General features: G+C 38.5%; 6 protein-coding genes and 1 long non-coding RNA gene across 8 annotated transcripts in view; 3 read left to right on the top strand and 4 right to left on the bottom strand.

Moving 5' to 3' along the window:
- The window catches only part of LOC134672004 (peptidyl-alpha-hydroxyglycine alpha-amidating lyase 2-like), a 6,807-nt gene extending 106 nt beyond the window's left edge, over positions 1–6,701 (bottom strand). Inside the window, exons 1-5 of the mRNA XM_063529903.1 lie at positions 6,506–6,701; positions 6,286–6,431; positions 5,707–5,905; positions 4,623–5,138; positions 1–4,181 (exon numbers count right to left, since the gene is read on the bottom strand). The exon at positions 1–4,181 is cut by the window's left edge and continues 106 nt beyond it. Of these exons, the coding sequence (XP_063385973.1) occupies positions 4,065–4,181; positions 4,623–5,138; positions 5,707–5,905; positions 6,286–6,431; positions 6,506–6,637 (1,110 nt within the window). The 5' untranslated portion in view covers positions 6,638–6,701 and the 3' untranslated portion in view covers positions 1–4,064. The remainder of the gene's footprint in view (positions 4,182–4,622; positions 5,139–5,706; positions 5,906–6,285; positions 6,432–6,505) is intronic.
- Positions 6,702–6,807: 106 nt separating this feature from the next.
- On the bottom strand, positions 6,808–7,817 carry LOC134672011 (uncharacterized). Its single transcript, XM_063529912.1, has 3 exons — positions 7,689–7,817; positions 7,503–7,610; positions 6,808–7,202 (listed from the first exon to the last, which is right to left on the bottom strand). Exons 1-3 carry the CDS (start codon positions 7,695–7,697, stop codon positions 7,029–7,031), a joined length of 291 nt encoding a protein of 96 aa, XP_063385982.1. The 5' UTR covers positions 7,698–7,817; the 3' UTR covers positions 6,808–7,028.
- Positions 7,818–9,103: 1,286 nt separating this feature from the next.
- Positions 9,104–27,036, bottom strand: LOC134672325 (uncharacterized). Of its 2 annotated transcripts, XM_063530221.1 has the most exons (7): positions 26,502–27,036; positions 14,805–15,070; positions 13,005–13,034; positions 12,115–12,322; positions 10,542–10,688; positions 9,692–9,829; positions 9,104–9,217 (listed from the first exon to the last, which is right to left on the bottom strand). In XM_063530221.1, the coding sequence occupies exons 2-7, from the start codon at positions 15,061–15,063 to the stop codon at positions 9,133–9,135; spliced, it is 867 nt and encodes a 288-aa protein (XP_063386291.1). In that variant the 5' UTR covers positions 15,064–15,070; positions 26,502–27,036; the 3' UTR covers positions 9,104–9,132. The 2 variants fall into 2 exon arrangements, with proteins under 2 accessions (XP_063386291.1, XP_063386292.1); XM_063530222.1 differs by lacking the exon at positions 13,005–13,034.
- On the top strand, positions 16,124–18,099 carry LOC134672324 (uncharacterized). Its single transcript, XM_063530220.1, has one exon. The coding sequence runs from the start codon at positions 16,142–16,144 to the stop codon at positions 18,050–18,052; it is 1,911 nt and encodes a 636-aa protein (XP_063386290.1). The 5' UTR covers positions 16,124–16,141; the 3' UTR covers positions 18,053–18,099.
- Positions 27,037–31,042: 4,006 nt separating the features above from the next.
- On the top strand, positions 31,043–36,178 carry LOC134672234 (uncharacterized). Its single transcript, XM_063530135.1, has 3 exons — positions 31,043–31,117; positions 31,781–31,964; positions 32,673–36,178. The coding sequence occupies exons 1-3, from the start codon at positions 31,043–31,045 to the stop codon at positions 36,176–36,178; spliced, it is 3,765 nt and encodes a 1,254-aa protein (XP_063386205.1).
- A 4,961-nt stretch (positions 36,179–41,139) lies between these two features.
- LOC134672001 (tripartite motif-containing protein 2-like) lies at positions 41,140–70,434 on the top strand. Its single transcript, XM_063529900.1, has 9 exons — positions 41,140–41,503; positions 41,845–41,969; positions 42,315–42,586; positions 44,176–44,295; positions 44,688–44,903; positions 67,207–67,421; positions 68,160–68,386; positions 69,146–69,312; positions 69,936–70,434. Exons 1-9 carry the CDS (start codon positions 41,199–41,201, stop codon positions 70,410–70,412), a joined length of 2,124 nt encoding a protein of 707 aa, XP_063385970.1. The 5' UTR covers positions 41,140–41,198; the 3' UTR covers positions 70,413–70,434.
- LOC134672013 (uncharacterized) lies at positions 49,576–53,841 on the bottom strand. Its single transcript, XR_010099292.1, has 6 exons — positions 53,293–53,841; positions 52,757–52,878; positions 52,303–52,402; positions 51,985–52,068; positions 51,379–51,512; positions 49,576–49,851 (listed from the first exon to the last, which is right to left on the bottom strand). It is a non-coding gene; the product is annotated as an uncharacterized LOC134672013 (long non-coding RNA).
- Positions 70,435–71,289: the final 855 nt, after the last annotated feature.

Genomic DNA, 71,289 nt, shown 5'->3' with positions numbered 1-71,289 from the left:
GGTCCATTGTACTTTGCATTTAATCCAAGAAAAAGAGGGAAAGAATTGATTTCGAGTCTAACTATAAAATAAAAGCTTTTTGTTTAGTCAAGAACATAGGTATATCTCTTTCGCACTAATGTGTCAGTACGAGATGCATAGAAAGTAAATTACGTTCACGATAGCGTTTATGTCAATGCCAAACTGATGGTAGCCGTAGGTCTTGTATCGAGCTAATACTAACTCTCATTTTCGATTACGCCATTACTCATTGCGATTACATCTCTATCGCTCTTGCATATTCGTGCGATGGAGAGGCAAATAATTAAATTTCGATTTCCTTTTTTCGCGGCAGGCCTACAGTAGGTACCTACATAAACTGTTGCTCAATCACTATGACTTGGTAAATGGCAAGTTTACGCGATTTCAACCTTTAAGCTTATATTAGTTAGTATTATAATCGCTTGTAAATCAAAATGGACTTTGGTCGCTTTGGCTCTCAAGTTTGCGTGCTTACGACGCACTTGCAAATACTCGATAGGGGAAAACTCAATTAACTAAGACCTTGACTCGACTAGGGGTTTGATATACCAACCTATATACCTACCTTAATACCTAGTCGAAGCCAAGGCCAATAAATATGGAGTCCAGAGGGCCTACCGCGAACCACGTTCGACGTGTTACCTCCCTGTCACACTTACATACGACTTTACAAGTGCGACAGAGAGGCAACACACCAAACGTGGTACGCGGTAGGCCCTCAGAGTGCTGAGCCAGCGTGCAATCGTTTACGCTCCGTAGCGAACGAATCGCAACTGTCACTGTCGCATTAATACGGAAGAGTGATAAAGAGAGATGGCTACGATACGCTACGGAGCGTTAACGATTGGCACGTTGGCTACGCGGCCAGGGGATGAACGATGACAATCCGTTTTATTATATTAATATTAACCCTTTGAACGCCAGGTATCGTCTTGGATCGTCCCATTCGTTTTTCGTCAAGTTCTTAAATTAGTCCTATTCTGCTTTCGCCACTCATTCTATATTCGTCACAATCGTCGGTGGCTTTCAATGTAGAACGAGTGACGAAAGCAGAATAGGACTAATTTAAGAACTTGACGAAAAACGAATGGGACGACCCAAGACGATACCGAACGCCACGTCTATCGTGTGCGTCATCGTGAACATGATAGGTATGCGCGAAGGTTGATATTGGGCTATAGCCCATTATATGTATAGTCATTGGCGGTAAATGGGTTAAGAGATTAATTGATTTTTTTCAATCCAAAATGCGCTATTTAGCACATAGATACCAAAGAATTATTGATTGTAGAAGAGGTGTGTCTAAGAATGAATGAATCTCTCTGTGTGTTGGTATATAGTATATACCCGTATACACCGTGAAATTTTAGTGGTTGTTTTCCCGCGGCAGGGCGATTTGCTATCGGTAGTACTTCCGAATTATGATAGACAAACTTATAAATAAACTGTTTTCCAAAAAAAAAAAATACAAAAAAATAACCTAAACTCGAACAAGCGAAAAACAATAGTAACACACTAAAACTGCAAGTCGACGACAGTTCCCGATATTGTAAACAGATAAACAAATAAACAAGCACATGTTACTTTTTTAAACTATGTAACAGGCTAGAGTGCTTTACTGTTTGACAACTGAAATTAAAATTTACTTAGACTCTTCCTTCACGATTAACAGTTGAAATAAAACCTTTTTATTAGTTTGATGATTGCCATTACGTTGTGTCAACTTTGGTAAATCGAATAATTACATCCTCTTCGCTTATTAAACTAATGTGATAACAGATCCTGTCAATGTCATCACTGCTATTTGTAGTAAAATGGATCGACATTACGAATATTCTAATTTAGAGTACGTCGCGATGGTGCAGCTGTACGCTAGGGCTAACTACGACTCCCACGCCGCCCGGCGACTTTACGCGGAACCGGACCATTTACAGTCGCTGCGTCTTCGGGGGATTTTAAACCCCCAAGTTCCACACGGACGAACAATAAAGTTGTCGCCGCAACACAGCGGCTGCTTAACCACGGGCAGTTTCAAACGCCAGCACATGCACAGGGCAGAGGTAATTGTGTACGTCGTACGTTGAACGTGGCGGATTGCAGTTCGAACAATTATTGCGGTATCGGGAAGTTTAAGTGTTTGTTTAAGTTTTTGATCATTAAAAGCTTGATCTTAACTTGTTATGTTTACTTTTAAGGATCTGCAAACTAACTGCACGTAAAATGTGTGAAGGAAAAATAAATGGAACTACTTTTTAGGTTATTTTGTTTCATTCACTCAAAAGAATTAGGTAGGTACTACTGCAGTGCTACCACTGGTGTTAGGTCACTTTCGAGTTTCGTTCGACACATTTATAAATCTGGCATTTCTTAACATTATTTAAAAAAAAGATTACACATCGACTGTATATCGATAGCAGAATCATTTCGTTGCGGGAAAACAACCACTAAAATTTCACGGTGTATACTATATACAAATACAAAGTCTTACTTCTTGCAACCATTTTGATTCAAATATAAAATTGGATAGGTATTTGACGTTCTATAGCCCGGTTGTCGTGTAGGTACCTACTTAATGTACATGAAAGATACATTTATTGTTTTTAATCTGAAAATATTATGATCAGTTCTAACTAGTTTAGTCCGTCTAGTTACTTAAAGTGGCCAGTTACTGGCGAATTGCCCTATTTTTTGTCCGAACAGTTGCATCAGCCCTTAATTTTCACCAAGTTTTTTCATCCGACGACATACTCGTTACCTCATAACTATTTTGGTTTTAGAAAGCAAGGCTCAAAAACAATGCGTTTAATTTAACTGAAGCATGGATATTAATCTGGAGAATATTTTTTATAACAAATTTATAGCACCTGTTTATAGCTCTATACATTGTTGAGTATTTTTTCTATTTTCAGCATATTTTTGAAGTGAAAACTTCTTTAGCGGCGCTGTGCACTTTTTGTGATGGGGGAAAAAATGTTAAACTCGCGACAGGTCACGTGACCGTAAGATTCGTAACACGTAAGACGGACACGTGACCTGATCGAAAAACTGTTACAATGCCATTGAGTTTTTACTTCTGCCGGCACTCCCGGAGTGCAACCCGTTGGTTTTTTTGTTCTTTGAGTATTTTTCTGCTGTAAGCTTATTTCTGATTCCTAGATTTAGAAGAAATATGCTATAGAAAGGGTACAGACTACAGGGCAAGCTAAAGAGGCTAATAGTTGTGAAAAAGGAACGTTCCCAAGGAACCTTATATGTAGCTTAACCTATGCGAAGACTTTATAAAATACTCTTAACTCTGTGAACTCTGTGCGCATAACGTCGAACCTAGTTCAAACGCGATATATCTTCTACAAATAACGGTGGCTATCTAGGCATATCGCAGGATATTTCCAACACAATAACACTACAAGAAGTTAAAGTTCCAAGCGTTGTATTCTATTTAGTAACAGTTATATAATACTGATAGATGGGAGTTTTAGGAACTAAATAGCCGTAGGTACAGTCACCTGCAATAATACGTTAGTCTTCGAAGGCCGCAAAAATATGTGACACGCTCTTATGGCTCTACAAATAAGACCGTATCAGATGTTTTTGCGGCCTTCGTTGTGTACCATATTATTGCAGGTACTGTACTTTTTGGAGTTTCTTAGCTTTTAGATCCTTGTAAGGAATAGCTTAACAAATTAAAAACATTACCTAGATCCCCATCTGTCTTAACGCACTCGATTATATCTTATACCATCTCACTTAACGTTAATAAGCGAATCTTATTCGCGCTTTTCATTACATTCTGGGTATATGCATTTCGTTTAGTGCCCGCAACACACTTACAGCTATTTGCGCAAAATGGCCGCTGCAACACGAACATGTCAGTAACGAAGTGTGTTGCAAAGCGTCGGGGATAGTGCAATACCCCGTAACGCACAAATGCAGTAAGGTCCAATTCCTTTGTTACATTGTTTGAATTAAGAACTCTATCGACTTTGTTAGTTACGCGGTATTGCACTTTCCCCGACGATAGCACTATGTTCAACGTAATTTTCCTACTTGTCGTATACGTCGGTCAACTCAAATTTCCATATTTTGTTGGGTCCGATTTCCGTGACGTAGAGATGGGATCCGTTTCTGGTCACAGCAAGAGAGTGAGGGTTGGTGAAACCCTGAAAGAAAATAATATTTAATACGTTGTAATAATCTAAAACAATTTTCTTGGGTAAATTGAGTAGTCTATCTCTACTTTTTAACGTAGAACTTACGTCTAAGTTTCTTGCAGAGAAATTACAGTACGTTTTGTTAGAGCTATGGCCCATTTTCCAAGTGGTAGGTATTCAGATATGCATCTTTAAACTCATATTATACTTTCATAAACTCGATATTTAAAATTGTCTCCGTTAAAACTAGGTTCTCTGTAAACGTGTGTTTTGAGTTTTGAAAAGAAACTGACAATATAATGAACTTTAATTGCCAGACCAGACCATTGAAGCTTGACCTACATTTGCATACTCATTACACCTCGAGAGTCTTTAAACTTAATGCAGAGCGACCTCTATGTTGGCAGCCTGCCAGAAATCACCAAAATGGGTTTAATAAAAAAAACTTACCGCAGTAGGTTCCCAAGTATCCAAAATATTCCCAGTCATAGCGTTCACGGTAAATCCTCTCACAGCAATATTCTGCGACGTCGGTCCATTCACAGCGTAAATCGTATCTCCATGCGACGCGACAGCGAAAACTCTGCCTAAAGTCGGATCTTCAATAATCGTAGCAGGGTCCAACATTTTGATATAGCTCTTCAATCCAGCTTTCGGGCAGACGATCCTCATATTCTCTCTATCAGCTACACAGACCATATCAAGGTGCTCCAACAGAGTAACACTGTGTGGAAGATTTAAGGTAAGCGTGTCGGAATACATGGGGATTTCTAGTAGGAGTTTTCCTGCTGCGTTGAATTTGAGGATCTGGTTGTTGCAATAGCCGTCGGCGACGAAGATTTCGCCTGTGGTGGCGACGGCGACTGATGTGGGCATGCAGAGGAGGACTCGGCGGCGGTAGGGGTAGCCCGCTGTGAAGGCTTCGCCGATCGTCAGGGTGGGGTATTTGTGGTTCAGCGGGGTGTACTGAAAAAGATGTCGTTTTTAAGATAATTGAGAAGTGAAGTGCTGGTAACGTAATTACGTAACTATGTATAGTGTGTGCGACGAACGGATAACGGCTTGGGAGATAAAAGAACGGCTTGGGAGCATCCTACATGATCTTTATTTAAGATGAGACGATATTCAGATTCTTAACTTAAAATTCATAATTTAAGACCGAGTAGGTATGTTATTAAAAAAAATCATAGAGTTAAATTGAAGGTAAGATGGTAAGGCGGTAACTAGTATTGCACTTATATGGTTTCCAGATGCGGCGCGAATGCGATAAACACATAGCTTTTTATACCCATCTGAAAACCTGCGATAGATGTATAAATAGGCTATTGCCTTATTTATGTTTGTAGTGTGATTATTAAATTATCATTTTGATAGTATCAAAGATGCAGAATTCTAACACATTCATTACCAACCAAGCAAACAAATATAAAGCTGTGTAGTACCACGATCCCGACTATCGGGGCGTCCGGCCTGGGAACGAAATCATAAAATATCTGATAGTCGGGTTCTCGGCACATAATGTGTTAAATTGTACCTTAAAAACTTGATGTTTAGCCACATCCGTGACCCAAACGTTGTCGTGATGGTCAACGGTAAGCCCATGTGGCATGTAAAACGCATTGGCGCCCCAGCTGTGTAGTACGGAGCCGGTATGCGGGTCCAGAACTAGGATAGTGTCCTCTACTATCGGCCCTTTGTCCAGGTTCTGATATACATTTGACTCGTTGAATGTACTGAAAGAAAACAATGGTTAGTCAATATTGGAATACTACCTTAAATACTGGTCTCCTAATCCTTTCCTTATGGGGTCTAGTTTAAGTGTGTGGTCGGCAAACCGACTCTTTGAACGTGCCTACATTTTTATAGCCGATACAATAGGCTCCCAAAAATATAATCGTTTGAGTATTGGTACAATTGGTAAAATGCTGACTTTATTTTGGTGATTTGAGAATCCTGAAACTAAACTTCTGATTTCAGCTGAGGTAAACTCTTCTTAAAATTTGAGTCTGTCATTTTCATAATGATGATGTTACGGAAAGCGTCGTCGACCGAGAATGATTTCTAAAATTGGCCTATCTTTAAAATATTTATTAAAGAAATTAGATCTTTCTACCTTTCGTCCCATATTCTTTCAGCTCTATGGAAAATGACCGGCTGTCCCAAAGAGTTGATAGAAACAGCCGTAATCTGACCCACGTTCAGAGACTGTTGCGGCCAGTCCTTCACTTCTTGCGGTCTTAGCACTATTTCCTCCTTAGGCTGAAAATACGGAATTATTATTTTAAAACAGTACGGTCAGAAGTTTATTTAGCGATTTTTTTTTTGCTACTCACCAAGTGTAAATTTAAACTCTTCAAAAGATCATCTTCAGGGCCGTAACTGAAGTAGTCGAAGTTTTCCCTGACCGTTTCAGGTTCACAATTTAATCCACGTAAAGCGAGGAGGAATAATAATATCGGCAACATTTTATGGCGGTTTGTTGATGTCTGCTGGCTACGTAGCACTACCCTGACTATTGATTGCTTGACGTCGAGACCACCGCGCGTGCGCGACTCGGCAGCGGATTTGGCTCTTAGGGTCAAGAACAACCATCCATCATACTTCTCAAGGACGTAAACGTAATAAAAACCTAATATGTATAAGGAAATATTCGTTTATTTCTCACATAACAGGAATCTCCAACAATTTGGTCGAACACGCATCACATTGTATTTTCTCCGAAATTAGGCGAGCTATTTTCTTAGTCTAATTACGAAAATAGAAGGCATAATTTCCGTTCTGGCTCAGTCTCAAATTAGAATCGTTGTTAGGGCCGAAAATGTAAACGAAATTCTAGAAGCTGGGTCTATCTAGGTGTTATTGTGGTCTGAAGTCTGAGTTTGGCTGGTCCCAGATGTAGCCCGTCTCCGTCATGGAGCAGACGGCGTTGTAGTATCGTCCAGGGCTTCGGCAGTAGGACCAGGAGGGGCACTTGCATCTGAAGAGCGTCTGGAACTCTTCCTTGCACACCTCATTCCACCAGCAAGTGCGCTGAAACATTGTTTTACAGACGATTAACTTCGTCATTTGTTTTGTTTACGTCATAATGTCTACGAAGGACCTTCTTTTAATTTTATCTCTATATACGGAATCTTGTTCAACGGCGCTATATAAATATGTGAGAACGAGGAATAGATCTAAAGGCATTTTCTTCCCCAATTTGAAAGATGTATCGGATCAAATTCTAAAGAAACATTGCTTGAGAAGCAACAGGTTGTTAACGATCAATCATGTCCTGAAGGATTCAGGTTAGCGTCTTTCTAAGTTAATCTAAATAAAAGTCGCACGTACCTCCGTGACATATCCCTTGACCGATTGGTCGGAGTAGCTCCTTTTGCTTACAGAAGCCGTCTCCAGCATTGCACCGAACAGAAGAATCGCGATCGTTACATATTTCGCCTGGAACGTTAAAATTCACACACAATAAACTCATTTAAACGCACACACGTATATGTTAGCTAATTTTGGGGTATGTACCGTATTCATAGCAGAGTTTGGGGCTTAAAATAGTATTTTTTGGTCGCGTAACCTTTAGACGAAGGCAGGCGCGGTAGATACGCGCCGCCCTGTCGCCCGTCGCGTCTGCAGTGTCCCGGTGAATGAATCATTCCTATTGAATGGGTCACGCGGAACATAAACCTATGTTGATCAATTTGATCATAGTACGCGGGTTAATATGGTTAATATGATGTGTGTTAAACTGTTTAACCCTTTGATGGATAGCGGGAGGTTTGTCGGTATAAACTTAATTTACTGTCGAGTATTTAAAAATGAATTTACTTGTAATTTTAAGCAGTTTCAGGAAAACTTATGGTCGTCTCAAAATAAGTAAAAAATATACTAGTTTCACTGTAGTTTCATACTTAGCTGTAAATTTCGAAGTTTAGAATTTTCATAAAATGTGCTGTAATTCCATATCCATACATCCAAAATAGATATACCTGTAACTTAAAATACTAATACTTCCTACGTAATACTTACAGACATATTAATTAGAAATAAAACAGCGAAATAAAAATTTACTAGTAACATTTATTATAATATTCTTATTTAATGACTTAAACATATTCAATTTACAAAAATCACTAGCTACGTAGGACTTTGACATTCTTACTTAAAATTCAACAGTAAAACATTTCAATAATAAAACATCACTTAACACAAAGATAGAGTGAAATTCAAAACCTCATTCATTAAGAGCTTCTATATTTTACAATATGAAGATAGCTCAAACTTGTGACAAATTGATAAACTCCTAGTTTTATAAAAGGCATTTAGAGATTCATAGTTACATGAAAATATCAAAACGGTCGACTATAGGTACTGTAAAGAGTGTCGAGATAAATGCATCACGGAATGGCACTAATGAATAAATAATTTAGACTAATTACGAACACCTTTGGTCGGAGACTACACTAATTTTGGGACAATTTACTGGCACTTTATCCAAGACCGGATCTAGAACCTAGCGGAGTATAATCAAAAGCGCATCACAGATACCATTCATACGCTGTAGCCTTGGTATTAAAATTTTAAAATATAAGATGAGGTGAGCATTACAGTATAATATATACAAATTTAGCATAATTATTAATTATTTTCCTTCGTATTTTCACGGAAACTCACGAACGTGTCTTTCAATTTCAGTCAGTCTCGGTACACAAAGTACCGCGGTTGATTGAAGTAGCATGACAAATGCGAACGTTTCCGAGAAAATACGCAGGAAAATAAATATGCACTACATCTGTACCTCTTTGGACTATGCTAATCTTTTGGGTCCCTTTCTTCTTTTCTGTTTGGTCAAAAGTTTTATCACAAAATCTTTCTTAAATCTCCAATAAGATCCGATGACTGGTATTACAATGTATCACTGGCTAGATAAAATTTTTGTCCTAGATCCGATCCTGGTTTCGCCCGTTCACTACATCGCTCGTATTCCGTCTATATCAATATTGTTGTCTAAGTTGTCGTGTTCTTGCCGCCTATGTAGATCCTCCGCGTCTTTCCTGGAATAATATAATGCGGAAATTAGATAAATAAATGTAAATAAACTCGCTCTTGGAAAATGGGTGCATACCTTAGAGTCAAAATATTTTTAACTTTGCAGGCTCTCAGACAGTGTTAAGAGAGACAGGGGCTAATGGGGCGAATCGCTATCATTTGAACTTGCATACAGCATTTTAAGAAAAGCAACCCAAACCACCATTACCTTATCCCGGTATCTTCAAAGTTTTGTTGTGTAACTGAAAATATATTGTCTTGTCGAGTTTATTTCTTAGATTTGGAGAGCCAAGCATTGAAAGTACTAACGAATATTTGCTAACTTAGAGTATACTTCTTAGGTCTTCACCGAATAACTCATGACTGGTGGTCGGAAGTTCCTAAAATAAAATCAGAATTCGACAGCTTTTTGTGCTTCAACTTACAATACCGCTAAAGAGGACTCGTGGCAGGGGTATAATTATCAGAGTAACACTTACGAGTATTTGTTGGGTGAGGGTTGAAAGATGCTTCGAGGGCAGAGCCGGTAATATGGCCAACATTCGCCGCCCTTTTCACCTGCTTTCTGGGCTTCTACATACTCTGACAGCAGAGTTGCATACGGAGATTTGCTAGGCCTGAAACACACACATATATTTTATTTACATGTTTATTGTCCTGTTCATTGTATAGATTCCTTGCTTTGTGAATGCTCAATTGCAAGATACGGCATATAAGTCCCGTTATATAAAATAACATCGACAGGATTATTTAGGATTCAGATTTTTTAAGATGACCGATTTCTTGCACTTGGATATGGATGCTGATAAGCAATAAAGTGTCAACCCACATTCATTTTTCAATAAGATGTCAACTCAAATAATTGACGCTTAAAGTTGATATTTTATTGCAAAATGGATGTGGGATGACTCATTTTTGCTAATCCATCAATGCCATCCATATATGCCAAGCAGGTCCAGAGCTATAACCGTGAAAATCGAAGTTCGTAAATTGCGGGCATCTTTCGTAATTACGCCTTCATTGGAGATAAAAGATCCCCGCAATTTACGAATTGCCATCAGGTTTGATCTCTTTCCGGTACTAATCTTATATCATTTGAGCAAACGGATAAAATCAGCGAATCTTTATATTTATCTTAATTTAAAAGACTTCAAACTAAACAAGCAGTTAGGTACAGTCATCAGCAATAGTATCTTACACAACTAGGGCCGCAAAAATATATGACGCGCTCTTATTGCGCTCCAAATAAGAACGTGTCACATATTTTTGCGGCCCTAGTTGTGTAAGATACTATTGCTGATGACTGTACAACAAATTAAAAATACTAACGTAAAGAACAGCTTCATGACTTCCCCGAGGAAGCCGAAATTGGTGAGAGGGTGCGCGTGGATCTCGCAGATGGCTCGCAGGAGGCACTCCCGGCCTTCCATCCCGAAGTTCGTGAACATATCCTCTGCGATGCTGTACATGATGGCTCTGAAACAGAAGAAACATATTGGTGCTTGGCATGAAGTATGAAAAGATGATCTTACGAATTAATAGAAATGCCTCTTAGAGGAAATGCCGATAATCGATTGAGATGCTTGAGGCAGTTAAATTCCGTGGCCGTTGTGGACAAATAAACAGTTGACTGAGAAGTTAATGATTTATTGATCCCGAGAAAGACAGATCAACGAAAGAATTAGAAGAAAACAATAACATGTAGGTACAACTACCTACAATATATTCACCATAATTTTATCTTTAAAATAGACAAATGAAACACTACATGTACTCATTATATCTACCTAAATATTCATTTAGTAATTGTGAATATTGTGATGTAAATGTGCAGAAACACCAGCGTGATTTTGTTTTGCAAAAGACACAAATATTATGAATCACTTTAAAGTAAATATTGTAAAGTTTTGTAAATGTAATAAATAAAATGATTATGAATTTATGACTAATAAAAACAGTTAAGCCGCAGTGGCACAATTTGCTGGAAATAACTCAGAAAACCTGATATGACATTGAACTTACGTAACAGTTTTCGAATCGCAAAATGTTTCAAACATTTCTGACCGCCGGACTCCCTTTCGTGCTCAGAATGCTTGATGTCTTCCTTAACTAATGGTGAAAGTAATGGCCAATAACTAAGCACTTGTATCGTATCCAATCAGTAGGGACGTGACGTGACAACAGGATTATAGAGGCTTCTTTGGTCAAGTGTATCGGAAAAATTTATTGTAATTGCGTTCCCATTCTTGTGAGATTGTTTATTGATAATTTATGCTGCATATGCCTTATTTGGTTGGATTAATGTAGGATATTTTATGATTGGAGACATGTGTTTAATTTACGTACATCTTTAAGATGTACGATGCGGTCACATGTCCTTTAAAATATTCTTTAGAAAACAATTTGGCCTAGTTAAAGCAATTGGTTGCGAAAGGTGCGTACTTAAGTCTATTTAATTGCGAGAAATTAAAAGTGAAAATGTTTTTCCGTCGCTATCTCTTTCACTTTTGCCTCACCAAAATATGGTCCTATTATATCCACAGGTCTTACTTTTTCTCCTCATGCGGTCGAATATAGCCGTCCCCAACCCTCCACCTTTGGCAGCACATCTGCCGTTCTCTTCCCACGTCTCCTCTTCAAGTACTGCCCCACACATTGCGCCGCACTAACGCACCGAGTCCTATTTTGTCAAGATATTTGTGATAGATTTACATTAGTCAAGTCTTCTCTCCTCCATGCAATCGGTCCATTATCGCCGTCTCTACCTCTGGGGGCACATCTGCTGCTCTTTTCCCCGTCTTCTCTCCAGATACTGCCCCACATATTGCGCAATCATTGACGCTGCAACGCTCCCCATTGACCGTGAGCCTTTTGGTTAAGATGTAGCTTAGTCAATTCTTACCTCTCTCCTCCATGCAATCGATCCAATATCGCCGTCTCCACCTCCGGGGGCACTTCTGCTGCTCTTTTCCCCCTTCTCCTCTCCAAGTACTGCCCCACATATTGCGCCATCATTGAGGCAGCAGCGCTCCCCATGGACCGGGCTAGGATCGGCGGCAGGGTTCCGTAGGGGTTCTCATTGTCCGTGAGACCCAATTTGTCGAAATCAACTGCGGGAAAGGTTTTTATTTTTAGTTACATAAATTGTTAACATGTAAACTGCCGCTATTATGTTATGATACATAATGTTCAATATAATTACAGACATAATACGGTTTACAGTTACGTTACTAAATTCTACAGAATACAATAATGAAAAGATTTTATTTAAAAAAATAAAAAGCGCTTAAAACTTTTAAAATAATTCGTATACCAACCGCCGAATTTGTAGAACCAATAGAGGGTTTTTGTTTCAAATACAAAGCTTTGAAATAAATTCATGGTCATGAATAATGTAATAATTTTGCGACAAACATGTTAAAATATATATATTTTGTATTTCGTTTCTTCGTAGAATAATGCATAAATAATAAATATTTATTATTGATGATGATGATGATGATGATGATTTGGGTACCTATATAAATCTATAAAACGGTTTAGTCAACTTTCTACATATAACACGATGATACTTCTACAAACTAATAATAATTAACTGAAACTTACTAAAATAAAATTACTAATCTAAATCTAAAATGGATTATATCTACAAGATACTAAAACTAGTAATAACTAGTCTAAGTTCATCTTAATATTGTAACTACAAAGCGTTATAGTTACTTACCAAACTACCGACTGATGCTACATCTAACTACCGTCTACATCTCTACATATAAAACTTATTATACTGACTCTTAAACTCCACCTCGTACTTTAGTGTACCTGCGAATCGTGAACAAGGGTGATAACTTGCCTTTTATTATCCATAATATATATATAATACAGTGAAACCTGGTTAAGTGGGACCTGGATAAGTGAGAAACCTCTATAGCTGGGACTCATGGTGCGGTCCCGACACTTTAGCACTGAATTACCTCTGTTACTGAGAAAAAACGAACCTCTATAACTGGGATTCGTTGTTGTGATTTTATAGTCACATTTACCTCTATAATTGAGACAGAGAGTGTATTTTACCTCTTTTACTGAGACTATATTTATAAGATTACATTTTCCTAATTGTTTTTAGAATTTTATAGGGAATTGACTTCTGTATCTGAGATAACGTCAATCTATGACCTCTCTAACTTGGACTTCATTGAACTCTTAGTCTATCCACATATTCCGCATTTGCCTAATTGTGTCTAAGCAACTTCAAGTTTGATTTAGTTAATTTATGTAAGTAGTTAAAACTATCGAAACGAAAGCTGAAATATCGATAAGTATCACAAAAAAAATCAGTAATTAAATTTCTAATACGCAATGAAGTCCGTATCAAATTTAATTTAATTTTGAAATATCTATCCTTTGGAGAACCATTAAAATAAATTCAAATAAATATTTAAACAGACTTAAAAAATATTTAGGGTCAAGGATTATTTTACCTTATTTATTTTTAAAGATAATTACTAAATACCTTATTAACCACCTCTATAACTGAAATATACTCTATTCCCCTCTGTAAATGAGACAGAAATTTATTTGTACCTGGCTAACTGGGAGCCTGTGTAAGTGGAAAACCTCTTTAAGTGAGACAAATTTGCTCGTCCCTTGAGATCCCACTTATCCAGGTTTCACTGTATTATAAATGCGAAAGTGTGTCTGTCTGTCTTTCTGTCTGTTTGTCAGCTCTCCACGCTTAAACCGCTGAACGGATTTTGTTTAAATTTAACATAGAGATAGTTTGAGTCCCGGGGAAGGACATAGGATAGTTTTTATGTTGGAAGTCATCTCTAAAGAGGGTGAAATTGAGAGAGTTAATGAATTGCCTGATAATTGATGTAAGCTTAAGCTTATGCTCAAAATATATGATTGCTATTACACTTTATCCAGGCGCTATACTTATTACTCTAGCTGATGTTACTGATTCCGCGCAGATAAAGTCGCGGGAAAAGCTAGTCTTTTTATAAAATCGAATCGCGAGGATAATGGTGACGTTAATGTGTTTACTGTTTGGTATTTAAGGTGTATAACATCCTAGCACAATAGTCAACAAGATAAAATAGAAATAATACCAAAATACCCGCATGAGACGGACATAGGTACATCATAATGGGACTGACTATAAAAAATAATAATTTTTCAAGTTTTCTTTAACAAATCCGTTTTACCCAGTTGGGTTGGCAGTTACCGAAGAAGGGTTATATTTTTTCAGTGTATAATATTATTAATATTACAAATGACTAATTCCTTGGCACGGCCTGCTAGCCTATCCCCTCCGTCTGAGGAATTAATGTGAGGTCAATGTAAGATGCCATTAGATTCTTCTTAGTTGTGTCTGTGATATGCGGTGAGGAGCAAGCAATTTGAATGGTGTAATAAAATTGCTTGCGAAGCCTCGTCATCGCAATTACTTCAAACTACATGTCTATTCGTTTTTGTTTATTCTTCAATCCTACAATTAACTATTTATGAGTTATAATGACCTATTTCTTAAAATGTGCGCAATTGTTAAAGATTAACTTTAACCAAAAAATAATAACAAAATCGACTTACTTGTAAAAGGAAAATTAATTGAGACGTTAGATAAAAACCCCTTCGGCGGATGCCTTACAAACGGCATCGACAAAGAAGGCGTTATCGTCATGGTCGTTCCAGGAGGCAACGCCAGCCGGCCATCGTTGGTGATCCAGAGTATCCTCTTCTGCCTGGAGTGGGGGATGTTCTCCTTGGCTTGGCCTTGGTGAGGAGACGCCATCGGCAGCAAGGCGGCCAGAACTATGCTGAGTATGACGCGTGGTATCGTTGAGTCCATTGTGAAGCTGTAAAAACATAGATAAATTACTTAAACTTAAACCTTTCCAAATAAGTAAATGGTTATTGTGGTTCCGTTCATTCCCGAAAACTTTAAATCCCCGAAATGTTAATTTCATCGAACACGTTTTTTCTAAAAACCGTAGATGTTTAAGAACGGTCACCAATCTAACCTACTTAACCTAACCTAATGGCTTCTACAGTATGCCTTTCTCAAAAGTTTTCCCAAACGGTTAAACGGTTTTTGAAATAAACGCGTTCGGTCAAATGAAAATTCGGCAAATGAAACTTCGGGCAAACATATTTCGAAGATGCAACATGTTATCAATTATTGTAACTATTTGCGTTTCATCGGGCGTAATTTAGCTATTCTTGAATCTCGCACGCCATGTTTTGATTTGTTACGAAGATGCTCGACAAAAGCGCAAGCAAAAGCCCGACAAATACTAAATGGAATGAAACATGACGAGAATAATACGACCTAAGTACAGTCAGCAATACTATTAGCTTAGCGCCTTTGCATATTAACTTCTATGCAGGGGGTACCTTTTCCCTGTAGCTGACTGTAGGTACATTACGTTCTGAGTGACCCATAATAAAATTAAGTATTTTTTTACTGTATACTGTATGTTAAGACGCAGACGGCGTTTTTTAGTTAAAACTCAACCTATTCTACCTATCAATTTATGAAAACATTCTTATTTCACAAGGGTGCATACGCCCCGCATTATAGTCACACCAATAAAAGTCTGCAGCGGATTTGATAGCCCACGCAGTGTAAGTGTTATTAATACGTCATAATTTCATAGAAGTTTGACGTTTAATATGACACTTGCACTGCGTGGGCTATCAAAATCGCTGCAGACTTTTTACGGTCTAACTATACCATATTTTTCATTAAAGATTTTTACGATAGTGGCACGCCTTTTCCACCATAGAGGTAGTAATGAAATGTCAATGGATTTTCGTTTTATTATAAGTAGTATGGAATAAGTAGGTAAAACGAAACTGTCAGTGTCAGGACTGTCAGTCGTCACTTTTGTGAATATACTAAGTACTGCTGAAATACACGCTTTAAAATGAATATAGAAGAATGCAATCATATACGAATAAGAGATAGCAATAATTATGCGATGAATGTGGAGCGAACAATAAAACAGATAGAAGACCTTTACCAGATCGATTTCCGAACATTACCCCAATGGCAAAAACTTGTACAACGAATGCATCTTCCAATTACAGACTGCAAGCGAAAAATTCAAGATTCAAAACGTCGCAAAGCCACTATCATCGACAAACTATGCATAGAATCATGTAGGCCATCACCCTTTGAGCTTACGGATGAATTGGCTAGGACTGCTAAGATATGGAAAGCAATGCAAGCCAATCTGAAGATGAAGAAAAAATCTATTTTAAATTTAACAGAATCCCTTCATAAAAGTGTACATTCTGAAACTGAATATGATGAAATGCTGGCTGATGAAAGTTTAGGACACCCAAACACCGAAGTTAATGCATCTGTGGAGCCAACTATAGTAAAAAGTGAACCGGGTACAAGTACAAAATCACAAAACTCACATTTACCTCCTCTTATCAGCATAAATCCGCACAGACGTATATCTTTGTTAAATTCTGATCAAAGCTTAAGCCACCATCCAGCTGTAATAGAGCCTATAAATTGTGCGAAGGAGCCTGATGAATGGTCAGTTTTACCCCAAAGCACAAATTTAATTAGCGTTCCAAATATGATCACTATTGAAAACCAATCTCTAATCGAACAAACCATATCGTTTGCATTGATTACCTTCAGTAGTAACCCGTATTTAAATTTGCGGTTCAAGGGATTAACTGATAATACGCCATTTAGACGAGCAAAAATTATTCCAAATTATCCGGTAAAATTATTTCCAGGTTTAGCAGTAAATTTTAAGTTTGTTTTCGAACTTCAACCGAATCCAAAAGATTTTGTGGTTAATTTATTTTTTAAAGTGAGGCAGAGAGTTTTTGCTGAAGCTCCAGTGGAAGGATTTAGCTTGCCAGTAGTCGGTACTTTCTATATAAAACCTGAGGCCATACGTTTTACCGAAGAAATAAATATACCACCTACGTACTTTTGGCACATCAATGCAAAATGTGGTTTTCCCTTTAGTGGTGTTACTATAGAAGTGCCTGATAACCATTGCTACAACTTGCATATAACCAAACGGAACATGAATCTGGTTCAAGGATCAGAACATGGTATTTTCTCAGTGGAGCCCATGACTCCCACCTCGGAAATAGCTCAAAAAGATCTTGACGAAGAAGTTACAGCTCAGAGTAAATCAGTCGTTTCCTCGATTGCATGCCAGGAAGAAATCGAATTAGCCTCGATTACAAACTTTATTATATTATCAATAACTGATGCCATTGAACGGGCATTAGATGTTTTTGTTTTCGAAAAAACATATTTACCTTTGAAGCCCTTTTCAAAACAAACTATTAAAGTTTACCAAACAAAATTCGAACACATAGGTTTCCATCAAAGTCTTTATGAGTTCAAATTCACGGACCCTGAGACGGAAGAAACTCTTTGTAAAACAGTTAAAGTTTTCGGTGAAGCTTTACTGAATCCTGTACAAATTGAACCCGGTTTACTTGATATGACTGTGTCACCTATCGTTCAAGGACGTTGTGAAGATCACTTTAAAATCACCAACAGTAACAAGATATATCCGGTTACAGTAAAAATTAAACTCACATCAAAAATGAAACAGCTGATTAGTATAACTCCCATGGAAACTTTGATACCTACTACCACGAGTGTCAGTTTTTTAGTAGGTTTTTGTTCTAAAGATTTAAATAAAAATATAAGGGAAGATTTTGTACATCTGACAATTAAAATTATTGTGATTGGAAATAAGTCCCTGTATCGTAATGTGCCACCAATATATTATGAGATTATAGCACCTTGTTCATCAGAATTTTTAAAATTGTACAATTTTTGTGATTAATATTTTGTGTACCTACCTATTTGCTTTGATGCACCATTATGTTATTTGTATTTTCACGTTAACATCACAGGCCTGAAAACGTTGTATGCTACCTATAATATAATTTAATATCATCTCTATTTTAATTAAAAGTTTCGATAAAATCCACTGTAATGTTTTTTAATTGTGTTAGGTTAGGTTAGTTACTCTCAATTTTGATATAGATAGGCAGGTTTTGATAGGTATTTTATTACATATACGTTTTGATTTTGAAACATACGTACCTATCTATAGAGTTAGACCAAGCTAAGTAGGCAGTGATTTGGATAGCCGAACAGTCTGGGCTATCAAGATCTCGAATGCACAGGCAAGTGTTATTTTAAACGACATACTTCTATGAAGTTATGACGTTTTAATAACACTTGCACAGTCAGGGCTATCAAAATCGCTACCAACTTAGGTTGCTCTGACTCAACTGACGGCCAAAGCAACCAAATAACACCTTTGTTTCCATAGATATAAGGATGTGTACTTATATTTGGCTATTTTGGCCGTCACTATCTTTTTGCTGCTGATTGTACAATGTCACAGTCATTGAACCAGCCTGAACTAGTTTACAGCCACAATCGGTAATAAATCTAAAAGTGACATGAATTACATTGTAGCTTTAATACGGTCGTTCAATTCTGCGAAATAAGCACCATTCCTCGATTTAATTATTTTAATACTTACATCGCATCGGTCAAACGTTAAGTTATCGTTTTTAGAGCATTGCAAGTTTTTTTATCTCAAAACCCCGAGTCTTCTTTTTGGTCATACACTTGTGTTTTCTGACTTCTTCTAATGGCTCCGGCCGGCCACTTCACGGGACGCATTTATGCGTTTGAGGGAGTAAGTGATATTGCTATCTCATTCTACCGCATTGCTGCGTCCCTTGGAGTGGCCGGCGCTGGCCCATCGTGTAGAGAGCCATAATAAGTCCCTAGTGGCGTAGCGTGAACTAATCTAGCCGTGGGCGAAGTCGCAATCATCTGCGAGGCCCTTTTCTTTCACTAGCCCCGAAGGGGCCTCGCGAGGCCCTTGAATGAGGTTGGTTGACTCTGTTTATTGCTCCGTTTTAACTCGAAATGGAACCCAAAAAAATAAATTTAACCCATATAAATTAACCAGTAGGACGTTTTTTACCCACAAAACAAACCGCGCATTTTACATAATTTAAGGCGTATAAGTACCTATCCGCATTTACGTACGTATATTTGTCGCGGTGGTTAATGGTTTTTTCCAAGAGGTTCGTCACAGCCGGACCGTGCTGAATAATACATTTCTCTTGTAAGAAAATGCCGTATTTACTCAAGATTTTAATAAAACATACGCCATTATTTTGACTAAAGGTTATATGGTTTTCCGGCCTCCGCGGCAGGCTTTCCTCATAACCGTTACGAATGAGTTGGGTATTGTCTCGGCATTCTCGGCAACAATCGGTAAGTCACGTATACATACCAACTTCATAAAATGTGATTATTTAGGCCAAAGTCATAAGGCTTCATCATAAGATGACGGCTCAAGATCTAAATATGCGTAGCTAATGAAACCAAACATTGCGTATGAAAAACTAGACCCTAATTAACCTATTTGTTTTAAGTCTTAGACAGACTGAAATAATCGGGATTACTGATGTTTATGATTACGTGAAATCACGTCATGCGTATTCCATTTAATTAATGGCAAGAACACTTTTCATAAAGTAAAACTCTATTTTGAAAAGGTTAACCCTCGCAAATTAAACTTCTTTTGTTTTTGCCATCTTTTCCTAATTTTAAGTAGGTACTTATCAAAAAATAGAGACTGATTCGATGTACGTTCAAATAAAGATCGAAACCATTATGTAGTCCGCTGCAGTGCATCTGCAGACTGCTTGGCATTAAAGTTAAAGTTACAGGTTAAAGCAGTTGAATTTAATATAAGTACAATCAATTTTATGGTCCATTTTCTAATTGTCACCTTGACTAGCGAATCGTAGCGACTCGACTCTGCTAGCTCTTAGGGATCTCCAGGGATCACCAATTAGTTTGATCAGGGGTACGGTTCTTAAAATAAAATGACCGTCGCGGTCCGTTTCTACTTGCGTTTATTAATACGCAGAAAATTAAATAGGTTGGCAGCACGGATCCGGACCGTCATTTGGTGACCCCCTACCACCAAATAACGGACCGCGGTCCGGATCCGTGCTGCCAACCTATTTAATTTTCTGCGTATTTAATAATCTTCTGTCCTAAACTGTCCATCGATGGACCTTATGCCTTTTTACCGATGTTCAGTTAACAATGTGGGCGATGACTCACCATACTTGACATTCATCAAGTGATTAATTGATTATCGATACTTACCGCTGTCTGTTTGGAGTCCTAAGTTAGGACTCGATAACTCTGATCCGATTTTTTTCACAATGATTGACATTCTTTCCGAACAATCACTTTCACGGGGAATTTGAATTTGAGGATAAAGGTATTGACGAATTCGGATTGGAAAAGTTGGCACGAGATTTGAATTCGGGTGTAATTGAGTTTTGAAACTTATTGGATCTTATCCAACTTAATGCTGCCGTAGGATGGAGGTTATGTTTGTAATTTAGAAAGTTTGTTTTTGGAAATTGAGGTAGATTATATCCGCAAAATAGACAGGTGCATACTTTGTTAGGTTCCGTATCCAAAGGGTAAAAACGGGACCTTTTTGGTACGGAACCCTAAAAAGACGAACACTGAAAGGTTAACGCAAAAAGTCACAGATTTAACACGAAAAGAAAGCCCCACATGAATATTCTAAAAATACTTGAACCTTGTTGTGTTCTGAGAAGCCTACTCAAAACCTTTCCTTCATTGTAAGACTAAAATATTCACAGCCGAAGGGGGTCATCCATTAATGACATCACACAAAATTTAGTTTTTAGACAACTTATTTTATTACAAGTGTTAAACTGATTTTGTGGCAATGGATTATGTTTACGCAACTTTAAAAACAGAGTTAACTGACCAATTATGGATCTTGTCTCCTTGCAACAAGGTATATAAACGGTCAGTTAACTGTGATCCATCTTTTTCCCATTACCAATCTGTCATTAGCGACCGGTTTCATTAAACCCTGTATCAAACGGCGCGGGGATCAGTTTAGTCGCCAGTTAACTTCGTGGGACCCGTCCGACGGCTTGTCCTGACCTATAGGCACTGGATTCTAGACCGTAGAATCCGTAGATGTACTAACGTCCATTAAACTGATAGTAAAATGGCATTCCATTCAGTTTAGTTCATTCTGATATATTTACGTATTTTTTGTAGCAGTCTAATCTAGATAAACTCTGTATTCTGTATAGCACTTAGTATTACCTAGCTAGTTCGACTGTTTCAACATATCCATATGATAGGAAGACCTCTACTAAGTCGAACTAAGTTATTACTTAGAGTGTGGAGAAGTATGAAGACATTTAAAAAAATATTAAATTAAAATAATTTCAGTAATTAGACCTTCTCAAATTTTACGAATGATTTGATATAAGTACAAGTATTATGTATCATATTACATGAAATATACGTAACAAAATTACAAAAATAAGCTTATTATTTTACCAAAATCATATTCGTCTGTCCTGATGTTTCCGATTTTAAAGATTCGTATATACTTATACTTACACCTATTTTTTATAGGTAAAATATGTGGACCGGACTGAAGAGATATCTTTCACAACCGACTATTCATCCACTATACAGACTAACATTTACTTCGCGAAAATTGTTTCAGACTGCCAAATCATTACCCTTTGCTCAGTATTCGGTTAACAGGTTTGCGGTGCGAATCACAGCCATTCATCTCAGAAAATGTGTTATTGTTTTAACGTGTGGTGTCTTTATAGGCCCGCAGTGGCGTTTATTACCTAGAATTGACGGTGGCTTGTGCCAGTTATGAGTTCGCAAATGTTTGTGCGCCGCAAATTGGTTCTTAAGTTCTAGTTGTATGTTGTGTTTCTTCGTGCTAGGAATTTAGGTAGAAACTGGGGAAGTTAACAATGCTCTATCATCATTATCATTATTTCGCCTAAGTAATGGTTTAGTTCAGTTATTCCTCCAATTGCTCATAATACTCAAATTACTAAAAAGTATCTACCTAGACAAGTACTAATGCAACTGATGGAATAACTTTGGAAATCAGCCTCTCAACGTGTCTCTCTTCTTAGACGTGCACTCTTGACAGAGTGGTCGTGGTCATGTCACGGTCAATTTCTGCGCCACCGCAGCTCTTGCGATCCGTCGCCATGTGGCTCTGTTTTTGGTGGAGTGGGAGCAATTGTTGACTGAATTTCCTGTGATGGACTTAATGAGGTCTGTCCATCGTGTTAGGGAGCGGCCACGATATCTTTTTTTTGCCTTCGACTCTCCCTTGCACCACCAAGCGTTCCATGGAGTCCTCGTTACGAGTGATGTGTCCAAAGAATTTGAGGATTCGCAATTGCACAGTCGACGACAATCCTCTTTGATATTGAGTTCTTTCAGAATGGAAGCGTTGGTACGGTGTGCACTGTGCAGTCCATAGGATTCTGAGCAAGTGTCTCCAACACCACATTTCCAGCGCGTCAATCTTGCGACGGTCTTGCATCCTCAGCGTCCACGTCTCAGCTCCGTATAGAAAGATTGGAAACGTGTAGCTAATAATAAAAAATTCCCACCGAATTATAGGGTGTATTCCTAGGGTTGTTCGTATGGTGTTTAACGTTTGGATGCATTTGAAGGTATTTCAAAAGGCACATAGAATCTCTTGTACCTATCTAACGGATGACTCACGCTAGACCGAGCCGTGCCCGGGCCGAGACGTCCGACATGTCATTTTCTATGACGGCTGATCGGTGACATTCGGTGACCACGCAGTGATTTCTATGGAAAACGAAGGCCCGGCCATGGCCCGGGTCATGAGTCATCCTTAAATGTTTTGATCATTACAAATTATACGATAAATAATAACTTTTACAGCCTAAATAATTCCCTGTTATCTAACACCGTATACGGGTGGTCACCAAACACGTACCACAAATGGATACTACTCTGCGTACGACGCATGTCAAGTGGTTCAACTGGCTCCAGCTCAATGTTAATGCTTTACGTGGAATGCCTAGAAGTTGAGTACCTACCTATCTAACGTGTCGCGTTAATTTTTAAGTAGTTGTTAGAAGCAAGGAAGGAATAAATAATTTACGATGTATTAGCATTTTAAACGACTCTTTCCGTTTGTGTTGTTATTACGAATGGACTTACATTTTGCATTGCATTCATTCATTGGCACCGACAGGCAAGCCTACCTTCCTAATTATTTACAAGTACCTACCTACCTAATTATTACCTTTATACCTTTAAGTATTACCTTTTATAATACATAGATGGTTCGGTTGACACCACGTATTATAACATAATCTATCTTACACCATCGTCAAATTATCAACTTTTTGTCTGTGTATGATAAGGATCTTGACAGAATTTTTATTCATCTTTTTGCAGTTTTTTCGCGAACGAGTTTTTCTGCTCTATCGAGGTTTTTGAATCCACGATTTTTGACCAACGCGTACATATGAAAAGTTAAGCGTAATTTAGAGTAATTGAAAGTAAATATTCCTTGACAATAGGTACTTGTCACGTTAATATATGTTTACCACAGAACATAAATATTTTAACATACGCTCTGAAGTTTAACCGCAAAAGCAAATCATAGGACATTGATAGGCATAGGCCCCATGCATGAACTGTAGGGGGCAGCATATGAGCAGTCAGATTTTTGGCGCGAGACGTAAATGTGTCGTTTATGCTTCCAATGTAGTCCACAAGATGGCAGAACCTATATACTATGAACAAGGAAACGTACCGACGAGAACGGCAGGTGGTAGCACTTGCTTTGGCATGTTGTTGTACATGTGCACATATGTTTGCGATTCAGGCCACAAGATGGCAGACCCTCCGACGCGCACAGTCCCTATATTTGACACACAAAAATACCGAATAAGTGTCTTTAAAACAGCCTAAGGATGCACTGGACCACCAACCACCCACGAAAACGACTAAAACCTCAATAACACCTACGTACAAATATTTTTGCAAAAACATTACCCCAAAAACATACTTAGAAAGCATAAGCATAAATAACGCGGTATAAAATGTATAAAATAAATAGGTTCAAAAGGAGGACGAATACAGAAGAGGTTTATCGTGACACTTGGAACAGGCTGAACGGGTTGAGTGTAATCCTTGTATGACCATTTTATATGCGCACGATTCACTGGCAGGCGCAGATCGCTTTATTACGGTAATAGATGGAGCATGTAAGACGACACGTAAAAGATAGGTACTTAGATAGAATATTATTTACGTGCACATGGATCTCTGTAAAAACTACAACTTAAAGAAAAATAATTGATTTTATTAATGAGAGAGGCAGACAACAGACCGTCTAGCAGAAACAAAAACAATTAGTAGAAGAGAATTTTCAAAATCGGTCCAGTAATGTCGGAGATATGGAGTAACAAACATACAACCGAATTGATAACCTCCTTCCTTTTGGGATTTGGAAGTCGGTTAAAAAGGAGGAGGAGGACGAGTATATAGTTAGGTATAAGTGGGTTTCCTAATTATGATACATTCAGCATTTCTAATACCCACGCCCTTACTCCTGTTAAGGACGTGTTTTAAAAGTTAAAATATATATATATATATATATATATATATATATATATATATATATATATATATATATATCTAAAATACATATAAGTTAAAATATCTCTAAAGTTAAAGTATAAATGTCTTTCATCAATCTGCGCTGTGATGCTGTGTGGTATACAAAGATATCAAATGTAATAGAGTGTTGCTGCTCGTCGCGTAGTACCTTATTCACAGTAGTTTTTCTCATAAACGCCTTCTACTACGTGTTTGTGTGTTGTAAGTTGTACATACGACATAACGCGAAGTCTATTGGAAGGAGTCTATACTTAATGCGCAATGCGCATGCATGTTTAAATTTGTAGGTACGCACATCAAACCGTCTAGGAACTCTAGAATGTAGGCGCCATTGAGCTTAGTACTTAAGTATTTCATTCATTAAGTATAATGCACTTAGCTTCGGTGGAATAACTCTTATAAGTATGTGTACTATAAATTGAGCTCTATACCTACTCGTAACGACATAATCCAAGGAGCCACATTAACCTCTAGCCGCCCAGAGACCTATAAAAAGGTCGCCTGTTCCATTCTAATTTGAAGTTTGTTTTGACAAGTCAGAATTTCATTTTGCTTGGCAAGGTTTGACGTATGGGTGACTAGAGGTTAATAACGCGTACTTCCAAACGGTTGCTTCATATTTGAACTCCAAAATTTGATAATCTATCTAAGGAATAAGATATATATTATTTAGCAGATTATTTTTATTTATTTCGGGTTTACACAGTGCTTAATGGATAAAAGAAAAAAAAATTGACAGTTCTGAACAACTGACAGGCCGATACCGTCCGGCGGACTGTTAATCAGAGGTCCCCAAGAGGAAAGTGTTCATTTGAAATTATTTAACCTTCTTTGTTAATCATTGTTAGGATAAACATGTGAAGCCTAAAAAAATGGATGAATAAAAAAGACGTTAGTCTATTGTTGGCCTGGACATTGGAGTGGCAATTTTTATTTTATGGTGGCCGCTAGAGGTTAAACTAGTGTTCTTTTCCTTGTCCTTGACACCGGTTAATGTTATAATTTTAGTCTAGGGTTCACAGCAAAAAAAGCCTCTAAGTATATCCCTTAACTTTGGGTAAGTCCACAGGAGAGACGTGAACCTACTAATTGGCGTGTATGTAATGTAATACGAGTATGACCCACTGAACAAACTTTGGGTTTAATACACTGCGCTCGATGTATAAATCCAAGTCACATTTTAGTACCTAGTTAGTTAATATCAGTGGAAATATAGTGCTTCCAATTCATTTTATATAACATATTTTATGGTCCTTCGAGCTGGATCAAAACTAGCGACCTATTGATATATCTTTAAACACACCGATAAAACATTTGATAATACAGAACTATGGAATGGAATCTAGAACTATGTATATATCCTATTGTAACCTTTCGAGTTACAGTTGTATTGAGTTACAGAGAGTTATAGTTTATGTTTTCCACCAAATACTGTTTTCATTTGTGGCAAAGAATACATTTTTATATTAAGTAATGCGAATAGCATTAGGTATCTAAGCTGTAAGGAAACGATTTTCGATAAGGATGTTTTGTAACTGATATTCAGTATTTTTACCAAAACGCGGCATCCTCGTCCTATTTATGTAGACAAATTAATGTCTCAAGTAACGGTAAGATACTATATAAAAACCCAAACAAATTTATGCAATAAGTAGACCAACATTATACAAGACAATTAACTATGCAACTAAAAAACTACTTACCCCGTTACATCAACAGGTTTACAGATTCATTTAATCGCAGATCCTAGCTCACTTGGGCACAAAATGTACGGATATCACAGCCGGGTCCTTCACAAGCACACAAACACTTCAATTGTCTGACTGACGTCTTCATCAGCCAATAGTCCTTCCTTCAGTAATTTGTCTGTCCGATGTGTTATCGACGACGACTTTGTATTCACATGCCGCCAAAACTCTCTACACTAATTGTGATGCAGCGCGCGTCCATCGCGTTTCGTTTTGAAAGACAATAGCGCTCACCCCTGGGTGCAAGCATCGTACCTATAGTCCGGGTGGTATAGGCGCGCGCGTGGTCTGGTCGCGGTGTGCGTTAGCGCAGATACCGATACCGGTACGGAATGGAGGCTCGGCGGGCGTAATCGTTCGATGTCACCTCTCAGTTGGCCACTGGGTTAGCGGCGTTCCTTTTCCTGCTACACCTCTTAATAGGTAACATACTTGGATGGTATACGCATGATGATCGCATTGTTTAATTCCAAACTCTTAAAGGGCAACTGAGCTGATACTTTTTCATTACAAAAAAAAAAGAAATTTTTCGACCTCTAGAAAATCAAGCCTCAAAAAATGTAAACCATTAATCGTAGGTACGGTTTCTTCGCTAATATTTTTATTTTGCAAATACATAATCAGGATTTATAAATACAGTCTCAAGATATTATTTCTTTCGTAATCGCAAAGCAATAAAAGAAAGTTATAATAAATGAAGAAGACACTTATTTTATTACCCTTTTTCTTTAGGTTGCCCTGTCCCGTCCATATAAATGTGCAGTCATTTTACCGTACGCCCGACAATATTTCCTTGCCAACAATAAATGCAACACGTAATACGCAAAAGTATCATAAGATACCGGAATTTGACACTGATAATAAAACGTAAGACTTGTGTCTAGATCATACTAATTACAGATACAGTACACGTAATAAAACGAAAGCGAAATCACTAAATAAAGCTACGCAGATACGTCACATCAATAAGAGGATTGTACGGCAGAACTGGGACGGAACAGTCGTGAGGTGGGGTTTCGCAAATGTGCCCAATAATTGGTACCATAATAACCACAAAGACGGTTGTGGATGGATCGTATAAACACATATGGCTTTATTCCGCTGAGGGTTTGAATAACAATATAATAACAGAGTGGTAGCTGCAATTTGAGGAAGTAACTATGTCCGAATACATATTCCCATGCCTTTGGATTAGAAAAACAAACATAGTCGAACCTATTGGTTTATTATGAAATAAATAACATAACAAAAAGCTAATACATTGCACTGACCAATTTCAATTATACCTGCCAGAGGTATTTTACCAGGTATTCAGCGGCTTTTGATGGTTATCAGCAATTAGGGTGTGTAAACGGCCATCTGGTTTAATTTAAATTTTATCTCATAATTTCGGCAGGAACTTATGTCAGAACAGAAGCTTAAGATGCTTTAAGTAGATGTATTATTTATTCATATATTGGGCTGGACTTTCTGCACTTAGTTCGTAAATGTCAGGCCATTATACGGGACATAAATTGTGTCAGTAAGATAGGGTTCCGATGGCCAGTCTAACGCCATCCTAGCGCAGCAACTTCCTGGTGTGTTCGCACTTCGCAGGCTTCCCGAAGCGAAGTCAGTATCTATGACTATTAGGGTTAAATACAAATAATAATATTTATGTCTTTATTTCTAAATTTGATAATTTTCTAAGCTCTACAAAGCGCTACTTACAACATTGGAGTTACCATGGTTACCAGTATAGTTTGACACTGAGTTAACGGTTTAACCAGTTAACCCCGGATTAGTGAGATGGTGTAAGTGGCGCTAACTCTAACTCTATTACTTAGTTTTCTGCGTTTAGAAACAAATTAACGCGCATGTTGCTTCGTTCTTCGCTGTCTCCAAAACACAATAGCATGTTATAATGTAAACCAATGTTGATGGAAACAAATGACTTTTGACCCGAAAACGTCACAATAAGTGTTTTGTTTTACATCTTAAAGGCTGTTTGTCAACCAACTCCATCGTCTAGTCTATTCTATCCTCCTAAGCCCCATGGTCCTACTTATAGTACTTATTCAGTTCGATGAAATTTAAATCATATTCAATTGGAACAGAGTTGCGTTTGTTTTATTTTGTACAATTTTCAAACAAAACCAAAATCAACTCTATTCTCTGCGCTAAAGGTTCAAATATCAGTGGCAAATTCTGGATTTTGCATTTGCATGGCTGGGCCTTAGGAGGCTATGCAGAAGGGTGTCTCTTCCATAAATAATACATTTAACATACCTTTGTTGTGTTAATTAAATTGGCCCAGTTCCGGTGAGGGAAAACTGCAGGTGATTTGTATGCACTTGGACAAAGGGTAGCGGAAACTGGGACTGTTCTCTATTAAAACATACAGGGTGTATTTATTTGAACCATATAATTTTGCATATTATAAACGCAGCTGGAGATAATTTTGAAGCTTATATTCTATTATTTTTTTAGGAAATTATTAAATAACCCTTATGCCTGAGTAAATCTTATACCTAAGTGAGAATTTAATATACCTAATCAACTTTTTTTATACAGTACAAACTTAGCAAACAAGTGATAAATAATGACAAGACGGACAATCGAAAAAAAATATCTAGAAAATAACCATAATTAATTTCCTAGAAATTATGTACCTACTTAAATCCAAAATTAACACCTGTATACATATTTAATTAAACATATGTAAAATGTTATACCATCCTGTAGGTATATTATTGTTTACAAGGAAATTCGTAAAGACTAAGTTTCCCGTTTAAAGTGACCATTGTTGTGAAAAGTCAAGGTGATTAAACATGCATTTAAATACCTCCTCAATACACGTTACCGTGACTTTCGACTGAAACCAAATGATGTGTGTTTGTTGAGACGAGTAGTAAACTGAAATGTGGACATTTGTCAATACAAATGGTTCATAACTAAGTAGAATGGTAAGTAGGCTTTGTTATATGCAGTGTGGGTCACGGCGTGACCTGTTTAAAATGAAGCTAGGCACAATACCACGTAGAGAACTGAAATCTAACTTGGTATTGTAATACATTTATTACGACTTATTTTTTAAATTATAATTATGACTTTACAGTACATTTTATCGGCATACAAGAAAATATCTGTGTCATTTATTAATTGGCGAAATGTCTCATAAATCCTTAACATAAATGACTAATCCTCAAAAATCTCAGCGGGGTAAGCTACTCGTAGTTACTCGGAGTAAATATCTATGGAGCGGCCATTAACAGGCGTTCCCCTCTGCAAAAAGATCGCGGCCGCCGGTCAAGGAGGTTATATAAAACTAGTTGCCACACGTCATACGCCATTCAGCAAACGTCAGTCTAAGCGGAATGATAGGAGCCGAAAATGCCGAATTGCAGCGTTTTCTCCTGCAAAATGAGATCGGAAACGTCTAGTCTACAAAAAGAACACGTTTCTTATCATATTTAAGTACTATTACATCTAAATATTATCAAATAGTGCATTAATTTTGCAAATAACTAAAAAACATTGTTAATCTGACAGTGATACCAGTGATATGATATTAGATCTAATTTAGGGTAATTCTAAAGAAGACTTTCTAAATATTAATTAGGTACGAGTAGAATTTCTAATAGGAAATATTATGCGAAACTCTGCGTAGGGGGCGCGACTACCACAATCCATCACAATCTGGTGGTCCGCCGTGGAACAAGAAAATTTAAATTTCGTTGTCTAACCTCTCTATCACTATTGCATATTTGAGCGATAAAGTGAAAAGAGAAAATTTACTAGCTAGCTTAGTGCTACACTCTGGCGGCAGAACATTGCAGTAATATGCCCTATTTGCTAATAGCTGGTCAAGCAGAACTTGTCAGTAGAAAAAGGCGGCAAATTTGAAAAATGTAGGCGGGAAGGGATATCGTCCTATAGAAAATTAGAATTTCGCGCCTTTTTTACTGACAAAATTTGCTTGACCAGCTATATATTTTTATTTAACATGTCAAATATATTATTAATTTAAGGTATTTACGGCTGTCACTTTCCATAAATAGGCACTTTTAATTTATTACTCTGGTATCACCGTACCAATATTAGTGATGGGACACCATAAAAACCAATATCGGTAAAATCGATATAAACATAATTGTTCAGCTTTGGCTTTGTATTCTTAGGAATATTTTTTTGTAAATACTGTGGCAACACCAAAGTCACGGTTCGAATTTAAATCTTGCTCTGTCATGAGCTGTCAGGGCCAGTATGTCATAGAACTACTACCAGTGCACATCACATCTCGCTATTCTCGTTAATGTTCTCGCAATTTTGTTAAAAGCACTACTGCCAATCTCTAGACTATTTAAAATCAGTGCTGTGTAGCCGAAGGACGCCGTGCCCATCTGTGCAGTGGAAAAACCTGTCTGTCATTGAAGTTGTGGAAGGTGAATTGCAGTTTGTTTTGAACATTTTTTTGTGTATTTACTGCAATTTTGTGTAGTTTTGTGTTTATTAATATGGGAGGCAGTGATAAGTCTGGCGAGAAAGATGATGCTGGCGTAGACACGGTGATGATTGCTCGTGATTATCAGGTAATGAGAATAGAGTATTTGCAAATGTTGTCGGATGCTGAATTAGCTTTGTGTGACGAGAGTGAATTGTGTGCAATTGCGAAAAACTTTCATGAAGCTCAAATAAAACTTTTAAGTGCTGCTCCGCGAAGCGAGCACCGCGAAATTTGTTCCCATACCGCGATGTTCGACTCGAAGGTTAGGGCAGTGAGATCGCGTTTGCAGAATAGGAAGCAGGCCTTTGCTGGGGCTTCCGGGGTATCGGGGACGCCGCAGCCGGTCTTGCCGAAGTTGCCGAAGTTACAAATTAAAGCTTTCGATGGGAAAATTGAAAACTGGGTAACATTCATACAGTTGTTCAATTCTTTAGTACATAAGCGAACAGATATTGCCCCTGTTGAAAAATTACACTATTTACTGTCGAGCGTGCAAAATGAAGCATATGACCTTATAAAAAATTATCCTGTCACCGATGACAATTATAAGGTAGCATATGAGGCGCTGTACAAGCAATATAATAAAATTAAATTAATTGCTACAACTTATTATGATAAGCTTACTCAGTGTGAACCTGTAAAAGTGTCTCGGCCTAGTGACCTACAGCGGGTTCATAGGGTCTTTACTGAAAACTTGTCAATATTGAAAGGTTTCAGCTTGCCGGATAAAAACTTTTTACTTATTCAGTTACTGTGGTCGAAGCTGGATAGGAGCACGAAGGAGCAGTTTGAGCTAGAACACAACTCCGATGATATCCCGGAGTTTAGTAAATTGCAGAATTTTGTTGAGAAAAGATACCGAGCACTAGATGCTGCAGGGTCAACGGGCTTCGTTGCTAGTACCCCTCAGCCTAGCAGTAGTAAGCCTTCTAGTAAGCCAAAAATGGCCTTGGTGGTCACTGCTCCAACGTGTGTAGTCTGTAAGCTGGCTCATAGTCTTGTATCTTGTCCAACTTTTTTAAAATATGACCCCGCTGATCGGTTCAAATGTGTGAAAGAAAATAAGTTATGTATTCTATGTCTGTCGGGGTCTCATTCTGTCAAGTCCTGCAAGTCAAAACAGCGGTGTGAGCAGTGTCGTTTCTCCCACCATACGCTGTTACATTTTAATAATGCAAATGTGCCTGCCTCCCCGGCTGTGGATGTAAATAGCTCGAAGCATCCGTCTGACACATCGAATCCGCTGGCAATGGTGGCAAGTAATGTGGCGGCCTCTTCTTTGTTTGCAACTGCCAAGGTTTTGGTGAAGAATGCCCAAGGCGACTTGGTAGCGGTAAGGGCTTTGCTTGACTGTGCCAGTGCTTGCAACTTTATAAGCGAGGAATGTGCAAAGAAGCTTGGTCTCCGGGCAGAATATGGGAAGCATGCCGTGACTGGCATTGGTGATGTGGTTTCTAGGCCCGGTGGCACATTGTCATGTACTGTCTCGTCCAGGCTCGGGAAGTCTGATACTGCTATTACAGTAGAGGCTTATTTGTTACCAAAAATTTGTCCGGAAATGCCAACGGATCATGTTGATGTCTCATCATGGCGACATATCAGGGGCTTAGAGTTAGCTGACCCTCATTGGCATATTCCAGGACCTGTTGACTTGCTGCTGAACGTCAACATTCTCGCTTCTTCGTTACGCCCTGGTTTAACCCATGGGGCCCCTGGCCAGGCGACTGCCCTCAACACCATCTTCGGGTGGATTTTGATGGGTGACGCAGGCGACTGTGCAACGGACATCTGTCGTTCTCGGTTCCGTGGTAACAGTTGTCAACTGGTCGTGGGCAGGTTATCAATTGACGACTCTATTAAGAGGTTCTGGGAGTTGGAAGATGTCCGCTCTCCGAACACCGTCATTTTGTCGAAGGAGGATCAGCTGTGCGAGGAATATTTTCTCGCTAACTTTCGTCGCACAGAGGAAGGTAGATTTGTCGTTCCTCTACCTTTCGCTGACACTTCCAATAAACCCACCTTCTCGGGCTCTCGAGCCATTGCTCTTAGGAGATTTTCGTCGCTGGAGCGAAAGTTACTCAGTAACTCCGACTTCTACAAAAACTATGTAGCCTTTATGAAGGATTACGAAAGCTGTCGCCACCTTGAGGAGTGTGACCCTCCAAGGGTGGATGAGGGGAAGTTCTTCTACATCCCCCACCATGGAGTATTGAGGCCCTCGTCAACCAGTACTCCTCTCCGGGTCGTCTTTGACGCCAGTGCCAAGGACAGCCGAGGCATCTCGCTAAATGATGCGCTACTGCCAGGGCAGAAGCTGCAAAATAACATTTTCCACTTGCTCCTTCGTTTTCGGTGGCATAATGTTGTTTTCACGGCCGACGTCAAGCAAATGTATAGACAAATTTTAGTGTCCCCGGAAGATGCTGAATATCAGCGTATCCTATGGCGTCCGTCTGTCAATGAGCCTGTCCGGGACTATCGGCTGCTGACCGTTACTTACGGCGTTTCGTCCGCTCCTTACCAAGCTCTCCGAACTATTGCTCAGTTGGCAAGGCAATCGGGAGAAGAATACCCTTCCGGTTCGGCAGTTCTAGACCGCGACATCTATGTCGACGACGTGGTGTCTGGAGCTCATTCTATCGAAGAAGCACGGAAGCTTCGTTCGGAGTTGTCGACGATATTAGCTTCTGGCGGTTTCCATTTGCGGAAATGGACGTCGAACCACCAGGAGTTCTTCGACGGTGTCCCCTCCTCAGACTTGTATTCTGAAGACTTTCGGGAGTTCAACTCCATTGGGGACATCTCACTAAAAATTCTTGGCCTCTCGTGGTTACCTCAGGCAGACGACTTCACCTTTCGAGTGGCTGTCGAAGATCGTCGGTGCACTAAACGTACCATCCTCTCGGAGATTGCTCGGATCTTTGACCCTCTAGGCCTTCTCTCACCTGTGACGTTCTTAGCGAAATATCTCATGCAGTTGCTGTGGGTCTCAGGTGTCTCGTGGGATGACGACGCGCCAGAGAACCTTGTATCCGAATGGCGAGAGTTCAAAGCGCAGCTGCCTTCGTTGAGGTCCGTGTCTGTCCCGCGTCGTATGGTCAACGATTTCGTCTCGCTCGAAGTTCACGGGTTCTGCGACGCCTCAGAGCGAGGGTTTTGCGCGGTGGTCTACGTTCGAACGTCAGGCGAGGACGGAACGCAGTACGTCCAGTTGGTCTGTGGTAAATCGAGAGTGGCACCCCTGCGTAAATTGTCTATACCACGTCTCGAGTTGCTGGCCGCGGTACTACTTGCAGACCTAGTGGAGTCGGTCGCAACGGCTCTGGAGCCTCTCCACAAAATCGACAAGGTGTACGCGTGGTCTGACTCTAGCGTTGCGTTGACTTGGATAAAGTCTTGCCCTTCCAAGTGGAAAACTTTCGTGGCTAACCGCGTGAGCCACATCCAGGAGATTATTGCTCCTGATTGCTGGCGACACGTGAGGACTGGCGACAACCCTGCCGACTGTGGGTCGCGGGGCCTCTTGCCGGACGACCTGGTCCACCATAGTAACTGGTGGAAGGGTCCATCTTGGCTCGTGCTGGACAAGTCTGACTGGCCTAAGTCAACGTTATCAGTCGACGTGGATGTCCTACACGAAGAGCGCAAGGTGACTGTCCTTACTGTCTCTGTGCAGGAGACGTGGACAGACAACCTAACGAATAAGTTCTCGGCACTGAGGACACTCCAACGTGTCCTCGCCTATTGTCTTCGTTTCGTGCACAACGTAAGAAATCGGAAGACGCCCAACAACTTGTTGGACGGTCCTCTAACACCCCTGGAGATTAAACAGGCGCTTATGTTCCTCGTGCGTTCTGTTCAACAACACCACTTTGCTTCGGAGATCGAGAAAGTGAAAAACAATCTTTCGAACTTTCTCCCGAAAGCATTTAAGAAATTGTCTCCATTCCTCGATGACGCGGGTCTCTTGAGGGTGGGCGGACGCCTGTCGCGAGCTTCTCTCGAATTCGATGTTAAACATCCCCTGTTGCTACCTCGCGACGATCGTCTTACCTCCCTCTTGATCGACGAGTACCATAAGCGTTTCATGCACCCAGGCGTCCAGACGCTTCATAATTTGCTGGCGCAGCATTTCTGGATACTGTCCCCAAAGCGAGCTATCCACGCTGTCACGTCAAAATGCATGAAATGCTTCCGTGTTCGACCACTCGGTGCTCCTGCGCCGTTCATGGGCGACTTGCCGTCTTATCGGGTAGCCCAGCTCAAAGCTTTCCTGAGTGCTGCTGTCGATTTCGGGGGACCTTTTGACATAACTCTGGGTCGCGGGCGAGGTAACAAGACCTACAAGGGTTACATTTGCGTTTTCGTGTGCACCTCGACAAAGGCTGTACACACGGAGCTCGTCACTGAGCTGTCCTCAGACGCGTTTCTTGCCGCGCTTCGCCGCTTCGTCGCGCGTCGTGGTCGGTGTAACCGGTTGGTATCCGACCAGGGGAAGAATTTTGTCGGCGCGAGCAATATTCTGCAACGTATTGTAGGAGATGCTGCGACGCATAGCGAGATTAAATTCGAGTTCAATCCGCCAGGCAGCCCTCACTTCTCGGGTCTCGCTGAGGCCGGTATCAAGGCTGTTAAAACACATTTGGCTCGAGTCATCGGTAGTCAGAGGTTGACGTACGAAGAGTTTCTAACCATCTTGACCCAGGTCGAGGCTCTTCTTAATTCGAGACCCCTTACTCCTCTCAGTACCGATCCTAACGACTTATCGGCCCTTACTCCGGGCCATTTTCTCACAACGGAGCCCTTATCTGTCGTGCCCGAGGAAGACCTATCAGACGTTCGGGTTAGCCCTCTCCAACGCTGGAAGCTGCTTCAGAAGATGCACCAGGACTTCTGGAACAAATGGTCCAAGGAGTATATGCATACCCTCCACCAGCGGATGAAGTGGCACGATAGGCAACCCAACGTCCAAATTGGTGCACTAGTGCTCGTTGTGAATGAGCAGACGAGCCCAATGAAGTGGCCCCTGGGTCGCATCATCGACACACACCCCGGATCCGACGGGATCTGTCGTGTGGTCACTGTGCGCACGGCCATAGGGTTGTACAAACGGCCTGTGGTCAAACTGTGCCCACTGCCTGCATAGTCGCTTTAGAGCGCTACCTTTGTGTTGTCCATTTTTTCGTTTTAGACTTAATATTATCGCACTTACCTTACTTTATTGTTTCCTTTTCGCTTAGTCAAAATACAATGCATTTTGGTGGGCGGAATGTTCAGCTTTGGCTTTGTATTCTTAGGAATATTTTTTTGTAAATACTGTGGCAACACCAAAGTCACGGTTCGAATTTAAATCTTGCTCTGTCATGAGCTGTCAGGGCCAGTATGTCATAGAACTACTACCAGTGCACATCACATCTCGCTATTCTCGTTAATGTTCTCGCAATTTTGTTAAAAGCACTACTGCCAATCTCTAGACTATTTAAAATCAGTGCTGTGTAGCCGAAGGACGCCGTGCCCATCTGTGCAGTGGAAAAACCTAGGTCTAAGTTGGCCGACTGAAGGTAACGGTTCTGAGCTTACCTCTAGCTTGCGACAAGGGCAGCCCGGACCACCACCAGCAGTCCACAACAGAAACCAACGGTTCAACCCACAACCACCGGATTGCAAAGGTAACTTCGTCTCACACTATCTCGCACTTAAATTTAATTCCATAAGTTAATTTGGCATACAACAACTTTCTTGCTCAACCGGCCCTAAAGTATTCCCCTATCGTCCCATTTTTTACAGTCCACTCTCTCGCCAGTGAACAATAATGAATAATATACAGATGGTCATGATGACTAGCGAACACCAGCCATATCGTACAAACCTCAAGGTGTGATATTCCTAGGCAGACGATGATCTGCCTAGTGACCACCAGCCATATCGTGCTAACTTCAAGGTGTGATATTCCTAAGCAGATCATGAAACCCCGGCATGTCATGATCTGACTAGTGACCACCAGCCATACCGTTCAAACCTCAACATTTAGGCATATCGAATAAGTAGGATGTCCTAAATTTTAGCAAATGATAACCATTGAAATGGCTTGACATCCTACTTATAGTACGTGTTTGGGTAGCGTATGATTTTAGTACCTACCTAGTATCTACGCATTCTGCTCCAAATGTCACATAGAATGCAGCACTAGCAGTGGCAAAAAATGCAAAAGGCAGATTATTAAATGGCGGCGTTTCATGATATGCCTAGGAATATCTCGATATGCCCGATTTTACGATCTACTGCCGATATATATACTAATTATCCCCTACTCAATATCCCTTAAATTACATCCTATGGCCGCGTTCCATCTCTGTCATCATGCAGATCTGCATGCTCGATAGTATATTGCATTGCTTTCAGAAGTAAACCAACATGTAAAATATTAACTAATGAACTGATAATAAAAAATCATTCTATATCAGCTTGCAAGATTGGCCCTAAACAAATTGACAAACTATTAGAAATAACATCTAAACAATACAAAAATTTAAAGTTAGTAAAATGCTGGTACAAAGACTTGATATTGTATTATTATTATAATTGATAAAAGCAGAAATTAAAATTCATTGTCAATTTTATCGACAATATTATCGACGCGTCCCTCGCACTACCTAGGTTTACTTAGAACTGACGTCATCTCGTTCACGGACAGGGTTGTCTGTGTTTGTTCTTGTACTTGTGTGAATATAGTTTTTGCTAGTGTTTGATAATTTTGTCGTGTGCGTGTGTAGCGACGCATGCTAAAAATGCATTAGTGTTAACATTATTTGTGTGCGTTACCTCGTCCCCCGCGCCAAAAACGACAGAATTTTTCAGATATAAATTAGTGCGCGTCTCTACTCCATAGATATTTACTCCGAGCGTAGTTATAGTAAATGTGACTTCAAAATATTTTGATTGTGAAACAAAGTCACGTTTCATATTGAGATAAAAAATGAGCAGATTAAGGAAACTGTGTCTAGACATTACGAGGACAGATTTCTATGTTTTTTGTATCGCGTTTATACAGCGAGTCATACGTACCTTACTATGCATGAAGACCTCAAATTGTGTCAAACCTTGCATTCATCTCCGACTTCAGCATTTGAGCAACTGGCCATTGAACATGAACACCAAAAATATGGACTAGAGAGCATAATATCTAAGTACCTAATTTAATCATAGTAGGTACCTATCTAGTGTAGTATTATGATATGTCTAATGAACCCAAAGAAGACTACTTACCTATTAATAATAGCCAGATGTGTCAACCCACGTTAATTTTGCAATAAAATGCCAACTTTAAGCGTCATTTTTTTGAGTTGACATTGCAAAATTAATGTGGGTTGACACATAATTACTTAAGAGCATCCTTGTAGTGTTCGGTCGATCCCTAATAGAGCATGTCTAACTCCAATCTGACCGAGACCAGAGTGCCTAACCAAGAAGATGAACATTGTTGATAGAAAACGACAGTCGAAATTTAAATAATGTATGGAAATGTAGCATCTGTCATCCCAAAACATTTTTTTTAGTTTGGCGTTTGTCGATGTAGGTACGATTGTCATCTTAAGGGGCCCACTGATTAACTGTCCGCCGGAAGGTATCGGCCTGTCAGTTAGGACAAAATTTTGATAGTTCCGAATTTCCGAACAACTGACAGGCCGATACCGTCCGGCGGACTGTTAATCAGTGGGCCCCTTTACCTAGGCGCCTCGCCCGCGAGAACGCAACTTATGCTAGACCGCCAGATTCGTCTTAGGTAAGTTAGGTACCTACAGTTAGGTACTTACAAAGTCTCGTAGACTCAAAACAAAACACAATCTTGAGCATAACACACATCGATCATGCGTATAATAAAAAGAAATATGAAATTACTCTCTTAATAGGATATTAAGCAGGCGAGTCACATTTATAATCGCGAACGCACAGATCTTGTCTCATGTGAAATGTTCGCAAATTTAGACAAAGTGCACTTTTAACCCTTCGCACAAGACTCGAATGCGTAACAACTGTTTTATGAGGAGGTAGCGTTTTATCATAACTAGTGGAAGTATTCCATTATTTTAGACAGTTGGTAATAAATTAATAAATATTATAGGACATTATTACACAAATTGACTAAGTCCCCCCCAGAGAAGACTTAATCTTATACAGACACGACAATCAGTGAAGGATTTAGATTTAGCAATTGCAGCCATAAAAGGATTATTATTAACCGACTGCGCATCGGCGAAGATAGCGGGATACGTTTTAAACGATATTAGTAGTACTTATTTCCTTATCTTAAAAATACTAACTTAGCACTTAAGACTTATAAAATATTAGCGTCGTCCTAAAAAGGTAAATGCCTGCAAGCTAGACTTGGTTCAGAGGTCGGAGGCTACGGATCCGTTATTGATGAAAGGGAATGCGAGCCCGAGGGAGACTATTTTAACTGCAACTTTATGTAATTAGGATAAAGACTAGAGTAGTCGGTAGGTAAGTAATATAAGGATTTAAAAGTGCCCATGTCGTGGTTGATGCCTATTCTGTGCCCTAAAGCCCGACTTTTGAAATAGTCTAGGCTAGTAACATAAAAGGCTATATCTCACGAAATATAAATAAATATTAATTGATATTAAGACAAGTGTTTGGTATATATCTAAGAGCTTACAGCTACACGCGTCTATTCGCTTTGAAATTCATATTTCTCCCAAGGTGTCTGCTCAGTTGTCATCTTTTGTATTTGCATCATGCACTTTGCATTGCACATAGCCAAACTAACAGGAGTCAAAATGGTCGCCATAGCCGAAACCGGCCGGAAGGATCATCATCATCATCATTTACATGTGCAATGGTCACGAGCTCATGTTCAGAAATACGCGAATAAAATGATATCATTCAAAAACCATAGGCACCACGGGGAGCCATGCCGTCGCAACATTGCATTTAAGTTCACCTGTTTTTAGGGTTCCGTACCCAAAGGGTAAAACGGGACCCTATTACTAAGACTTCGCTGTCCGTCCGTCCGTCCGTCCGTCCGTCCGTCCGTCTGTCACCAGGCTGTATCTCACGAACCGTGATATCTAGACAGTTGAAATTTTCACAGATGATGTATTTCTGTTGCCGCTATAACAACAAATACTAAAAACAGAATAAAATAAAGATTTAAATGGGGCTCCCATACAACAAACGTGATTTTTGATCAAAGTTAAGCAACGTCGGGAGGGGTCAGTACTTGGATGGGTGACCGCTTTTTTTTGTTTTTTTTTTTTGCATTATGGTACGGAACCCTTCGTGCGCGAGTCCGACTCGCACTTGCCCGGTTTTTACCGTTACCGTCCCTAAAATATGGCAGCCTCAATGTCTGCATGCTTCGATTACTTTCTCAACCAGAGTTCATTGTGAAATTGGTAGAGAAATGTCGTATGTTATGATAAAACATTCGGGCTTATGTGACTTTACCCAATTGAGTTATTTAAAAATATATTGCTGACAAGAAACGAAAAAATCCTTCCTCATTTGTGATCATAATCGGCTGAAGATGCAATATATGGATGGGGTCAAGTTTTTTGTTTATTATAAAGAATTTGCGATGTTCAAGATTAATTATCTAAAATTCTAAATGAATGACACTGTTAACTACCCAGATTAAGTTGGTAAGTAGGTAGGTAAGGTACTAGACTAACTTAAAATTAATAGGTTGATTAGGGACTTTTCTTAATAATAAAAAGAAATGATATAGATATATGGTATGGTTAGGTTTTTTATAATGTGTTTATACTTATTTTTTGTTGTTTTTTATGTGTTTTTGTATTTTACTTTTATATTCATGTTATAAATGACCTAGCCTAAGAAGAAAAATAAATAAATGATAAAAGAAATGATATTATTTATTTTATTAGATATTAGAATTAAGCCACTACCAGATAAATAAATGATTGCCTAACATAGGGAAATCATTATTTAAAGTTATCTTTGCATATAATAATCTAATCTTTACTTATTTGCAATCTTATCAATCGATAATGCCTGCGTATTATGAAGTTGTACTTACAGCATACCTATCTAACGTTTATATATACCTATAGCAATTACCTATGGGCAATGATAATTCTATCTCACTTTATTTATTATTACCAAAGCAATGCCTTAGGTATATTATGCGTACCTATTATCAAAAGATATCAATCGAAACAACAATTAGCGATAATAGTAATCAGTACCTAATCACTAATTCAAAGGAGTCAGTTTACGATTGTCAATTATTGAAGCAGTTCATTAGCAAAATGGCGGAGAAAATAAAGAAAAAACCTGCCCTATTCTCTTTGAAAAGCTTTCGGAGTGTCAAAGATGGTAACATAAGTCCTAAGACCCCGTCGACACCTAATGGACAAGAAGTGAATAAGTTTTTCTCATCGAATTCTGTTAACAAACATGCGCAAAGTCAGGAGCCGCGGCCTCGATCGTAAGTTTTTTTTAATCATTTTAGGTACTTACATCAAGTTCTCAAATCATCATCATCAATCTGCATATACGAGTCTAACAATTGTTAGGTTCAGGCCTTCTTTGGGCGAAAATAAAATCACTATCCCAGCAAGTGCGCGCATGGGGTATTGCTTGCAACATGCCAAGAAATTTTTCAAAATGTTTTTCCATCATTAGGAAGATAGATATTGAACCAAAACACTTTTAAGTGATCACATAATCACCTAGACCACCGGCACGGACATTTTGAAATCCCTACTTAGTCTCAAATTTAATTTGCATTGGATTGGGTTTAAGTAGGTAAATTACCTGTTGTGACAGGGCCTCAGCGGCTGGGATCAAGGAGTTGGTGCAATGCGCGCTGTGCCTGGAGGTGCTCCACAACCCGAAGATGCTGCCGTGCCAGCACACATTCTGCATGGCTTGCTTGGCAGTCTACACTGGAAGTGCGTATAAACACACATACCTGCTACCAAAACCCTTATTGTCATGATCATGCATTTGTTTTGATGCTCTGTTGGGATTTGTAAATTTAGCTTTAGACGCAAATCAACAAGTCATTAAACGAATACCTAGACTGACTTGCCGTTAAGGAACCTGCGATTCATTAAGTATGGTACTATTTGATTGCATCCTCATCCTCACCCATCACGCATAATATATGTAGCAAGAGCTTTTGTTGGAAAATGAACTTTGCTTACAGTCCATTTACTTTCCGCGTTGACCCCTGAATAAATATTCCTCGCCTGAATAAGTAGTAACAGAAAATCTTAAATGGCGCTTACTTGCAGATTCGCCTATCCTAGAGTGCCCAATCTGCCGAACGAAAATTCAAGTCACAGGCCAGAATTTCATCAGGGACCTGCCTTCAAACTTGTACATAGACTCGCTACTGCAACTAGTCGGCATCAGCAATGGGAGCGAAAAGGTTGCCACTCCTCCACAGACTCCGTTGGTACCAGGAACGCAGAGTGTGGAACTTTTTGCGGCTGGAGTGAGGTGTACACAGTGTCATACTATGTGCGACAGCGTTGATGTTACTGCGTGTGAGCATTGCAAGCTGGTAAGTACAATTTTATACATTCCACATTTGAAATAAAGGAAAATGGAATATGTACGTAGCTAGGCGGGCCATTAAGGCGCATATTTTAAGGATATTAGGATCGCTGCCGATGCCGATAGAAGTCTGGTAGGGTTACTTAATCAGTTGATAGAACGGAGGGCTGGTTGATCCCGGAATTGCGAGTTTTAGTCTTTCCCGAGTAAGACAAAATTAATAAACAATTTTATATTTGATAAATAAATCTTATCATTAGGTAATTAATTGATTGTCTGAAGTGATGTCTTATATAAAATCAGTGCGATAACAGAGCTCTCAGAGATAATAAATGTAGTTGGGGGTCCTCTTTAAAGGACATAAATTGACGCATTTTCGGTACTTAATTAAAAAGTGGATTTATATACTTATACCATTATTGGTCATTTCATCTGTATAGGTATCTACTCATATCATGTTTCTGAAATAGATCGTGCGATCTAATGTTCATCTAACAATCTTCAGCAGTTTCCACCTAATAGTCAACTATTCTCGCGGCAATTCACAAGTTTAACCCTTTCATCGATACTTAAGGGGCCCACAGATTACCAGTTCGCCGGACGATATCAGCCTGTCATGTCTCCTCTACACGATGGGCCAGCGCCGGCCACTCCAAGGGACGCATTTATGCGTTAGAGGGAGCAAGTGGTATTGCTATCTCATTCTACCGCATGGTTGCGTCCCTTGGAGTGACCGGCGCTGGCCCATCATGCGCAAAACGTTAAACGCAAAAGGTGTCGGTTCCGAACAACTAATAGGTTGATATCGTCCGGAAAACTGGTAATCTGTGGGTGATTAATAATTGTGGTATTGAGACCCAGCCAGCACTAAATGTGTTGAATGCCAATGCAAAATATTATAAGTTACCATTTTCCTACATGTAGGTAATGTAGGGGCATAACCTACTTTAAAAGTGCGATAAGGTATTTTCCTTGCTAGTTAAGTACAAGTAAGACAGGTTTCGTGCTATCTGGGTCCTGTTTGTACGTACATATTTCCATATCGAAATCCTTATACAAGTATGAACTATAAGTTTCCTATACAGATTAGGTTCTACAAATAAACTTTACTTTAATACCTAGTTCAAAAGGTACCTACCTACTTAAGGCCCCCCCCCACATCTGGCGTCTTTCGAGCGTCGGCGTCTACAATTCTATGGCCGACGTCGACGCAGCGTCGACGCAACTGCGCAGCGACGTCATTTTCCATAGCGCTGGACCGACGCCGACAGACGCCGACGCTCGAAAGACGCCAGATGTGGGGGGGCCCTAAGATCATTGATGGTTGGTGGCAGAGCTCAAAACTACGTCAGAAGCGTTTTAGTTTTATAAGTTAAATGTTACAAACGGAATTTAATAATTAGGTTCTAACAATAGGTAGGTAATTTTAACATTGGTTTTTCTGCGTGTTTGTTTTTCTAACTTTGTAGTACTTAATCAAGAAATTAACGTTATAAATTTAAATAATTAAATGAATGTCTGTACTATAGCGAATAAAGGAATAAGGCTACCAATAGATAAGTACATATATTACTTACCTTCTATTGTTTCCTTCAGAATTTCTGCCGCGTCTGCTGGTCCCAGCACTTGGACGACATGCGGACCCAAGTGGAATCTATTCTTAAGCAACTGGAAGCGGCCTCTGAAAGGATGGAACACAAAGTGGAATATTACAAGGTAAAGTATAAGAAGTTACGTTTACATATATGTATATTATATACATCATTCCCCATTTGTATAATTATAGGATTCAGTCATTTAACCTAGGAATACTTACCACGAAAAAGAGTTACTTACTGTTCAATATTTAAGGTCTAGGTAACATAGAGTTAGACCAAGAAAAGTCTGTAACAATTTTTAATAGCACACGCAGTGCAAGTGTTATTTTAAATGTAGGTAAAACTTCTATGAACTTATGACCATAACACTTGAACTGCGTATGCTATTAAATTCGTTGCAGACTTTTCTTGGTCTAACTCTATTAGGTATATTTCAAAACGTTGAAACTATCTCGTAAGTCACTCATTAGGCTTGATTTTACTTTTAAGAATCCTTTTTTCTCAATCAAGGACCGCTGTGAACGCATAACAGAACAAATAGTCATCACCGCCGACGAAAAAATCAACGCCATCATTGAAAACAAGGACAAGCTGCTAAAGGAAGCTTCGGAACTTCAAAAATGCGGGGAAATGTCAGCTTTAGCCCTTAAGAGCTCTTTGGAAGAGGCCCGGGATGTAGCAAAGAAAACAATGTCACTTAAGGAGCACGTAGAGGAAAAAACGAAGGTTTGTTGACCCGTTGACGTAATTATGCTCAACCTGTCTCGCAATAACCGCTTTTCTTACCTTTTATTACCGCTTACCGTATACCGTAGCGTAGCGAACCTTGGATGAACTAGTATAAGTGTAGCTATATGATCTGTAATAACAACGTGTAAGGGATCATCCATTAATTACGTCACACGAATTTCTAGGTTTTTTGACCCCTTGTCACACTTGGTCACATTTTGCAAATCCTTCCCACCTCCTGTGATCATCATCATCACCTGGTGTGACGTCACAATTTAGGCAATTTTGTTTTCAACGAAATCGGCAATACTAACTCGGAATCATATTTTTTTATAAAAAAATATTTTTGGTAAAAGAAATATTAGTAATTTTATAACACAAAACCAATTAGGAACGAAAATTACCTACATCCAAAACCTCATTATTTAAATGTACAGCGAATAAAAAAATATACAGAGATTGCACATACTTACATACACTGGTGCACTTGGGGCTCTATTGCGTTCGGTATGCGTTTTCAATCAAGATATTACTGAGCCAAAAAGGACAATTGCTGGACTGAACTTAGCTTCTTAAGTTTTTATGCACTTGTGACTAGCCGTATGCCTATTGCCTAGTATAAGCCTCATTTTTCATTACAAAACACGGAAAATAAAAAGAAATACCTTGTAGTACTGATGTCCTCTTCAGACGCATATTTCATTCATAGTTCCATCTAATATTCTAACGATTGAAACTTGATGCACGTAATTCTATGGTTTATTACTTATCACATGCATTTTTTTTTAATTAATCCTTATTTTAACTTAGAAATAAACAAACTAGAAAAAATACCAAAGTAAAATAATGTTTAAAGATTCGCGCGCGGAGAGTATTCGAACGTTCCCTTTTTATTAAAGTCTACTCAAACGAACTACTCGGAATACACGGCTAATGTCTATGTGTGCGTAAATATCAATGAAAATAACACTGTCTACCTCTAAACTGTGAGAGAGAAAGGGACGTGATTTTTTGATCTGAAGTAAGCGAAAGTGAACCTTAAAATTTAGGACATATGGTTTAGTAAAACAACCTGAAACTTAAGACCTTTCTTCTTGGATCAAACCTTGTTACCTGTCCGAGGCAACGACCTCTTCTGCAGTTCTGGTATCCTGGTACTTTTGGAATAATGTTTATCTTTATAAGTCGCTGTTATGTCGCCCAAATGTCGCTGTTTTGTCGCCAATATGTCGCTAATAAGTCGCCAATAAGTCGCCGGTTTGTCGCTGTTTTGTCGCCAATAAGTCGCTGTTAAGTCGCCAATATGTCGCTGTTAAGTCGCCAATATGTCGCTAATAAGTCGCCAATATGTCGCTGATTTGTCGCCAATAAGTCGCCGTTATGTCGCTATTATGTCGCCCAAATGTCGCTGTTAAGTCGCTAATATGTCGCCAGTATGTCTTTGTTTTGATTAATGTCGCTATTGTATCGCCGTTATGTCGCCATTAGGTCTCTCTAGGTAATGTCGCCAATAAGTCGCCGGTTTGTCGCTGTTTTGTCGCCAATATGTCGCTGTTAAGTCGCCAATATGTCGCTGTTAAGTCGCCAATATGTCGCCGATTTGTCGCTGTTTTGTCGCCAATATGTCGCTGTTAAGTCGCCAATATGTCGCTATTAAGTCGCCAATATGTCGCTATTAAGTCGCCAATATGTCGCTATTATGTCGCTGATTTGTCGCCGATTTGTCGCCAATATGTCGCCGTTTTGTCGCCAATATGTCGCCGTTCAGTCGCCACTAAGTCGCCGTTCAGTCGCCACTAAGTCGCCATTATGTCGCCATAGTAAAAGGTATAAAAGGCCGGTGCGGAGAGTAGGGGGATTCATTCATTCTTCGACCATCGGACTAGCAGTGACTCTGGTTTTCGGGTGTAACGTAGTGCGGGGAGGTGAAGTTTCTCCGCGAACTTTTTCTGTTTGTTTTTACTTGGAATTATCCTGATAAATTTAAACTTAGAATTTGTGTCTGTGCTTGGTTTTGCGGGGATTTTGATCGTCGTAATGCTAAGTTTAGACTGTTGTGGAGATTCTTTACTGCCTTGTGTGGGTTTTAGTTATTGTGAAGTTTTCTTTACGCTGTGTGTTCTAAGTGCCGTCATGCTATGCAGGGACAATGTCGTTGCGTGGCCGGAGCTTGGAATTGTGTCTGTGTTTGGTTTTACGGGAAGAAATTCTCGTAATGTTAAATATGGATGACAGTGTTTGAGGGAATTTCATTATTCTGTGAGTTAGTTTAATTTAGTTATTTTAGTGTATTTTTGTTATTTTAAAAGCCAGATCATTGTTTGGACTGACAGTTTGTCCAGCTAAGCATTCACTCCGCCTAACGGTGCCAAAGGATTGGATGATTAGGAGTCTTTTGCTCCAAGTTTGAGAGGACTTGGCATCTCTTTTATATCAACATAAGAGATGAATTATCTCACTAGTCTCAAGGTCCAGCTGTTTAGATGGATGTGGAGACGTCACGTGCGCGTCATTGGGAGTAATCCCTGCCCACTGAAGTCGGCAGTAATTGAGACTAGGTCTCCTATTAAATTTATTTATATATTTCGGTGCTCCGGTTCATACTAGTGCTGGTTGCGGGGAAAAGCTTCTGTCGTGATTGATATCTTACACTTAGTCTTAGTCGCGGCAGAGTTTCCCACGTGATTGGTGCGTGTGTGTGCTAGGGTACTGATACACTTATATACACGGAATAGGGCGGTTTACTTCCTACCACCATGCCCGCGGGCGTAGGAGGGGGAACCAAATACACTGGCCTGTAGGTTGCTTCATCGGTTTCGCCTGCCGAACTCTACAGCTTCTCATAGGGACTACACTTGCGTATGTTACAAAGCATTGGGTCGATGGTAAGAACGAACTATGCTTTGAATGTACTAGATTAGGGACAAAGGGTAGGAATAGGGTAGAATCACACACTTTTTATTGTCTGTCAAGGTTATTTTTTAGTTGTGGTCTATAAAATTGATATGGTTGATATATATTTCTCCTTAGGGTCTAAAAATATGGTTTCTTTATTCTAAAATATGTGTGTATAAAAGGTAAAAGTGTTCAACTGTCTAAATCTTCCTAATTTATATGGGGAAAGAATTAATGTTTCTATAAAATTTATTTCTAATTTTTATTTCTGGTTGTCTGGTGTAGAAGCGAGGTACTGAGTAATACAATCAGGTATTTACAACATCATCTGGATTTAGGAACGCAGACTATTCTGGGATTGAGGAACGGTTTGCTTTAGGGAACCTTTGTCAGGCAGGAGCAGTACAAAGGATATAATTGAGTGAATACTCAATTTCGGCCTAGATTAAGCTAATAGTTAGCAATTAAACTCGGTACTTTGTTTATACATCTAGAAAACTAGGAATTCTGTCTAGATTATCAGTTCTGGGGAATGGGATAAAGGGATTAGCATCCCTAGCTTTTGAATATAAAAAAGATAAGTAATTTTGATGACTGATGGATACTTTGACACTTCTTTTCATCATCATCTAGGTGCGCTTAAGTTACGAAGTGTTGGTCAAAGCCCTTCTGGCTAAACTGGTAGTGTAGGTGTTCCGATTGATCTTGTAATCGGACTAAGAGTTCCCAGACCTGCATCGGGCATACGAAGTAGCACGTGTGAGTAAATCACGCTTCGTTTAGAAGTTGATAGTTAACTGTAATTATTCTTGAAATTCTAGGGTGTAAATGAGCTTATCTCAGGAGTGCTACTTCTATGTTATCCCGGGATCTTAATAGGCGTAGCAGGATTTTATCAACAACAATTTTTTATATTTATGTCATCATATATGCTGCAATACTTAAATACATTATAGTAATTCTACAACTACATTTACATTACGCTAATAAATTTTATTGAATTATTCCATTTCTATAACTCGACTTTCTTTAAATTATTTCTTATTTTCATAATAAATTTATTACCATAAATTTCTGTTCATAAAATCTAGGTAAATATAAATAAAATCAGAGTCCAAAATTTAGTTGATACTCATTAAAGAATTTGAGGTTACCGCGGTTCGCTTCGAGGGGTCCTAACTACTAGCTAGACGATCACATGGCCATATTTTAGAGATAAATCTACAGGGGGTGTTTATTTTACGGTTAGGTAAGTAAGTAAGTAAAGTAGCTTAGAGGGGTTAGTGACATTTTGGTGCCGTGACCAGGATGTAGTTTACCTGGGTTACTACGGTTTTTTAAGGTATATCTATGTAAAAGTAGCTTTCTTCAGGCTACATGGTTCCGTTTTTAGAGGATCTAAAATAAAATGCACCTTTTAGGTTCATTTTGGATACCGAGGTTTTAAAAATAAATAATAGAAAATAGCCTTTTAGCCATAAAGGCATTTTGTTGGCGTGAAATTGGAATGGGTACACTTAATTTGGACTCAGCTTTTACTATGGTCAGAAAGCATTAATTTTATTATTCAATATTTACTATGTACACGTAGAAAGGTCTTAAATAAAAGTCATGAAACATTAAGTTTATTATTCCATAATTACTATTTACACATAGAAAAATAAGTAAAAAGGGTTACTTTCCGTAGGAGAAAACAACGTAATTATCTCAGATGGCTTATTTATTACAACACTAACTATGTACAGTTACTGATAATTTGTGCGTATCGTAAAACTGTAGCTTCAGCAGGGGTATGCACTTGTGCATCCAACCTATCACTAATATTCTAACATTCAAAATCGATCGGTAATTTGCATCTCGGACATCATGTTCCTACGTCGATACATCGTTGGCGCGTTCTATCTCGGAGGTGACGCCATCTCTTGACGAGTTTGGTACTACATTTTTTACTATGCTCGCCGTAATTAGGGATTCTTCTTCACATTCCTGAGTTAAGATGTGTGTCTTCACTAATATCTATTTTATATCCATCTTCTTGCGTGTTTGTTTTCTGAAAAGTAAGGTAACAAAATTAAAGCCATATAGTATAATTTTAGGACTTAAAACGCTTATTTTAAGCGAAAATAATCAGGTTTACTTTTCGGGCCATAGATTCGATTAGTTTCATCGCAGATACCAATAATAACTATGAAATAAATAAATAAATATTCTAGGGACAATCATTCCCATATCAAATTGGATTCGGGCTAGGCAAAGTTTGTACTGCTGGTACTAGGTGGCACAGTACATACTTGTATGGATAAATACATACTTAGATCAACAAATAATGTCCATGACTTGAAAACGCATATTCGTGGTAGGCGCGCCTTTGCCAGGCAGCATTAGTAGACAGGTCTACTTTAGATTGGGTTAGGAGGCTGTTGCCACGGTTTAGAGATAAGATTAGATTACCTAAGTTAGCCTAGGATGTGGTCAGATAAACTTTTGTTCAAAAATCATGGAGGCGTGAAACTGTTCACGTAGGCCTGTTTCACGTAGGCTTTTTTGAAGTATTTCAGAACAGGAGGCGTATTACTAGGATGTACTTTAGTTGTAAAAATATGGGGGCGTGTAATTATTCATTTACGCGCAGGAATACTAAGCCACTGGGGGCGAATTTCGTAACTTTCTTATTCTCCCATCTTGAAGGCCGGCAATGCATTTACCACCTTTATAGGTTTGCGAGGGAACGGTGGTCATTCACCGCTGAGTAATTTGTCTGTTATTTTGCCTTCTATATCATAAAAAAAAAACAGCTAGGTACTTATATGTGATAACACCGGAGTGCCATCTTTGTTACATGTTTTGTTTACTGATAAACTATCATTAGAATAAGCTAGGTAGGTTACAGATTGTATCGTATGTACGGTCCTGCATAGGCATGCCAATCGTAGAGTAAGAGTAAAAAACAGATATTACAGAAATATGGGTCTCAATGCCAACCACACATGCTAGGAATAAGGTTAGTTTGATTACTGTATGTGAACACCATACATTTGTTACCATAGGATAGGAAAAACAAGCATGTATGTATGTATGAACAATAATTTGAGCAAGTACATCCAACAAACGGTTATTTACCACTTATGTTAGGATATTTAGTTAAAGAAAACAGTAATAGTATGTCATACAATCATTATTAGAGCATAAGTAGAACATACACATATGTATGAGCATTTATCTACATACTTTACAGTATGGAACCCTAAGAGTCGCAACATTTATCGAAAACAGCGCTGAGTTATGTATAGGTTACTGTTATAGTTATTACCATTATCTACAAGGGCTCCTGTGAGCTGTCTTGTGTACCTCATTTACATTATCAAAGTCACTCAAATAATCTCATGAAAATCAATTGAGAAATGCAACGCGCCAATTAGCCGGACGAACAGTGTGCATACAAATACATTTTGTAGTATGAAGGTAGCCTGTTGACTTAGAATTACAGTACGGTTCTGCCGACGGTACTTTTCAATAGTATTCTGATTGCTATTAAGTAATAGTATATACATAGTTGGTTAAGCTAGCACGCTAGTACCTAAGCTCTGCAACACGATTGCTATTGTCATTCTTGTGTTCATTGAAGATTAGAGCGACCTTAGCAGAAAATTCCTGAGATACGGTCATCGAACAGGTGTCTTTCAGTATCAGTAGTCAGAGGTCCTTAGTAACCTGAAATAAAATAGACTAGTATTAGAAAAAAAATAGAAAAAGATTAGAATGAGTGGCTCGTGAGATTCTTCATTTTAGAAAGTTTTATTGGTAAAAATGTCAACAGTCATTCATTCGTGGGGGCGCGTCATTATTTTATTAAAAAACACACTCATGGGAAATATTAGACTTCACAAAAGTAGATTAGACAGTACTTAAACCCTTCAAAATAAAAAAATAAATAAATAAAAAGTTTGAGAATCTTTGCCTTACAGGGCATATTTCCATAAAGTTAAGTCACAAATAAGCTAGATTAAGTTACATAGTTAACAAAATTAGAATAGAATATGTAAGGCTAATTACATTTTTCATATCTCCGTTCATTCATCGGAAACTTCTTCGTTCATTCTTTTGAAATATTAGAGTCAGACATAAGTCAAGAGTTTCTAGAGCTAATAATAAGTTTCATTTTTTTTTTAATGAAATAAAATACCTGTCATAATTGGAGACAGTCTGTAGATGTACATTGTAGGCAGGCATATTGTTACTTCGGAGCGAAGACGGATCTCCAGGATCACTGAAATTGATAAAGTATGAAAGTTAGCTAAAGTAGGGTATATTTAAGAAAACCTATTAATATGTGTGATTAAAAATGTTTATTATTTACCACAGGTAGGGTCTTCACAGTCAAAATAAAAATAAAATCAATTTTATTATTTTTGAGAGTGATGAAAAATTTTCTAAGTTTGTCTTTCTAGTTACATATGTATATGTTATAGTAGCTTTCTAGTAGCATGGGTGTTATACTTACTAGGGGACTGTAGAAAGACTCGGAAGAACCCATGAGGGCATCAATGGAATTTGCTCCGCTCACTAGGTATCGGGCAAGCCATGAAAATTGTTTTCAGTTGCTGAAAAATAACAACATATATTGTAAGATTTATTGCAAAAAGAGGAATATTTATGACTGGTCTAGGATTGGGTTCACATAATGTATTTACCGAAAAACTGCGGGATCCTTTTGTAAGAAAATACATATTTATTAGCAAATTTTCATTACCACGCAAGAAATTCTGTTTACTCTTAGCTGACGTTATCATATAATTAGGATTTTTTATAATCTATTACATTTCCAAATTTAAGAAACTAGTATTTAAAAAGAAAATTGAGCGTGGTCATCTTTTAACGACAACATTTTTCAAATTATAAAAGCAGTAAGGACAAACCGGAGAGTAGATGTCTAGTAACAGAAAGGTCATACTTACGCTTCACAGTTGTTTGTAATCACCAAAAATAGCAAGGGAGTCCTCACAGTGTAGTTTCAATTTCTTTTTCTTCAGTAACGATTACACATACCGGGGTTCATTCTAATAGAGTAGTCAGGTTGCTGAAAAACCAAATATAGTTTGTAAATCTTATTGCAATAGGAAGCATGTAGAGAAGAACTGATATTACATTAGACAAATAGTATTTAAAAAAAAAAACAACTTGTCATTTTTACTACAGATTTTTACTTTCATTGTTTTCAGTTTTCAAAAAGAAATGTGGTTATGTTGCTGAACAAAGAATAAAAATAAGGCAACTCAGTACATTAGGTACAAACATTACAAGCATAATGAAATAAAATTAGGGAAGCCTTAATGTTTGTCTGTGTTCGATGAGACCGAATAGAAAGCAGATTTAATGATAGATAGGTCAATGTGTGGTCAATTACTTTCCGCTGGTCGATATTCTAATAAGTGAAACAGTTTTTTTTAATAGCAGTAATTTGTTTAATGAAAGAACAAGAATAAGATCTTACCTTTGTTGATGCAACAGTTTCCACATTTAGGCCCATTTCACTCGTAGTATCGACAGCTAGACTCATTACACATCCTTTGTACTAGATAGTTCAAACACTAGGTCATAGTTATGAACACTAGGCTCACAAATAGACGACGCAGGCTGGGAGAAGGTCAGCCATGCGGCGACGAAAGAGAATTTTCACTCCGTTCATTTTGTAGTAATTCTTCAAGGGGCTATATTTTGGAAACCATAAGGGCATTCTTGGAGGCATTCTTTATTCGCTAGATCAGTTAAAGCCAGCGTCATGGTATTTTACCATAGGAAAAACAAATGTGAAACAAAAGTTATGGCTTCTATTCAAAATGACGTTTCAATTTGGTTTAGAGCATGTTCTAGGCAATTATCATATGTTTTTGGTATTTGATTAGAATATCACTGGTAACTGAGGCAATTTTAATAATTATCATCACGATTAGTTTGCTTGTGTTAAGAATAAATTAATTACGTTTCGAGGAAAAAATAAACATAAATGGCGGATCTTGAGTTGAGAAATGACAGTAGATAAAATTTACCAAAGATAAAATTTCGTTCCATACCTTTCACTAACCGGGAGTTGAACGTTTATAATATAGTCTAGGATAGTTTTCCAAAGCCAGTTATTTACGCCATCTGTCGGAATATTACTTAACTAAGTCGTACTTAGAACCCGACCAATTTGCGAAGGTTGTGCTTAGTATGTTGCCAGGAGTATTAGAACGCGTTTTTGATTTTGTCGCATTGCACGGGCGCACGCGCACCCGTTTACACTCTCGTGTCGTGTATCGGTTCATGGCTCGCTCGTCAGTTGTCCGCGATTGTAAATTAGTTATTAGATTTGACTATGCGTAAAAACTTGTTCACACGATCGAACTTATTTAGTATTGACGATAATTAATAGATAGATTGCTAATTATTTCTTTATAAAAACAGATTGATACGGATTCATCCTTAGACAAAGAAATAAAATAGTTATGACCAATTTGGGATTATTTAAATAAAATTAATTTTAAACATTATTTCCATCTATAGGCAAATTTCCAGTTTTAATTCTTTCTGATATTTTTTTTTTATCATGAAATATAGATGTCGTTAATAGTCTCAAGATTCGTCTATAGCTTTCATGTTTACGTCAAAATTTGACAATTCAGTCGGACGATGAACGCGCAAAATAAACAAAGAGCGGTTTTACGAATAAGTTATTATTTTGTGAGAAAGTATAGTATTGTTTGATTCGAAGTAAGTGAAAATGAGTTCAATTTGTGATTATTTATGTGCGCTTGTGACGAGATTTAGTGAATTTTGCAATTCTTCGCGAACAAAAAGTTGCCAAACAACTACGACGACTACATCCAAATTTGTGGCGATTGCTGAATATGACAACGATGACTTGCTACAGCTGGTGAAGGCGTTCATACAACTGTTGGACCAGGAAACCAGGAGTCATTCAAAAACACAGGAAGAAAATACGTTATATACCAGGCTAAAGTCCATCACACTGCGTGCTGAAATCAATGCCACAGTCATGGTTTACCTACGCGACAGTAAGCCTAACAAAGCTATGCAGCTAGCAAATGCTATTGCTTCAATGAAGGTTCGAGTTGTAGGCGGACAAGGAACAACGTGTAATTTAGACGATCGTGACACTCTCAACGTTATAACTACAATGGAAGATAAATAACACACCCAAAGGAACCTCTTTTCGCAAGTATGATAAAAAGTCTAGGTGGAGAGATGATTGTACGGGTCAAGAATAGTGGCAAATAAATAAATGGATCTTCAGAGAGTGCAACAGGGCCCATTATTCTCATTTTTGAAATCGCAAGGAACATAGGTGTATGAGTGCATTTTGTAAACAAAACACAATTAGCGAAAAGAAAATGTAGTTAAAATTATGTGAAAACTGTTATTGTGTGCATTAGTGTAGTGTAATAGTGACTAATAAAGTGGTGGAAATAGTGTCCATTTGCAAGGAATGTGCATTCAACAAATAAACACGTGAGTAGAAAAATTTGGCAAGTCTATTTTAACAATTTTTAGGATTTATTAGTATATAAAACGCATTATAGCTTGTTTACATTATATAAAAGGACTAAATTGACGTTCAGATCTTTCAAGTGTTTCAATATGACTATAATCACATGCTTTCTTGATTTTTCTAGACGGAATTCGGCTAGTAACAATAGTAACACGGTTTCAATAAATTCCATGATAATTTGTTCATAGGTACATATATAGGTATTTTCTTTATATGTTATGGTTTTTATGTGATAAATAAAATTCTTTTGTTGGTCATTTTGTGCGTAAAACACTTGAAAAATAAAACAATACAATAAAACACTTTGCTATGATAGTCATTGTTAAATTTGTCATTTCTTGTAACTCTCCGGTGGTCTAGTGGATCTTAAGGTGGACTACTGTGAAAATACCTAAATGAGTATTGGGTTCGAATCCCGTTGAGCAAATAAGTTTTGTTTTTTATTTTAGTTTTTTTTTAATTGGTTTTAATTTATTAGACATGTTTGCAAGTTTATTAATATATTTAGGATCATTTTCGAACTTCATTTTATTTAATTTGTTTTGGTTTCGTGGTCTGTTTTCTTTTAAAGTTCTTGAAAAACTATCTATGAGTAAAACTTATTTTGAATATGTACCTACAAGTAGCGTTATAAAATAAATTGGAGTTATGAATAAACTTATGATTAAGTAGGCTAATTTTTTATTACTTACACAAATAAATTGTTGCGCAATGTTTAGATAAATATTTACCTACTTACTCTTTATATCTAAGGTGGTCTTATTACCTACCTAACCCTTATAATGCATTTGTATTTGTATTAGGAACACCTAGGTACTTAGGTTTTAAAATGCCTAGATGTTACTTACGTTTTTTAATCACTCGCGCAACATATTTCGGAGTACCTAGGCCTCCATTTTTAAGCATACACAGTGCATAAACGATTCAGTAGGTCTTACAATAGTAATTTGAATACCATGTCTAATCGTGTTATGATTCGGATTTTTTTTATATAGGTACGTTAAGACCAATGGTGTGTGTTTTATGGTGTAAATAAGCGTGTTAAAATATTTTCAAAACATTATAAATGTCATATAGTTTTTCTTTTGTTTATTTATTTGTGAGCATGTTTGCATTACTTTGGCTGGCCAATGAGCTTTATATAGAGACAACGTACAAGTAGAGTCAATATTTATGATTTTAAATATATGAGTCGTATTACAGCTTTAGCTCAGGTTTTATATATATACATAGATTTGTCTGGTGATGGGGTAGTGAGATCAGAGTTAACTGCCATATAATGTACGGTTATGGGCTTCTGATAAAGCGATAATTATACATTACAAGCAGCCGCGTGGACTGCCAGTGTTTGACAGCGAAAGGTAAGGTGAATTAATCGCGGTGTGTCATCATTAAATTTAAAAAAGTGCAGATTTTCCTTTATGTGCGCGTCACTTGATTTTAATATTTAGTCAAAATGCTTTCAACTAATAATTACAAAAAAAAAACAATTAATTGCAAAATATTAAAATCATCTGGGACTACAAATATTAGGCTAGTGAGGGACTAGGACACTATAAGTAAGTTTTTTTTTTCTTTTAAAAAAATGATCAAGTTACCATAAATATAAATTTATATTATTCTCATTTTGATTACTAATCGGGGCGTTGGCTGTCTGTAGAAATCAGTGTGAAAGTGTAATAGAGGAGGAATGAAAACGTGTGTGCATTGAGTGTTTATAGTTATGAGTTTGTGGTGATTTATGAAAGAGATGTATGATATGAGAAACGGATGCTAAGTGGATGTATGTATTTTTATTGGAAAGAATGGATTGATACAGATAGACAAAAGCTGGAGGGTAATCAAACTAGATTTGTCGGTATTTGCAGGGGAACAAACTGGGGAGGGAGGGGGTTACTCAATTAGCCAGAAAAATTCTTATCGGTAGGTTAAAATCCATTGGATTCAGCCCATTCCAATGGCTACAGAATTTTATGGCTAATACTACACAAGGTAATAAGACCCTAACGAAACCCACACACTCATTTTGGATGAGATATATCTGACACTCGACATATTCTGAGGGCCGGGAGCGTCTAAAAGGACGAGGCTCTTTTCAATAGGTTAAATTAAGTACAATTATATATTATGTTGCTTTCATCAATATAAGGTATAATAATAGGCGAATGTTTAGTTTGGTAAATTTTTACTGTACCATGCTGAGGTACTTACCTACTTAATATGTCAATTTTAAGTTTGTTTATATATTTAAAAAAAAAAAACACCCAAACAAACTTAAATGTCGGTATATTTTATTCAAGTATGAGACACTCGCCAAGAAAACGTGGCTGAGGGTGATAAGGCAGTGAAATTTGGTTCGAATTTTGGCAATGGAACTTGAAAGCTTCGTACTTATAAGAATTAAAGGTCTCTACGTTTTGCTTGAGAAGTTTTTGCCGTCTCATCAGACGCTCTTCTACGGAAGTGTACGGCCCAATTCGGGTAGAGACAGGAGTAATACTCGAGGCGGCCGGGTTGAGCTGGCAAGAACGGGTTAACTCGTAGCCTATTAGATTCACAACCTAATATCTTTGGTGAAGCGGGGTGACTGGGGAAAAAGCTGTCATGGGTTCATTGACGGAATTCTGATGAGCTAATTTCAGAGCTGAGTCACTAGCGGTCACTTAGTATTGAGATACACACTACACGATTAGAAAAGGGGGGATATATCCGACTAATCTAGAGTAGATTGAAGTCTTTTACAAATTACTGTAGTAATTCATAAAACACTTAAATCGGGGGCGAACTGTGACTAGCCGTATGCCTATTGCCTAGTATAAGCCTCATTTTTCATTACAAAACACGGAAAATAAAAAGAAATACCTTGTAGTACTGATGTCCTCTTCAGACGCATATTTCATTCATAGTTACATCTAATATTCTAACGATTGAAACTTGATGCACGTAATTCTATGGTTTATTACTTATCACATGCATTTTTTTTTAATTAATCCTTATTTTAACTTAGAAATAAACAAACTAGAAAAAATACCAAAGTAAAATAATGTTTAAAGATTCGCGCGCGGAGAGTATTCGAACGTTCCCTTTTTATTAAAGTCTACTCAAACGAACTACTCGGAATACACGGCTAATGTCTATGTGTGCGTAAATATCAATGAAAATAACACTGTCTACCTCTAAACTGTGAGAGAGAAAGGGACGTGATTTTTTGATCTGAAGTAAGCGAAAGTGAACCTTAAAATTTAGGACATATGGTTTAGTAAAACAACCTGAAACTTAAGACCTTTCTTCTTGGATCAAACCTTGTTACCTGTCCGAGGCAACGACCTCTTCTGCAGTTCTGGTATCCTGGTACTTTTGGAATAATGTTTATCTTTATAAGTCGCTGTTATGTCGCCCAAATGTCGCTGTTTTGTCGCCAATATGTCGCTAATAAGTCGCCAATAAGTCGCCGGTTTGTCGCTGTTTTGTCGCCAATATGTCGCTGTTAAGTCGCCAATATGTCGCTGTTAAGTCGCCAATATGTCGCTAATAAGTCGCCAATATGTCGCTGATTTGTCGCCAATAAGTCGCCGTTATGTCGCTATTATGTCGCCCAAATGTCGCTGTTAAGTCGCTAATATGTCGCCAGTATGTCTTTGTTTTGATTAATGTCGCTATTGTATCGCCGTTATGTCGCCATTAGGTCTCTCTAGGTAATGTCGCCAATAAGTCGCCGGTTTGTCGCTGTTTTGTCGCCAATATGTCGCTGTTAAGTCGCCAATATGTCGCTGTTAAGTCGCCAATATGTCGCCGATTTGTCGCTGTTTTGTCGCCAATATGTCGCTGTTAAGTCGCCAATATGTCGCTATTAAGTCGCCAATATGTCGCTATTAAGTCGCCAATATGTCGCTATTATGTCGCTGATTTGTCGCCGATTTGTCGCCAATATGTCGCCGTTTTGTCGCCAATATGTCGCCGTTCAGTCGCCACTAAGTCGCCGTTCAGTCGCCACTAAGTCGCCATTATGTCGCCATAGTAAAAGGTATAAAAGGCCGGTGCGGAGAGTAGGGGGATTCATTCATTCTTCGACCATCGGACTAGCAGTGACTCTGGTTTTCGGGTGTAACGTAGTGCGGGGAGGTGAAGTTTCTCCGCGAACTTTTTCTGTTTGTTTTTACTTGGAATTATCCTGATAAATTTAAACTTAGAATTTGTGTCTGTGCTTGGTTTTGCGGGGATTTTGATCGTCGTAATGCTAAGTTTAGACTGTTGTGGAGATTCTTTACTGCCTTGTGTGGGTTTTAGTTATTGTGAAGTTTTCTTTACGCTGTGTGTTCTAAGTGCCGTCATGCTATGCAGGGACAATGTCGTTGCGTGGCCGGAGCTTGGAATTGTGTCTGTGTTTGGTTTTACGGGAAGAAATTCTCGTAATGTTAAATATGGATGACAGTGTTTGAGGGAATTTCATTATTCTGTGAGTTAGTTTAATTTAGTTATTTTAGTGTATTTTTGTTATTTTAAAAGCCAGTTATTTTAGTGTATTGTTTGGACTGACAGTTTGTCCAGCTAAGCATTCACTCCGCCTAACGGTGCCAAAGGATTGGATGATTAGGAGTCTTTTGCTCCAAGTTTGAGAGGACTTGGCATCTCTTTTATATCAACATAAGAGATGAATTATCTCACTAGTCTCAAGGTCCAGCTGTTTAGATGGATGTGGAGACGTCACGTGCGCGTCATTGGGAGTAATCCCTGCCCACTGAAGTCGGCAGTAATTGAGACTAGGTCTCCTATTAAATTTATTTATATATTTCGGTGCTCCGGTTCATACTAGTGCTGGTTGCGGGGAAAAGCTTCTGTCGTGATTGATATCTTACACTTAGTCTTAGTCGCGGCAGAGTTTCCCACGTGATTGGTGCGTGTGTGTGCTAGGGTACTGATACACTTATATACACGGAATAGGGCGGTTTACTTCCTACCACCATGCCCGCGGGCGTAGGAGGGGGAACCAAATACACTGGCCTGTAGGTTGCTTCATCGGTTTCGCCTGCCGAACTCTACAGCTTCTCATAGGGACTACACTTGCGTATGTTACAAAGCATTGGGTCGATGGTAAGAACGAACTATGCTTTGAATGTACTAGATTAGGGACAAAGGGTAGGAATAGGGTAGAATCACACACTTTTTATTGTCTGTCAAGGTTATTTTTTAGTTGTGGTCTATAAAATTGATATGGTTGATATATATTTCTCCTTAGGGTCTAAAAATATGGTTTCTTTATTCTAAAATATGTGTGTATAAAAGGTAAAAGTGTTCAACTGTCTAAATCTTCCTAATTTATATGGGGAAAGAATTAATGTTTCTATAAAATTTATTTCTAATTTTTATTTCTGGTTGTCTGGTGTAGAAGCGAGGTACTGAGTAATACAATCAGGTATTTACAACATCATCTGGATTTAGGAACGCAGACTATTCTGGGATTGAGGAACGGTTTGCTTTAGGGAACCTTTGTCAGGCAGGAGCAGTACAAAGGATATAATTGAGTGAATACTCAATTTCGGCCTAGATTAAGCTAATAGTTAGCAATTAAACTCGGTACTTTGTTTATACATCTAGAAAACTAGGAATTCTGTCTAGATTATCAGTTCTGGGGAATGGGATAAAGGGATTAGCATCCCTAGCTTTTGAATATAAAAAAGATAAGTAATTTTGATGACTGATGGATACTTTGACACTTCTTTTCATCATCATCTAGGTGCGCTTAAGTTACGAAGTGTTGGTCAAAGCCCTTCTGGCTAAACTGGTAGTGTAGGTGTTCCGATTGATCTTGTAATCGGACTAAGAGTTCCCAGACCTGCATCGGGCATACGAAGTAGCACGTGTGAGTAAATCACGCTTCGTTTAGAAGTTGATAGTTAACTGTAATTATTCTTGAAATTCTAGGGTGTAAATGAGCTTATCTCAGGAGTACTACTTCTATGTTATCCCGGGATCTTAATAGGCGTAGCAGGATTTTATCAACAACAATTTTTTATATTTATGTCATCATATATGCTGCAATACTTAAATACATTATAGTAATTCTACAACTACATTTACATTACGCTAATAAATTTTATTGAATTATTCCATTTCTATAACTCGACTTTCTTTAAATTATTTCTTATTTTCATAATAAATTTATTACCATAAATTTCTGTTCATAAAATCTAGGTAAATATAAATAAAATCAGAGTCCAAAATTTAGTTGATACTCATTAAAGAATTTGAGGTTACCGCGGTTCGCTTCGAGGGGTCCTAACTACTAGCTAGACGATCACATGGCCATATTTTAGAGATAAATCTACAGGGGGTGTTTATTTTACGGTTAGGTAAGTAAGTAAGTAAAGTAGCTTAGAGGGGTTAGTGACACACTTTTGGTAGGTACTTGTTAGCAAAGTGTTTTCGTAAAAATATCTAGATCGCTAACTTTTAATCGGGAACGATAGTGTTTAAAGACATAAATGTCGCTAATTGATCACTTGTGTGACGTATGTCACAAAAGTATTTTCATATCTCATGCTCTGAAAGTGGGTCGTTGTTGTTCTAAAAGGTGCGCAGAAAGTGATACGTTTATGCTCTAGTGCAGAAAAGTGGTGTACTCCTCTGCGTCCTCGTCCCACGAACAACTGGGTGGAAACAAAATGGAAAAATAGTGTCTTTATTTCCTCGCCTGGAACAATTAGTAATTGTTTATTTTTACTAATCCCACGTTGATCCTTTTTTTTATAAAGAATGATTAAGTGAATTGTTAAAAACAAATTATTCTTGATTTTTTTCGTTGAATTCTATTTACTCGATTTCATAAGGCGGGAACCAAAAGGAATACACCAGAACTATTTTTTAAACCTTACACTTGCGTAAATGAGCAAAGGCAGAATTAGTGAGGATGTTAAGTGCAAGCACCTTTTTTTTCTTGATTAAAGCATGAAACTTGGCACAGTTGTTCCTTATATCAAATCAAGCCGATTTCGATCGGTAGCCCGAAGGAGCCCCACCTATGGGGCCCGAGGGGGGGGGTCAAAGTACCGCTCCGCCTGAATTCATTCTAAAAATTCTAACAGGCCACGTTAAGCTAATAGGTCATATTTGGTATCAATTTCGGATAAATCAATAACGTAGAATTCATTTCTGGTATAAAAAAATTGCAATTTGTAGAAAAAAATTAAAAAAAAATTTAAAAATCCAATTTTACAAGTGCAATTTTTATTTTTTATTTAGTATCAAAATTAAGCTGCCTGGTTTTTCTACATACCAAAAATATGAAATTAAGGCCTATTTAATGCAGATTTCAAAAACATAACTTTTACTTACCTTTATTAAAAGAAAATTGCATAAAAAAAAACTTATATCGTCTCGCGCGGTGAATATCTTTTTACTGACATCGGCATCGTTATAGACAACATCCGAAGTACACACTCTGGAGACCGATTAAATGTATTGTTTATTGTTGTAGATCCTTTATAGATCCTATTATAAAGATAGAAAAGCGTACAAATATTATTTTTTATATGTCGTTCAGTGAAAAAAGGGACCTAGGAAAAAAAATTCACAGAGCCTCGCGTTTGTATAGAAGCATACTCGTATTTAATTAGTGTCAACCAGTCCATGGACTCCATGGTCGCTGTTCTCAATGAATAAGAAGTAGACTGTAAGTATTATTTAATCTTTTTATTACATTATACCACACTTTAATTTTGTGACTTGTGTATTAAAAAATACAATTCCTTCCCCCGGCACGTGAATGGGTACATTTTATCATTCACGTATATAATATATGTCAGTTTCAACCATATTCTGGCCACAGCAGGGTTGTCAGAACAGTTTGGAAACAGTCATCTGCTCCTTGCTTCCATTCCCAAGAAGACAGACTGAGCAAGTTTAAAGAGGAACTAACGTCTGACCCCCAAACATATAATTCTACCCAGATAAGGCTGCTTCTGTTTCAGTAGTCTATTCAAGTAAAGAATTATTTCAGGATTTTTTTTATTATTTAGCTACGGCTTTATCAGTAAGGTATTCATTTTACAAGGCTATTTCACATATCATCATATGAAGTTATAATAAACTTTTGGCGAATGTTATTTATTTACTGATATTGCTCTATCCTGTAGGAGCTTGAATCTTGTATCGGCCAGGCTAAAAAGGGTCTATGCTTAGATCTCACTTTTATACACCTTATAATAAATGGGGAACCCGGGTTCAAATCCTAGAAGGCATATATTTGTGTTAATCGTGAAAGTTTGTTCCTGAATTACCTATGGATGTTTGAGTGTATGTATCAAATACATATTATCATATATGTATCATCTAGTCTTATTATCACAAGTCTTATTGAGCTTTCAGTATTACAAGGTCGATCGAGAGAATGCTTGGAATACGAGTAAGACTCCTGGTGTTTCAGGGCCCGATAGAAATAAGAGTTAATTATATATAATATATACATAAACTTCGAAGAGTTAAAAGTCCTTATTTATGCCATCGCGAAATTGTGTAGAGAAACATGTCATAAGTAATGTTCCTCGTGAGATACCGAATACTCCAAGAACCATGAAGAGTCCGATTCATTTCATTTGAAGGCCCTAGTTTCAAATGCTGTACAACAGTCATTGCAAGGTATTGATACGCACAGTAGACACAGACGTTGTAGCTATAGCAGCTAGACTAGATTCATGCGTACGAATATTTCCCCAACTACAGGATTTGTGGGCTCACGTTGACACAGTAAAAAACTCAATTATATCACATGTCACTCCATTGCATCCACAATAGGCCAGGGAATTCTATTTTTAAGCCAATAAAATTATCTATTCTGTAAGCTAACTAAACTCTTTTATTTACCCTAAAAGAGTGGAAAGTCTTACCCCTGTTTCGAGCATTCAGTGGAAAGGGTAGAAAAAGTGAGTTCGAAACATGGAACCTGTTCAGAGTTCAGCCATGCCACTACAAGGATCCAAGCTCTTACAAGATGGAGCAATAGCGGTGGCTAAAAGCATTCCCCTAAAATACTAAAATGAGTTATTATATGATCGGTAATAAAATAAATGCAATATTGAAGAAGACAAGTTACACCGGGATATTGAAATGAAGAGTTGTATATTGTTATACCTGTTCAAAAGGGAACCGTATGCCTCATTACGCGCAGTGTACCGTGTGGTTGATGTTTGGGATCAGACATTAGTTCGTCGTCAAACTTGCTCAGTCCGTATTCTTGGGAATGGAAGCAAGGAGCAGATGACTGTTTCCAAACTGTTCTGACAACCCTGCTGTGGCCAGAATATGGTTGAAACTGACATATATACGTGAATTATGAAATGTAGCCATTCATGTGTCGGGGGAAGGAATTGCATTAATACACAAGACGCAACATTAAAGTGTGGTATAATGTAATAAGTAAGTAGATTAAATAATACTTATAGTTTACTTCTTATTAATAGGGAATATTACGCAAAACTCTGCGTAGGTAGTGTCACTACCACTATCTGTCACAATCTGGGGGACTACCGCGAAACAAGAAAATCGAAGTTTCGTTGTCTAATCCCTCTATCACTCTTGCATATTCGATAAAGAGGCAGATAACTTAATTTTGATTTTCGCGTTTACCGGTAGGCCCTTGTTAACAAACCGCCTTGATGCATCAATGTCATATTTTACTGTCTGTGATATGTCAAAAAACAGTTTAAGGTACAGTATGTATAAGTTAGTTTATGAATTTACTAGAGTCGGTAGTGCTGCACTCTGGCGGCAGAACATTGCAGTAATATCCCCTATTGAGAACAGCGACCATGGAGTCCATGGAGTGGTTGGCACTAACTAAATACCTACGAGTATGCTTCTATACAAACGCGAGGCTCTGTGATAATTTTTTCCAAGGTCCCTTTTTTCACTGAACGACACATATAAAAATATTTGTACGCTTTTCTATCTTTATAATGGAATCTACAACAATAAACAATACTTTTAATCGGTCTCCAGAGTGTGTACTTCGGATGTTATCTATATCGATGCCGATGTCGGTAAAAAGGTATTCACCGGCGCGAGACGATATAAGTTTTTTTTTATGCAATTTCCTCTTAATGAAGATATGTAAAAGTTATGTTTTTAAAATCTGTATTAAATAGGCTTTATCATCATATTTTTTCAATGTAGAAAATACAAGCAGTTTAATTTTGACAATAAATAAGAAACAAAAATTAAACTTGAAAAATTAGATAATTTGAGTATTTTTTATTTTTTTCTACAAATTGCTATTTTTTTATACCAGAAATGAATTCTACGTTATTAATTTATCCGAAATTGATACCAAATATGACCTATTAGCTAAACGGGGCCTGTTAGAATTTTAAGAATGAAGCCGGGCGGAGCGGTACTTTGACCCCCCCTCTCGGGCCCCAGAGGGGGGGCTCCTTCGGGCTACCGATCGAAATCGGCTTGTTTTGATATAAGGAACAACTGTGCCAAGTTTCATGCTTTAATCAAGAAAAAAAAGGTTCGACCTTTTTTTGTCACTTAGAACCCTAGCTATCTTATACAGCCACAGTTAAACGTTTGTACGATATTAAATAGATTTTAAAGTTATTTAGCACTATATTCATGAAAATAAAATAAAATACAAGATAAAAATTACTTATATTATTAATTAAATTGTTATTTAATATTTAAAATACTTTTATTATGTTATAACGTGGTGCGGCGCACCAAGGTCGCGGTGCGGTCCGGTAGTCTGTTGCGGCTTTTAGAACGAAAAAGTATAAAATTAAAAAATAAGAGGCAATCCCGCTGATTTTCATACTATAATGAACAAATAATTTTAAAATTACTGCAGTTTGTTAAAAAATGTGTGTTTTCGTAAATATTGCAATCTAAATGATTTTCGCTAGGGGTTATTAATCTTCACACATGTAAAGTCTCCGATTGCAAGTAAGTCCTAAGGAAAATAAATCATGGCCGTAGATCTATTACTTCCATTACTGATTTTGCGAAATTGCCTTATCTTGTTTGGTTTCCTCGCATTCGATATGAAAAGTAGAGTGTTTAACTCGGGTGAAAGGTACCATTTCTGTCTCGGACTATTGGCGCTCTCACTGCGTTCGAGCGCCAAACTACCTCGACAGAAATGGGTGCCTTTCAACCCTTGGTTAACAATCTACTATTGCGTCATGAGATTGCTGACTTTAACAGCGCAATAACAGCATAAAATGGTAATCATCAACTCAACGGTAATCAATTCTTGATGATTAAGTATGCGAGCTAAGCATGCGAGGGAGAGTAGTGGGAATTGCTCTTAAAATAGAGAGAACAGTAGGTACATAAAACTGCCAAACGGAGAGCTAGCTGTAGAATAGCTATATATATGCTTCGTAAGAGGGCTATTATAATTTTACATATTCAGCCTTTACATATTCAAGAAAAGGGCTGGCTTACTCCCGTCTTATGGGCCCGCAACGCAAGTGCTGTAAGGACAACCCCTCTGAAGTTGCAGGTGTCCATGGGTGACGGTAATCGCTTAGCATCAGGCGATTCGTCTGCTCGTTTGCCTCTTATGTCATAAAAATGACCTGGCCTTGCTAAGCATATTAGGGGGCCTCTCTTCTTCTTCTTCAAGCACACCACTCATCTTGGTCCTAAACTAATCTCGTCCAGAACATCCAAACTTTACATTGCTGCCCATTATTGATAAACACTCTCCAATACGCTCTTGAATCTCCTTAAAGTGTCATTCTATGGAACCTGCTAACTATGTAAACGCAAGTCACTAGTAAATTCATAATTCAGTGACAATATCAATATGGCGGTTTGTTTACATAGTTAACAAGTACCACTTCTCTTGGTTCTCAGGTATCTACCTACATGAACCTGCATCAGAACGCCGTCCAGCTTCTCTCGGACGTTTCCAAATGGGACTCAGAGCGATTCGTGTTCGACAAAGAGAACTTCCGCATTGAGTTGGACTCGGCTACTCCGCTGGAGGCAGAGTCAGATGAGCCTCTACCCGCTGCTGGTCGGCAGAACGATCCGTTGGAGAGTGAAGAGAGCTTGACCTTACACTACAGGTAAATAATGACATGAATCACATCGAGCTATCTCCTCAAACTCAGTCTATACTCAGACGCAACACCCCAGGCCCCGTAGACAACATGCCAATCGCTAACGCTCCGTAGCGAACGAAACGCAATTGTTATTGTCACACTAACATGGAAGAGTATAGAGAGACACAAAGCGATTCGATGGCGAGGCGCAGGCGTTTGTCACCTTGGCTAGGCCTGGGATACTCCAGGCATCAGATGAGCCGCTGCCTGCGGTTAGCATTTTGTATACCTACCTATGTCAACAATCTTCAAAACTTTACCTTAAAAGCCATTGACGAGTTAACCCAAAGGTCAGGTGTAGCATACAAACGTAGACAAATGAGAATTTTACTACCCTTTAAATGGCTAACGCTTGGGTTTACGACACGAATAGGAACTAGAACTGTATAAATCAAATTGGTTGCCACCGAACTCTTATGTCTAGTCTATCTTTACCTTTTGATCTGAATAAACTTGTTTGCTACAATGTAATTTAAACAGACCTTCCTACTTACAAAAATAACTAAATTTATTTTCTACGCGTCTACTGTTAATTGTCCCACCACAATATAGGTACTGCACCTTCGTATTTGCTCGTGTGTTTTAAAAGGCTTCAAAAACATATAGTCCAGTTTTTGTGACACAAGCATTGCGAGATGTGACCAAAATGTGTATATTTGCTTAGTGGTTTTGTCTTAACTTACTCTTGATTATCCTTTGCAGATCCCGTAGCTTCATCCCACACTACGTCTGGCGCAAAACCGCGCGTCCGTGCGGCGTGGGCATCAGCCCATGGAACAACCATCTTTACGTCTGCGGGATGGACACCCACAGCGTATTGGTCGTGGAACGTACCCAGGCGAAGATAGTTACCAGATTGACTTGTGACGAGATGCTGTGTCCCGTGCACATCGCCTTTATGAAGAGCTTGGGGGAGATTTACGTCACAGGTAAACGTTTCGAGTCTCAATGTAAAACTATAAAGCCTAGGTATTAGATATGTGACGTCCCACAGGTAAAGGTACTTTATGGCAGCTGGCGGTTACGCTATCATTAACGTCGCTCCAATATTATTGCGGCGCTATGCGACGTAAGCGCCAGCCGTCATAAGATACCCTTTGTCGTGGAACGACACATATGAACACCATAGGCTTACGGAAGAGCCACCTAATGTGTGTCGACACACATAGAGACCATGCCAGCATGGATACCTACTGCGTGTTAAGAGGCTTTTGGGGTCGTTAGTTACGACATAATTTGCTAGTTGGGTTATTCTTCGCTTGTCTTCTTGGGATCAGATGTAAGACTATACCTAATTACATTAGACAACTATAGTTCATTTTTTTAGCATTAGAAATAAGGTAAACAATCTTGATGAGTCTTTTAATTGAAAAACACATTTTAAAAATAAGTTACGGCAAAGATGTAACAATTATGAATGTAATATGATCATTTATATTCTTCTGCTTTCATAAGTAATAGTTACTGATTTTTAAAAAGCGTTTTTCAATTAAAAGACATGTCAAGATCGCTTACCTTCTTTCAAGTTCTTTCTAATGCTAAAAAAAACGAACTTTATATTTACGACTCACTTAAAACTTGCTTCATTTTAATAAGAAGTTCCAGTCTATTTGCAATAGGGTCTTGTAGATTTTTACCCAAGTTCAAAAAGAGGGGATTCCCATACACTTATGTTTATTTTTCTCCAGACAAATGGAAGCACTGTGTCCACGTGTTTACGAAGGAAGGAGAGTACGCCCGCTCAATCGGGCAGAAGGGCAGTCGTGTCGGCATGTTCCGGTCTCCTGAAGGCATCGCAACAGACAATGCCAGTCAGTTGCTGTATGTGGTGGACACTGGGAACGACCGAGTTCAGGTACCTACCATTTATTTAAAAAAAAACTAGGATGACTGTTGTTATTGTTATTAACAAAACAGAAAGAAAAGGCAATCGAAGTCTCATTGTTAAGTGGCCAATTAAGAGTACTATGGAGGGCCCAATAACTATAGCAGACACTATGTCACGTCCGATTAGGAGGGTCCAATCCAAACAGAACGAGCTACCACACCCAGGTGCAAAGCAGTGTAGTCGTACCACAGAATAACTAATAGTACTACAGCGGTTCAGAGTCGAATCATGCTATCCCTTTCTAATATATGGCACTATCCCTTTCGGCTATTTAGGGTTGTCAACATTCAAGTGATTATCTTTCTGTGGTCGTGCATGCCAAAGGAAGTCAAGTGGTGCCAACCCTAATAATTGCTCGGAGCAATGCTGAGCCGAGCGGAGCCGAGTTTGGCCGAAGTCAGGAGTTTCGCACCCCTGGTCGTACTCTGATGAGGCACGTCATGTCTTCCCAGACCGAACTGAGCTGCATCACGCGACAATTTCTTTCTGTGTGGACCTACCGATATTTAATCTCCTAAATTCCATAAAAAAATATTGTCTCCATCATTTTTTTTTTATATCTCATTATTAACAATTTGTTTCTTTAATAGATCCTGCAACCCGACGGAAAATTCGTCGATCAAATCGGCGTCATGACCAAGCTGCAAACAGTCTACACGACCAAAAACTTGGAGACCAAGGAAGTGACAGTTACAGAGCTTAATGCACCAACCAGCGTCGCCGTCACCAGCGATCGAGTTGTCGTACTAGACAGTGGAAATAGGAGAGTCAAAGTTTATAACAAAGCCGATAAGAGCAAGATTAAGGAATTCGGTTCTGTAGGTCAGAGGAAAGGACAGTTCAGACAGCCCGAGGTCCTAGCCGTGGATCCGATGGGTTTCATTCTTGTAGGGGATTCTGGGAACTGTAGAGTGCAGGTGTTCAAGCAGAATGGTCAGCTGGTGCGGGCTTTTGGAGGGCTGGGCACGGAGGCCGGGAAATTTGGGTGGATTTCGGGAATCACTGTTAGTAAACAGTTGGATATAATCGTTAGTGATACGAAGAATCATAGTGTCAATTTTATTTAATTCTTGTGTCGCTATTGTCACATTAAATAAACCTCAACCTATGAAGGTATACAGTGTGGAAAGATAAGTCGGGTCCTGGAGGGAAAGTACCTTAAATCCTTAAATTGGCTCATTTTACTTAAAGGGGACTTTCCTTTATTTTTTAAAAGAAACAAAACTGAGGTCCTAGCCGTGGATCCGATGGGGGCTTCATTCTTGTAGGGGTTCTGGGAACTGTAGAGTGCAAGTGTTCAAGCAGAATGGTCAGCTGGTGCGGGCTTTTGGAGGGCTGGGCACGGAGGCCGGGAAATTTGGGTGGATTTCGGGGATCACTGTTAGTAAACAGTTGGATATAATCGTTAGTGATACGAAGAATCATAGTGTCAATTTTATTTAATTCTTGTGTCGCTATTGTCACATTAAAAAAACCTCAACCTATGAAGGTATACAGTGTGGAAAGATAAGTCGGGTCCTGGAGGGAAAGTACCTTAAATCCTTAAATTGGCTCATTTTACTTAAAGGGGACTTTCCTTTATTTTTTAAAAGAAACAAAACTGAGGTCCTAGCCGTGACCCCAAGGGCTTCATTCTTGTAGGGGTTCTGGGAACTGTAGAGTGCAAGTGTTCAAGCAGAATGGTCAGCTGGTGCGGGCTTTTGGAGGGCTGGGCACGGAGGCCGGGAAATTTGGGTGGATTTCGGGGATCACTGTTAGTAAACAGTTGGATATAATCGTTAGTGATACGAAGAATCATAGTGTCAATTTTATTTAATTCTTGTGTCGCTATTGTCACATTAAATAAACCTCAACCTATGAAGGTATACAGTGTGGAAAGATAAGTCGGGCCCTGGAGGGAAAGTACCTTAAATCCTTAAATTGGCTCATTTTACTTAAAGGGGA

The sequence above is a fragment of the Cydia fagiglandana genome, chromosome 16, assembly GCF_963556715.1.
Source record: "Cydia fagiglandana chromosome 16, ilCydFagi1.1, whole genome shotgun sequence".
In the NCBI taxonomy this organism is placed as follows: Eukaryota; Metazoa; Arthropoda; class Insecta; order Lepidoptera; family Tortricidae; genus Cydia; species Cydia fagiglandana.
Note: the sequence above shows the minus strand (reverse complement) of the source record. Positions and strands in the feature narration are given on the sequence as shown.

Bases quoted from the DNA above. Each gene is read 5' to 3' on its own strand.
- LOC134672011 (XM_063529912.1), bottom strand. The intron at 7,203-7,502 runs GTACGTGCGACT...ACAATGTTTCAG, and splicing joins TCAAGGGATATGTCACGGAG to CGCACTTGCTGGTGGAATGA.
- LOC134672325 (XM_063530221.1), bottom strand. From the start codon at position 15,063: ATGGACTCAACGATACCACGCGTCATACTCAGCATAGTTCTGGCCGCC. The intron at 13,035-14,804 runs GTAAGTCGATTT...CACGATTCGCAG, and splicing joins AATTAATTTTCCTTTTACAA to GTACACTAAAGTACGAGGTG. The intron at 9,830-10,541 runs GTTAGTATTTTT...TGTGTGTTTCAG, and splicing joins GTCATGAAGCTGTTCTTTAC to GCCTAGCAAATCTCCGTATG.
- LOC134672324 (XM_063530220.1), top strand. From the start codon at position 16,142: ATGAATATAGAAGAATGCAATCATATACGAATAAGAGATAGCAATAAT.
- LOC134672234 (XM_063530135.1), top strand. From the start codon at position 31,043: ATGGGAGGCAGTGATAAGTCTGGCGAGAAAGATGATGCTGGCGTAGAC. The intron at 31,118-31,780 runs GTAATGAGAATA...TTACTTATTCAG, and splicing joins TGATTGCTCGTGATTATCAG to TTACTGTGGTCGAAGCTGGA. The intron at 31,965-32,672 runs GTAAGCCAAAAA...GGCATATTCCAG, and splicing joins TAGCAGTAGTAAGCCTTCTA to GACCTGTTGACTTGCTGCTG.
- LOC134672001 (XM_063529900.1), top strand. From the start codon at position 41,199: ATGCGTACCTATTATCAAAAGATATCAATCGAAACAACAATTAGCGAT. The intron at 41,504-41,844 runs GTAAGTTTTTTT...CTGTTGTGACAG, and splicing joins CAGGAGCCGCGGCCTCGATC to GGCCTCAGCGGCTGGGATCA. The intron at 68,387-69,145 runs GTAAACGTTTCG...ATTTTTCTCCAG, and splicing joins GGGGGAGATTTACGTCACAG to ACAAATGGAAGCACTGTGTC.